The 52588-nt window shown below is 40.4% G+C and overlaps 3 protein-coding genes across 3 annotated transcripts; 1 reads left to right on the top strand and 2 right to left on the bottom strand.

Moving 5' to 3' along the window:
• Positions 1-715: 715 nt before the first annotated feature.
• MASTL (microtubule associated serine/threonine kinase like) lies at positions 716-18335 on the bottom strand. The gene is made up of 12 exons (XM_079299627.1): positions 18023-18335; positions 17252-17389; positions 15611-15750; positions 14800-14888; positions 13369-13475; positions 12926-13061; positions 12167-12339; positions 9784-11019; positions 8855-8993; positions 5503-5616; positions 5315-5416; positions 716-3862 (listed from the first exon to the last, which is right to left on the bottom strand). The coding sequence occupies exons 1-12, from the start codon at positions 18320-18322 to the stop codon at positions 3705-3707; spliced, it is 2832 nt and encodes a 943-aa protein (XP_079155753.1). The 5' UTR covers positions 18323-18335; the 3' UTR covers positions 716-3704.
• Positions 18336-20894: 2559 nt separating this feature from the next.
• YME1L1 (YME1 like 1 ATPase) lies at positions 20895-38877 on the top strand. The gene is made up of 19 exons (XM_079299628.1): positions 20895-21134; positions 22474-22608; positions 23396-23561; positions 24471-24569; positions 26016-26125; positions 27148-27298; positions 27391-27498; positions 28300-28382; positions 29203-29293; positions 30037-30189; positions 31407-31539; positions 32020-32082; positions 32544-32656; positions 33006-33161; positions 33949-34100; positions 34966-35092; positions 35191-35264; positions 35888-35974; positions 37096-38877. Exons 1-19 carry the CDS (start codon positions 21105-21107, stop codon positions 37237-37239), a joined length of 2175 nt encoding a protein of 724 aa, XP_079155754.1. The 5' UTR covers positions 20895-21104; the 3' UTR covers positions 37240-38877.
• Positions 38878-41915: 3038 nt separating this feature from the next.
• Positions 41916-48307, bottom strand: LOC306799518 (patched domain-containing protein 3-like). The gene is made up of 4 exons (XM_079300665.1): positions 47453-48307; positions 47110-47231; positions 45785-45930; positions 41916-43796 (listed from the first exon to the last, which is right to left on the bottom strand). The coding sequence occupies exons 1-4, from the start codon at positions 48182-48184 to the stop codon at positions 42217-42219; spliced, it is 2580 nt and encodes an 859-aa protein (XP_079156791.1). The 5' UTR covers positions 48185-48307; the 3' UTR covers positions 41916-42216.
• Positions 48308-52588: the final 4281 nt, after the last annotated feature.

Here is a 52588-nt window from a genome sequence, read left to right as displayed (position 1 = left end):
AACTGGTTGTTTTGGTTTTTTATAATTTGCCAAGGTGCAAAGAGACACAGCTTTGATGTGGAGGCAGCAGCATATGCAGGTGCCTGGAGCTCAGACCTGGGCTACAGAGCTTCAGCCTGGGCTCTCTGCAGAAGGGTGGGAGCCAAATCAGTTCTACATAGCACTGGAAAGGGCCTGACCCAGCCCCAAACTGCACTTGTGAAGCAAACATCAAGCTGGTTTCCTGCTGTGAATCAAACTTCACCTGAAAGGCAGATGAGACATCCCAGCCCCTCAGAGCTGCTCAGCTGGAAGCACGGCAGCAGAGCCAGGTCTAAGTGTGTGCATGGTGCAGCTGTTCCATCCTCAGGGCTCAGCTCTGTTCTTGAGCTGTGGCAGCACAGCAAGAATTGAGATGGAGCCTCCACCCTTTCTTGACTCATTCTAGTTATGCAGAGGAGGAGACTCACACCTTGCAGGAGGTTACAGGCCCACTCAGGACTTTGCTCTCCTGCCATTCAGTGCACAAATATAGCTGGTACTAAAGCCTGCAGGCGTGAGCTAGCAAGTTCTGAACTAACTGAAGGGCATACACACGTGTATGGAAGTATTAGGTATTTCCTTACTTAAGTAAGCCTTTGCTGAGGTAGTGGGAGCACTCAGGGTTTCTTTGTGCAAAAATCCATCTGCCACACTCCAGCAGGGGCAAAAGTAACACAATGAAAGAAAAACAATATGCAGAAACAACAGCACAACTGCCCTATTTTATTTCATATATTTACACAAGAGTAAAGTGAATTTGTGAAGTGTGAATTTTGAAGTTAGTGCAAAGTGAACTTTTGGAGAATGAAGTAGAGAGGAAAAGTGCATTTTACTGCCAGAGTAACCATGGGCAAACCCAGTCATGCTGAAACTGGAACCTCTGAGCTGAACAACACATGGCAGCACTTCAGCACCGTGGCCCCTGCACACTGCCCCATGTGCATGTGAGCCCAACAGCACATAAGGGAATAACTGTCCAAGACTGCTGTTTCTGTGTAACAAAGTACAATGCTGATCTCTCCAGTAGTTTTCAGATGGTCTATGCTAATAGCTGATAAACTATCTCCCAAGATTACCAGGAAGCTACAGAGTTTATGTGTAGGTTATACACAAAGTTTAGGCCTTCAGGGAGCACCAGGTAACAGCTGGAGTACTTGCCAAGTGGTATTCCACAGTTTCTGAGGATCAGAAACTTCTGCCACTCTGCACAATTATTGATAGATTATTACTAATGAGAAGAAACATTAAATATATTCCAGCTACTACATTATACATTTAAACTTTTACCTGTAGTATTTCAAATCAAGAAACAAGTGGGGCAAAACCAATGGGATTGAATTGATAAGAAATTTCATGTTGGACAATAAAGCTAGAATTCACCTTTTTAGGAAAGATAAAAGCCCCACCAACCAAAACATCCCACAACTAACAAAACCACATCACAAATCTCAACAGTCAACATCTGACATTCAACTCCATATTTGCTATAACCAGGATAAATGCAAGATAATAAAGAGAACAAGGTATTGCAATATTTTCAGGGCTAATTGTGCAAAATTCAAATTTTGGACAGCAGTGTAGTGATAACTTCATATTAAACATTCAGATTTGTCGATTGGCCTATTTACTGTTCTATAGATTCTATGTTTTTGTATTTTATTAATCAACTGGTAGAAACCCCACAATTTTCTTATAGGATAAGTTTTTAATAGGAGCTTACTTGACCCTTGCAGATGATTATTTCATGGGGTTATACCAGTGCAACAAGTTTCTTCCACCTTGATGGCAATGTGTTCTACTGGCAAATGGGAACAGGTGTAGCCAGTATAAAGCACTGAATATAAAGAGCTGTCGTGGTGTTCAGTTTATATTATTTCCTCAACATGTAATCATAGTTAATTCTTGCAAGACTTGCTTTCTTAAACTAGATTTTACAAGAAATGGAAGAATAAGTTGCATAAAATACCAGTAATTAAGGTATCCTCCTACCCCAGTTTATCATTCTAACTGTACACAGGAAAATCATTAAAGAATTCATCTCTTTCAGAGAGTGTGGTCTATGAATATTACTTCATTAGTGCATCAATTTGTTTGCACCTTTTCTGTCATATAACAATTGCAGTGAGACTGAACTGAATTTAGAAGTTTTCTGACACTGCAGTCCTTAGCAAAGGGAATGAGATTCACCGCATGTTTTGCAACTTGCCAAATTTGAGTTATCACACCAAGAGTTGGGATTGGTCATTCTAAACTATTAAGCATCAGCTCTCTTTAAGTCTTTCTAGGAAACTTCCTTTTTCTTCACCATTCCCATGCCTTTCCCAGCAACCTGAGGAGACAGCAGGAAGCCTGGCAGACACTATTTTCTCAGAATTCCATCAATAGATCTTGTCTTCCAGGAAGGGACAACTCACTACTGCTACAAAAAAGAGTCCGTTAATGAAACTAAAGGGCACTTGGCAAAATCTCAGGCAAAATGCTTGGCTTCTGGCACGTGGCCCTTGGCTGACAACACCATCTAGGACAAATTATCTTTATCTAACATGTATTAACCTGAAAAATTAAAATCTTCTTTAAGTTAGAGACACTACGAAAGAAAAATACTGACAATTATTTAAACAGGATTATCTACAAATAAACCTTTAAAACCTAGCAGCCACAAGTTTTGTATTGCATGTAAAGATAAATTTAAATATACTTACCCCTAATTCAGGTTTATACAGAATATATACTTCTGTCTTATATCCTAGTCAAAATCCCAAGCTCTGGCCATGAGTTTACAGAACAGTCTGTTAGCCTACAATATATTATGGTCTTTAATATTTGGCAGCTTCAGTATGAATACTATTGCTGGAAAACAAAAAATCACCTGTCACCTGACAAGTGAGCACACACAAACATTGGGCGTTTTCTATATAAAACCAGTAACTGATAAAATGCATATCCAGTCCAGCTTCCTACAGCCCAAGTGGCTACAACACAACTGAAGCAGAGCATTTGTTTAACAGACTTGCCCCAAGTATCATCTCCCTGCCCCATTTCTCTAGAACAGGATAATAACCAGAGGAACTCCTGCCAGTCTCATGTGCCACTTCTAGCCAAATTAACCTGGGACACCAATCTATCTTCTCATCCCTTCTTGGGAATAAAACAAACAGAAGACAAGACATTTCAATGCTGCATTAATATTTCAATTTTCCAGCTTGAATAGAAATGACCAGTTTTGCACAGTGGATATATATTCACACTGGTCAGAAAGGACTACTCCCAAACCAGCTTGCCACCACACTGAACCACCAACAGGTAAGTTATTAATTAGATAAAATTACAATTTATATCCTTTCCCTGTTATGCTTAGCTAGGAAATAAAGCCACACTTCCTAACTGGAATAATTAATTGCTAAAAAGCCATGGAGCTTTTTACTGCCCAGAGTTATTAGCTCCAATAAACACAATGCTGTAGCCTCTTAGTAAGGTGCAGTGAAATAAAAAGTAGCATGAAGGCACTTGATACCAGTTTCATACAGTAGTTTCACTTCAGAATAAAGGAGGCTATAATAAAAATAGACTGGCAACTTGAAACACACTAAATTCAGCCAGGAAACTTAGTCAAGACCAAACTAGGGTACACAAGATAACCTCTAAGTGTGCAAAACCATGGAGAATGTTCACTTATCTTGATGCTACAAGCTAAATCCAGACACAGTCAGGTGCTGAGCATTGTTTCTAGCTTCAAAATAAGAGGTGTCAGTCTCATCATCGGGCTGAGGTATAAATGGCATAGTTTGATTCTGGAGATTATCCCAGTCCACCCCATGAAAGAGGGGATGATGCTTCAATTCTGAAACAGAAATTCACATAAGCATTATAAACTTCCTGGTGTCCAAGCCCCATAGTTACTTTGTTCCCTTATCTGTAACTGTCAGTAGATTTTTTCTATATTCCTTTTCAGAAGTCCATAAAAGTGCAAACTTCAATTGGGCTTTGATTGCCCCCACCTGCAGTAGCTGAAACTGTTGGCAGGACAAGTAGCTGCCATCCCCATCCAAGGAACCTGTTCCACACAGTTCCACTGAGCCAAAAGCAGCTTTAAAGCTGCTCTTACCCAGAAAGATTGAATTTAGAGAAGCACAGCACTACAACAACATAGCTGGGATTTCCCAGTACAAGAGGCTTCATGCTGTCGCAATAAAAGGGAGAGCACAAATTTTGGAGAGGGGAGAGAAGATGACAGTGATGGAAACTTAGGCACAAGAAAAACTTAATGGTTGTCCTGAAAACTACCCATCCAACTTCACTTTAGTGAACTATAAATTGGACAAAGAGGCCAGGTACAGTTGTAAGTCTTGACAAAGAATGGATTTTGAAGAAGCTCAAATAGGAAGAAACTATTATGTCATTTCTTTTGAAATTCTACCCTTGACAGACAATTAGATTTCACTCTAAAATCCAGAAATAAAGACAAGAAATTGTGTTTAACTAAAACACCTTAAAATTGTTTTCTAGGAACTATCAAAGCCACAGGATTTTCTGATGAGAGAAATGTTCATAATTTTGTGCCTTTTCTATTTTAATTTGGCTTGACTCCAGCTTCTAGTATTTGGTTTCTTTATGTGTAAGTCTTTCTATAGTAATTTCCTTCTCTACTGATTTCTTGAGTAGTTCTCATCAGATTTCTTTCTCTGTTTTCAAAATACCTCACTCTAAATTTCTTTCCATTATCAACTTTTTTTTTAATAGAACATAGTCACTGTTAACAATAACAAATGTTTAAGCCCTTCTACAAGTGAAAAAAAGTAGACTTTGTACAGTATATATTGTCCAATTTAGTATTCTCCCATGCATTCAGCAAAGGCAGGATAATTCCTAAAAAAAACTGCTGTCTCTAAATGAATTGTTTGTTGTAGGAGGTTTCTCTCCCAAACTATCATCTTTTAATCAAGATTCCCAATGTCATTTAGGTTAAAAATTTCAAATACTGCTTAGATAAGAGGGAACTTTGGTACATCACATGTCAAACACTAAAAATGCATAGCAGAACAGCAGCAAAGTAAAACAGAAGTTCAATTAAAAACTTAAAAACTAAAAAAACAACCCAGCCCCAGAATTACTTTGTTGAGAAAGGAAAAACCTCACAAGAAATACAGAAAATACCATAACTTGTTAAGTGCTGTGATACTATACATGGAACCTAGTGAGGCATTGAAGTTTATGAAGTAAACTAAGTTTCAGGAGGAAGAGATCACCATTTAAAAATCTGCAATTAGTTGCAAAGAACAGTTTTAATACTAACCCTTCAGTCCAGCCCTCTTAGTAGTGTCAATTGTTAGAAGAATATCTATTGCATTCTGGGCATTATCAGATAGCTTTTCTTCAGCCTCAGGCCAGGGAATATCTACAGACAAAGACACAACTGAGTTGGTAACTCAAACTATAAAACATTGGGAATATAAAATTGCCCTGATTACTGAAACAGATTACCTCTTTTCAAAATATTTTGGAAGACTTGTGTTGGTGTTTCATCATTAAAAGGTGGAATTCCAGTTAGAAACTCAAACAGACAAACTCCAAGGGCCCACCAGTCTACAGCAGAACCTGGTAAAAGAAATCCACATCGTTACACTTACACACAAATGATACTTGCAAAGACTTGAAGATTAGCAAAAACTAAAGAATATTTAAATTCTGCAAGTTTCTTGAAAATGATGAAGAAACAATTTGTATTTAATATTCATGCAGGTTAAAAATATATTAAAAGGCTTGTAAAAGTCACTCTGCTCATTAGTTATTATAGGTAACACTGGGATTTACTGATAAAACCAAGAGGGCTCTTAGTAGCAATCTAATTATCAACTCCCATCACAGAGAATCCAGGAAATGAATTCTCCAAGAGTTTGTTTTGTGATTAGAATTAGATGCTTCATGATTACAGACTGGATGAGGGCTCCAAGTTCCACCTGTGCCCTTCTCTCGGTTCTTTAAGAAGTCTCAAACTATTGAACTTAATTTTTGTTTCTATAAATTATGGTGAACATCATGAAGACAGCTTGCACAAATGAGCCAGCACACAGTGAAGCTGGCATTACCTTCCATAACACTGAATTAACTGGGGTATTATGTAGCTATTAGCTATCTCTGCTTTGTTATTAAATAGTTCTGGTTATCCACATTCCAGGGGTTTGGCTTTCTGTCAATCTCTCCTGTTAATCTACATTGAAACCAGCAGGCAAAGCAATACCAGACACCACTGCATGCATTTTATGCTTTCTGCATCTTCAAGCCATGCCCACTCTACTGTATAAAGAATAGATGCCACAACTGCTGTTAAAAAAAAAAAAAAAAAAAAGATAATAAATCTAATTATTCTTGGCTTTTTGGCATATAGAAGAACCTAAGACACCTCCAAGCAAACAAACAGTTTAAGCAATTTCACAAAGACTACTGTTAAGTTTAGAAATGAGAAAAACCAAAGTGTTTAACCAGTAACCTAACACACTTTTAGCACCTCCTAACAGCAGTAAGAGGAGCCCCACCAAGCTAAGCACATCAAAGCAGTGCATTCACATCCATTGTTGTTAGAATACCTGGATGTTCAGTAAAATACTCCCAGCTCCAGTCAAAGTCTAATAAGATCACAACTCTCAACAATGTAATAACCAGGTTTTAGCAGCAATTTTTCCCACACAAAGTCTAACTAAAATTAGATTAACTCCTACCATATCCCTGTTAAACAGGAGCCAAGGAAAGCATGAAGCTGTGCTGGGGAGGTTTAGGTGGGATATTAAGAAAAGCTTTTTCACCTAGAGGGTGGCTGGGCACTGGAACAGGCTCCCCAGGGCAGTGGTCACAGCACCAAGCCTGGCAAGGGTTCAAGAAGCGTTTTGTCAGTGCTCTCAGGCACAGGGTGTGACTCTTGGGGCTGCTCTGTGCAGGGACAGGAGTTGGACATGATCCTTGTGGGTCCCTTCCAACTCAGGATATTCTATGCTTCTGTGATTTGAAGCAAGAAGCAGCAACACCAAGTTTTGAGCACCTAAATCTTCTTGACCCATAGGCAAAGTAAATCAGACTGACTGCAATAAAATGAAAGGCATCAATGAGAAAAGCCAGAAAGTCTCTGGCTTTACCTCCTGTTACACAATTTAAGAATGCTGACTTTCCTTCTGAACTACATGTTTCTATGTGTGATTTCTGATAGCTTAGTCACATTGATATGATGTTTCCTGACCCTGTGAGCATCTCACATTTTTATGTGGAGGCATACTGGACATGTCTTTCAATACAGAATGGTCTCAGAAACCGTGATCTGGTTATACTTTGACTGTTCAGTTATGCTGAACATTTCAGTTCTGCACAGGATATAGAAAACTCACCAGAGATCAGAGTCCCTGCACATGAAAAGACAACGAAGTTAAAATATTACAATTATTGCCAAAAAAACCCCATAACAAATATGAACACTGAACATCAAATATGATTCTCTGAAGGCATAGGAATGAAGATTTTTTTTTTATAAGATAGTAGCCCACAATAAAGAAAGATGGCAATGTTAAATCTAAATTAGAAACAAAACTAAAAGAGTTTGTAGCATTATTCATTTAGGATTGAAACTGTTTACAAGCAGCTCAACATGCAAAATATTTAGTAAGGGAAATCTGGAGTTCCAAAATCCCTGGCTCACTGAAGATAAATGGAGGCTTGTAATTTCCTGACATGAACTCCAGACTTTGCAAGTTTTTAATGAAGTCCTGAAATGCAGTAACCACGGAGAAATCACCCTGTGACCAAGTTTCACATTGTCTAAGTAGCATGGATTACACTTCCAATATATTATCCAGTTTTAACATGTGCCAGATAACTAGAAATCCTAAATGGACGTGCAAAACAACAATACATATGTTTAGTATTTTCAGTTTTTCCCATTAAATTGTTAAATCTCTTCAGAGAGTTTTAGTTAATTTATATTAGCAGAATTTTATTGCTCCACAGGATAGCAATCACTACCTCTCAATTAAGGTCTCTCATCTAATTTTCCCAAGACTTGCAGCTCTACAAAACAGTATTATACTTCTGAGATGGAAATAAAACGCAATTATACCTCAACAACTTTGTTAGAGATAGATATATTGTATTTAATTTTTGTCAATGCTTCTTTCAAGTTAGCAGAAAACTGTATCAGATTTTTGTTAATCTCATTGGATCTCAGAATATGAGACAAAGAAACTTATGCCCTTCAAAATTATGCTATTTTAGTATAGTATTTTGAAAATAAACAAAAAACAAACCCAAAAAACCAGCCTCTAAAAATTTGATGGCTATTACTGTACCCTTATACAGAAGGTCCTGTCAGGTTTCTGAAGTGTTTCATGAGGTCACTCAACCCAATAACTGATAACTTCATAAAACTGTCTGGCTTCACATAACACTTTAATATCAATAAACATAGAAGACATTCTAAAAATAATCAAAGGTTTAAGCCTTTCACTCTAAAATTTTTACTAAATTCCCCCTCTCATGCCAAAGAATCCTTAAGGGCATTCAGGATGATCAAGTTACTACTCCTAAGCCACATAGCAGTCTCAGGCTGCCAAAGCAGCTTCCAATGCTAACTGGCAGCAAGTGAGACTGTGAGGGACAACCAAAGCCTCTGGTTATGAGAAAGCAGTAAATGAATGGAAGGAGCAGCTGAAGCAAACACAGCTATCCATGATGGCACTGGCTGCTTTCTAAGAATTCCAAATCTTATTGCTTGAAGGGTTTACAGTACAACAGACATTTAGAAATGTAAAGATGTCACCTTTCAAGTATTAACAGATGGCTGGTTTTGTCTTACCATGAGGCTGTGTCAAAAGCAGCTCAGGTGCCAGGTAGTCTGGGGTCCCCAGGATGCGTTCACCTTCTGCAGGGGCAGCTCCCCTTCGAACACTCTTTGGAGTTCTGTAGGGTGTGCCTGCATCCCCTCGAAGAGGGGTCTGAAAAGATGGGACAAGGATTTCAGATGTCAAACAAAACCAGCTCACTAACTCCCATCTCCAGGTTTAGTCATGGATGTAATAGTTGATACTTAATTCAAGTCAAGAACGAGTCAGAACATTCCCTGAAAAGCATGTGTGAAATGTGCCTGCATTGCTTTATCTCAACAGTCTTGAAGCATAAAGATGCCTACTCTTTTTTTCCCCCCAAGTTCTTCCTCCAGTGTCACATCCAGCAGCTATCATGTTTACATCAATCTTTGTAATAGGCCTGTAATTGGAACTTGACAGAATACAACATACCATCACTTTTACCAGGATAAAAGAAAAGAAAGTAGCAAGCACAATGGCAGTTACCTGCAGCTGAACAGCATTCACAGACTGTCTTGGGAAGAGTGCAGAACAACAAGAAAGCCAAAAAACCAAAGACTTCCCATTACATTAGGAAACCTGTAACTGCTCACAGAAAATACAACACTGCACTAGGAACAGGAGAGAAAATAGCACAGGCTTTTTCCAATCAGTTCACTGTAACAGCAAAGATTTCTCAGGGATAGACAGTCAATGCACGCTGAGCCAAAGGCAAACCAGTGGACATAAAGCTACGCTAAATTATTACAGAAATTATAATTTTGGCTACACAAGTGCAGCAGGTGAAACACCTTCAGCAAAGGTAATTTTGACAGACTACCTCAAACTACTTGAGTTTTTCCTTAATTTACCACTGAAATAATTTCAGGTCCCTAGTGTCCAATGCATGAACAAAGTTTACATTTGCCTCCTTACTTACCTGATAGATGTGATATGGTCTTCCTTTCTGTAATGGAGTGATAGCTGTTGGGTAAGAGCCACTGCAAGCAGGTGAAAGATCCATTATATCTAAGGAAGCCATGCTGCAAGGCTCAGATATATTGGATACGTTGATTGGACTATTGTAACTCCGAAAAACAACAGCATTTTTTTTAAAGAGACTCAGTGCTTCCATCATCTTTTCTGAAGAAGAAGATACTGTGTCAAGGTAAGTTTCTTCCCTGTGTTTCTGGTCATTATCCTTTTCCTGATGTACTGGCTTGCAGTCCTGGACTGTGTGTACTTCCTCTCCATCCTGTGAGGCATCTCGAGACTCTGGTGATGTTATTAGCACACCTTCAGCTTTTGCTTCCTCAAAGGAGAGGTCTTTAACACTCCTGTCCAAATCTAAAAGCTGTTTTTCTAGATGGCTTTCTGTAACAGACGCTTCAGGAAGTAAGTCCGAATCTGCATTGAAGACATCTAAAGGTTTTTCATCATCAGTGCATAAAAAACTTGAGTTCATGTACTCCTTTTCATCTTCCTTTCCACAGTCTGCATCCAGATCACACATAAGATTTTTAGCTACAGTTGGAGTAAGCGATCTTTCTACTGTTTCCTGGTTACTAATAAAACTCTTAATTTCTTCCTTGCTTTTGCAAGTGTCACATAGGCATCCATCACTACAAAGCATTAAGGATTGAATTTCTGTTGTCAAACCTGTCCCTTTGTTTGCTGGAAATTCTGAGATCTGACAGCCACGTTTATATTCTGCATTGCTTTTTTTAACATAGTTAAGTTCCTGACAAGGACTAGTGTCAACTGATTCAAAGCCTCTTTTTACACCTGGCTTTTCAAACATTTCTTCCTCTTTGACAGGCTCATTCTGCCTTGAAAGTGACTGCTGTAGTCTGGAAGTCCCTGCAGTTTCATAACTAGGGTCTCTTTTATTTACAAAAACTTTTTCTTTCCAAACCTTATTTTCAGAAATACACTTTCTTACTACACCTTTCACATCCAGAGTGCTCACAGGAGTATCTGTTATAGCCAAACGTTCACTTCCCAGCTTCTGCCTACTGCCAGAATCATCGCTGGCAATGGGAGAAATGGCAGACTCAAGTTCTTTTCTCTTTAAAACTTCAATGCCTTTGCTATTTGGCAACAAAACATTTGAAAGGACATCTGACTCACTGCTACTGGTTTTGCACATTGTAGAACGAGGTTCATCTTCACTTTGCTGCAAAAAAACACATTAAGTTTTGACTATCAAGAAAAATATGATTACAGCATTGTAGAAATGTTTGATTTTAAATACCTCCATAACAAAATGCAGATTTGCAAGCTTTACTCATTCTAACTACTACTAGTAAAAAAACTATACTTCAAATAAAAAATAAAATCAAAACTAAATTAAGGATAACTTGATAATTCGACTTAAGAACATAAAATAAGCTTGCTAAAATACAATAGAAAATGCCATATTTTTAAATTCCAGAGGATGAAAAAAATAGAGCAATTGAAGCTGTATTTGTGATTTTATTTTAAGAAGTTAAGCTACAGAAGTTTTCAGTTTCCAAGAAAGTCCAAAGGAAAGAACCCACTCATAGTACCCTGAGGTATATTACATTTCAGAGATGACAAAAGGAAAATCTGATATTACTAATGCTTTGATAACACAATATTAAAACCAAGGCCTAAGAAACAGATAGATAGAGAATAATAAACTATTTTAAGTGTAAGTTGTTCTGTATGCTCTAAATAGGAATCATGGCAAGGAACTATACAGCACAGCAGCATTTTCTTTTAGGTTTGTGTTTGTGCAGAATTTAATTAACACATTAAAATAGGAGAAAATATTTTAGGATAAGATATTATCAGCTATAATTATTGGTGTTCGGTTAGTTGATATAAAACCCTTCAGTAATAAAAGCCATAAACTTTACAGTTTAGCAGCTAGAAGAAGTTTGAAGTGGATTTTATTGTTTTCCCAAGTTCTGTCTTTTAAAGAAATTCTTTTGCCTGCAATGCTGAGCAAATGAAGCTATAGGGACAAGGTTGGCTTCCAAAAAGCCACTGCTCCCAGCAGTGCCCACCTTGTGCAGGACAGGGCTAAACCAATGATGGTCAGTGAAGCCTTCTCTTTCACTCCTTTGCTGCAGGCTCAATAGCATTTGCTTCTCCTGTTATATTGCACAGGACTAATATTTTTTTGATCCAAAATCCTACTTAACACAAATTACAACCCCTGCACCTTCTGCTGTAGTAAAGTTTCTCAACACTTCAAAATAACTGAGGCAAGTAAGTAAGTAGAAAATATTTGCAACACTGCATACACAAATACAAACTAATTTTAATTTAGAGCGGGAAGATGAAACAGTCCTGACCTCTACATCTTTCCCCCACCTGGGGCTGCTCCAGTTTTCTGATTCCACACTGGACATGTGTGTGTGAGACTGACTACTGACACTGGAGGAACCAAACCTGTTTCTTGACTGAAGCAGAGTAGGAGTTAAACTCCTCGCTGGCATCACAGGTGTTAATTGAGAATTATCCAGATCTTAAGAGAAAAAAAAAAATTCACATGTTGATACAAATAGGCAACATGTACTGACTTCATACTATGTTAAGCTTTCACATCAAAGGAAGCTAAAGAAAGTTATGTCTGACAACAATTTCTCTTGTCATCTTCCCTGCATAGTCAATTCACACATTTTTTTGAATTAGGAACTTGCCAAGAATGTAAAAGCAGTACATTAGCAGCATAGTTGCCTTCTTATTCATTTCAGGTTAGAAATGAGAAAGCAGCAAGATAAGACAATTTAAATGAAAACATACAATGGTATATTTAATAATTTTCAGTGAGAGTATGTCAAGAACTGACACTATTACTATAAAATGTTAAAGGGTGATTTTGAATTCAGAGGTCATGATTTGAAAAAACCCAATCAAACAAAACCACTTTAGAAGACGACACTAGCAGTGTAGGTGAAAAATGTCATATGTAAAGCACTGAAGGAATGGTGGAGAGCAAGACACCAATAGAATCACACCTTTTATGAAGTGGGTCCACACTACTCATATAAAATTAAGAGACCACAAACTTATAGCCAGAATATTCCTCAAACAAGGTCTGGTGTACTCACGTGTTCTGAATAATTTAGTTGAACGTGGGGTATTTTCCTTTTGGGCCACAGGAACAGGAGAAACCACTCCATGCAGACTGTCAGATGATTGACTTGATTTGGGCCCTGGCACTTTCATTCCTACAGGAGGAGTATACTAACAAGCAGAAAGAAGCATAGTTAAAAGTTAATGGAGTCCAAAAAATTCTCAATCCAGGACTGCGAGTGTAATACAGCCACTCTTTATGATGTTTGCATTGGAGCCTGGCCATGCCCATTAAAAAGTCAGCAATTCAAAATACAGTCCAAGATAATAATATCAGAATTTCAAAGTACACTAAACATATCATAAATCATTCTACCAGCCGGCAGAAGAGATGCAAGAATAGCCCTTATCATGCCAACTAAATGAACTAAATAAACTATAAGGATGAATTACTTCAAAGACAGTGAAAATTACTTACAAAGCCCAGAGAACTGATAAGAGACAACAACTGTCCTGGAGTACGTGAGTAGTCCTGTTTTGGCTTTGCCATTGATGGGGTAGTAAGGATATCTATCATATTTATTTCTACAGAAGAAAAAAAACCCAAAATCAAGGTCAGGTTTTCATTTTGATATTTAAATAAAGGCAAAGTTGCAGACACTTACTTAAGTTTCATGAAGAAGAAAAAATTTAGTGACATACTCAACAAATATACAAATGAAGCCTCCAAAACCAGTTGAAGACTTACCTGTGCATTCTTACTTAACACAATGTGTTTTTCCTTATACATCTGTACATTTATACATACAGAAGTTTTACAAGTCAAATTTCTTTTCCAGTATACTATGCTAAATGCACTACATTTTCTAATTTGCTATCAGCTTTGGTTTTTAGGCAGCAGTTCTAGCTTATGGCTTGTGGAATAGGATACTAAATTTGATTCTGAACCTGCCATCACTCCAAAAGACATCTCAAAAAAGCTACACAAGAATTTTTCATAGGTGAAAATTCAACCTTAGATACCTTTTTCTTTGCTCACCAGCAGTAAGTAGCTTTAAAGCTTCATGTTGTTCATAATGTTCAACTATACATGATAACCTGCCCCATTAGAATATGAGTTAAAGAAGTATCTGATAAAAAATACAGAATACCTAGGATTTTCCTTTATATTCTTAAAACTATCAAATACCATAGACAACTCTGCATTTCTACATTTCTTTAACTATATAAAAAGGATGTATCCTCCAGCAGCTGTCTCAAAAAAACTGAACTGGTGCTGTGCAGCATGATTTTGGATGAACTGGCTAAGGAGGTTCAAACCAGTTCAAAAATTGGCTATTCACCTTAAGATCTGCAGCCTGAGCCAGACAATCATGACTATTCAGCTATGTTTTCTGATGAAAAGAGAAAATTCACATGCCAAAGCACTGATCCAATCTTCTTTTATGGACTTAGCACTTCCCCTTATTCCTCAAATTAATGACTGGAATGTCCCAGTTAATTTTGTGGAAGTTAATTTATACAGGATTGAGAGACATGAACTGAAGGGCAGAAGTAGTCAGAGAAATAGGAACAAGCCAGAATTATTCATTCACCCATTGAAATTTCCTAGCTGACTGCAGAAAACTTTGAAAACATATCCCTCTGAAGAAAGGGCTCTAGATTATATTCCATACAACCTTGTCCCAAAGAATAAATATTTTACCTTCTGAAGTGCAATGCAAAGAGAAGAGCCCTTACTAGCACACAGCTAATCAGAACTTATCTATTAGAAATCAGGTATTACTGCAACATTTGCACTTATCTAATTGAAAGGTGCCCTTTACAGGGATGCAAAGTATTCAAGAATATGGAAATGTGATGCAAAAATACATTTTAATACAACCAAAAGGATAGAAACAACTCTTACCTCTATTCAGAGTAACTCTGGAAAGCCCAAAGTCTGTCAACTTTATATGTCCCTGATTAGAAATGAGCATATTGTCTGGCTTCAAATCCCTGAAATATGAATACAGCTGAAATCAGCAAAAAGAGCACTGAACAACACAAAGAAAGCTAACTGTCCAGAAACACTTGATACAAAACACTGCTGTTTAACAGTAACATCTCTCTGCTAGCAGAAGATTCCAGTTTGAGCAACACACCAAATGAATGAAATATATTTAGCAATAAATATGGCACAAACATCTCAGGCTTTGTAAAAATGAGCATGCATGTCAAGAGTTGCATATTTTGTGCTTCAGCAGGTTCAACAAGTGTCCTTCACAAGTAGCACCATCACAACACTCAGTAATGAGCAGCTCCTACAGATGACAAGCAAACCTGCCAGAAGGAGTTTTCATGTGGCTCTCTGCAGCACTGCTGAATGCAAAAAGGACTCTCACTATAGGGGAGCATCAGGGTAGTCAGTGTCCCTTTGTCCTACAGGCTCATGTGTGCAGCACCCAGAGGGTTCCTGAACCTTCACAGCTGCTAATGCAGCACTGGACTGGGGAAGAGCTGGCAGGGGAAAGCAGTGGGGCTTTGTGTGCTCAGCACACACGGACAAATTCTATTTTAGCCGTTGTTTCATGACATTGCTGCAGGGCACACATGCAAAAAGAGCTTCCAGCTAATGAAGTGGTAGGTGCCACAATGAAATGGTGATGGTCATGTGTTAGACTAAAAAAATAAAAAACCCAAACTACTAAATACTTATTTGTAAAAGAAAGAAATTTCACCTGTGGATTATTCCATGCCTATGAAGATAGTCAAGAGCCAATGCTGCTTCAGAAATATACTTAACAGCCATTTCTTCATCAAAATATCCATAAATATGGAGAAGAGATTTGACATCTCCACCAATAAGGTACTCCATGACCTGTCATTCAAGCATTTAAATTTTAAACTTAAAACACATTTCAAAATTGCAAGTAAAATACAAAATAACTTTCACATTTCAAGGAGCAGAAGCAGATAGAAGGACCTTTATGCAGACCTCATTTCCCACATAATACTTCTCACTCAGATAAAATAATTTAAGTTTCATGTAACACTGGACATTATACATGTTCTTACTCTAGACCATTTCCTTAGATTACTTCTAGGAGCTAATTAAAAAGCTGACTACAGCTTTTGAGAGTTAACTACAGAAAAGTTTCTATATTATAAATATTATACATTTCTATATTAAATATTATATATTTTAACCTATACTTTTATTTCTACATTTATCTTAATATTGTATATTTCCATAGTATAGAAAATGAAGTGCAAAGCATTCCTGTGAAACTTAAGGCCTGAAGCCAAAGACAACCTGTTCTATACAAATCAAAAGTATCTCAATACTTTATCTTGCAATCATTTGCAAATATAAAAATCAGACCTGAGCTTTGTAAAGTAAATAAAAATTGTCAAAAATGCAAATAGTTGGAGTTACTGTGAATTTAAGACGCATGAAAAAGAGTGGGGAAAAAAATATACACACCCAATGAATCATTCTGCAGACACATTATGATGGCCCATGTCATATTCAAAATAAAACAGAAGTAGCAGGGCTTCTGAAACTCACTCTGATGTCAAGTATGAATTTAGGAGGTTTTGGCCAGGAAATCTGCCAGTACTTACATTCCAATACACATACATGTGTTCTTCCACAAATATATAAAAATACACACATACATACACATATATGCACACACAGAGAGACATGATTCTAGCATTTCCCTTAAAAATCCTTCACCCTGAAGTCCCCTACTCCATTCAGCAGTTCAGAGATTCCAGAACAAGAAGCTTTTGTTTAGACTCAAAATGCATTGTCTCAGAATTTCATCAAGCTGTTCCCTGTGTGTGCTTACAGAAATCCACACAAATTGTGCCAGACCCTCTGCAGACAGTCTGAATCCTTATGTGGAGGCAGTATAGAAACCCATACACAACTCCTGCTGTGCTCCACAGCACTCTGTGAGGACCAGCATTTTGTTTTGCCACTCAGTTATCATCTTGTCATGTAGGCCAACAATGTTAACAGAATTTGAGCACTGGCAATAAGTAAAATAGATTTCCTTTAAGTGAGCCATGGAGTATCCTCCAGCCACTTGGCTTCTGCTTGAATGAAATGATTTCTTGTTTTCCCCAAGATTTCTACATGTTTCTAAGACAGAGTAGCTATTAGAAAAGTTTCTCCTGTAACAAAGGGGAACACTGGTGGAAATAGCCCAAAGACACCAGAGGAAGAGAAATATTTTACTTGTTCAACCATTCTGCAAAAGATGCAAAAGTAACTAAGGAATATCATTACAAAAATGTTTTGAAATAGTACTACAGTTCACACTCAATTTTCAAGACTATCATAAAATGCCACAGCCAATTTTTTTACTTACTAAATAGATGTTGTTTGCTGACTGAAGTGAGTAGTATAAGTGCACAATGAAAGGACTTTTACTGAGAGCCAATGCATCCCTCTCTGCCTGCACCTGGTGAACCATATTTTTGTTGATCATGTCTGCTTTTTTCATCACCTGAAAAACAAAACAGAATTATTTAACTTCAAAATGCCCATAATAAAACCACGTAGAGACATGTAGAGACAAACAGCTCCCCAGAGCAATGCCTATTTTGAGTGACTGTTTTTATGCTTCCTATTCTTTGTGTACCATGTAGCTTGTTAGAATCCTTTTAATCACAAAGTTTGCACAAACAATTGGTAAAGCTCTTACTAACGACAAGCATAGATTGTAGTCCTTTGTAAAACAACATGGAAAACGCAACAGGTTTTTGTTGGGTTTTTTAAAAATACTTACTCAGCATGAACGTTTTTCATAATTTATTCTCCTCTTGTCTCAGAGGCGGTGCTTCAGCCCCGGGAGACGCAGCAGCTGAGGGGGCTCAGCTACGGCAACTGTTTACAACCGAGAAGCGCTCTGGCGCTCGGCAAGGTTTTTGTCGTTATTTCCCCTTATTTAAAGTACTTATAAAAGCAGCTGTCGTTATCACAGATCCCCCAGGGCTTCAGCGGGGTGAGAGCGGGGCACGGCGGCGCGGGCAGGACACGGGCGCTCCCCGAGCCTAGGGCTCGTACCGGGGCCACGCCCGCCCGTCCCCTCAGGGCGCCCCTTCCCCGCACGGCGCTGGCGACCCCGGCGACGCCTCACCTTCACGGCATAGAGCCGGCCCGCCTTGCGGCCCAGGTACACCTTCCCGAAGGCGCCGCGGCTGATGGGCTTCACGATGGTGAACTCCTCGATGGAGGGGGGCCGGGGGACCTCGACGCGCGTCGGGCCGCCGGCTGAGGCGGCGCCGGGGCCGGCTGCATCGCCCCGCTCCCCTGCGGGCCGCTCGGGTGCCATGGCGCGCCCGGCCCCGGGCCCGCCGCGGTTCAAAGCGGCTCCGCCCTCCCGCGCCGCACCAACGGCAGCGCGAGATCTCGCGAGACCCGGCGCGGCCGCGGCCATGGCGGAGCGGGCGGGGGGTGGGTCCCGGGGTTCCCGGTGGTCCCGTCGGTCCCGTCCTGTGCCGCCCTCAGAACGTGCCCGCCACCAACCACCGCACCTCCGGGCTGGCTGCTCGCTGCTCGAGGCGGCATCTAGGCTTTACTGCTTGGCTCTAGGTTGTAACTCGCTATGAGCAAGTACTGCCCCCCCTTTCCCATGGGAGCTTTGAATGTGTAGAAATTCAACAGAGCTTGGTGTGAGGCATCAAGAAACAATAAGATAATATTTGTTTAGAAAGAAATAACGACTTTGGGCCCACATTATCATTTTCTCATATGCTTCGCTCACATCTAAGTGCAAGGTACATTTGGATAACACCCTGGGGCACAGGCTCTGATAGTTGTGGTGTCCTTTGCAGGGACAGCAGTTGGACTCTGGTTCTGATAGGTCCCTTCCAACTCAAGGATATTCTATTTTTCTATAACTTTCTCACACTTGCATACTCGATGGCTCAAAGGGCTGAGTCCAAACGGCACAGCCAGGAGCGTTTGCGTGCCAGAGAACACGCCCTGTCCAGTTCTCACTGCTGCCGCTCATCCCACACTGTCTGTTGGCATTCTCTGGCAAAGCTCCCTGGGTGGGTCTATTCTGATCAGGAGATAGATTAGTGTATCGGTTGCTTCCCACCAATTCTTGATTGCTTCATCTGCCATTTATCTCAGGCAGGGCTGTTCCACAATTTGTTTCCTTATTTTGCGTATCTCCATGGCTACATTCTGCCTCCTCCTTGTGACAGCAGGGGCAGGGATGGCATTTACAGTGTACTCTGACCCAGCTTCAGAAGCCATCCTTCTGTTCCCAGAGCACAGGCCTTCTGCTCTTTACACGGCACAGCCCTCAGTTCTACTGCTCTCAGCTGTGTTTTTTTGTCACTTTTTTAACCCTTGCCTCACTACTTTTATGGTGGTTTCATATATGCATTGCTGTTTGTGTTTCATTCACGCTGATCATAATAGTTCTGTTGCAGCCTGTGCATCAAAGAGCTATTGCTGTAGAGGTCAGTGCACAACAGTGGGTCTCCTTTCACACTGCAGAGTAGTCATTAGGCCCTTGTTTTGCTCCAAGATACATCACTTATGATTTGACCCTGCTCAGAGAGGCCTTGCTTGTGACCTGTGAAGAGCTGCTCTCCCACAGATTCCAGTAATATTGGCAATTTAATAAGCAAATGCAGAAAACATATTTTAAATTAGCTTTTTGTAATGGTATTAGATACAATTGATCCTTGCCTGTGTTTGCCATTTAACTCTGCAACGTTCGTTTAGGTGTGTCTCACTGGCTGCAATGCCAGTGGAAAAATCCAGCTGAGAGAAAGGGAGGGTGCTCCTTGTGCTGGCACCCTGAGCACACCTCAGGTTATGCCAGCAATGATAGTGCATCAGGAATGTGCATTCCATTACAGCCTGAGCTCACTGGAGAGAGGGCAACACCTCTCCCTTCCCTGGAGGCACCGTGAGCCATTGTACAGATACGTGGAAAACTGCTTCATGGAGTGGATCTAGGTAAATGTTCATGACCTTTTAGGGTTTTTTGCTGTTGTCAGGTGAGATTTCTGCCAAATCAGCAAACTGAGCTACGTGACTTTGATCGGCTAGGGGAAAATAGAAGAGATGTACACAAAGGCAGCGGGAGGCAGCAGTGCTCATCCACAGCAGTGTAAGCTGGTGTGGGGTAGCACTTTCAGTGAAGAGCAGTGGTCAGGTGAAAGAAGGAAAAGGTTTATAAACCCCTCAAAGATCGGATTTATGGAAGTCCAGTAAACGACATCTGTAGCCTTTTTCTTATCCACTGGTATAGTTGTTCCATCATAGAAAACCACTAGGTTGATCGGAGATTTTCCCTTAGTGAAGTTGTGCTGGCTGTCTCAAATCTCCTCCCTATCCACCATTGCTTTAGAAACATCATACACTTGGCTAATAATCTGTTTTAAGGAAAAGCAAAGACAATCCCAAGACAAATGGGGTGTCTGGACGAGCCCCTGGGAGTGAAGCCAGGACTGAGCAGTAACTGGGGAAAGGTAATTCTGGTAGTGGGAGACTGACCACAACTCACTGACCATCTACTCAACACGGACCCCAGACTCAAGTGGAAGGAAGAACTGCACCTACAGACTGATTAGCATGAAAAGCGAGATCTATAGCTAGCAAATACGGGGTAGAAGTCTAATTAACGAAAGACTTATGTAATTTGTAACCACTGAATGTTGATGTCGTTGTTAAAATGTATAGTGTCAAGTTTTATGATTGATCAACCAGCCTTTCGTGGGTCACCACCTCTGTCCCTACTTCGTGCAAACTAGAAAAAAAAATTAGCAATACCCCGCCCGGGTGTGTGAATTGGCGCCGCGCGCCGGTTAACGAGCCCGCGTTCCGGACAACACCCGGGGGCGATGACACCGAGCAGGGGCAGGTGCCTCTGGCAGCTGCACCACCGCCGCCCGAGAGCGGCTCCCCCGCGGGGCCGCGCCCGCCCCTCCGCCCGGGCCCCCGCGGCGCCCGCTCCGCTCTTCCGCCTGCGCCTCCAGCCGGCGGCTGCGCGCGGCAGCGGCGGCGGCCCGGAAGCTCTTTGGGCTCCCGCCGCTTCCGGGGCGGCTCGGCCCGGTCGGCGCGGCCGCGGGGCGGACATTTCCCGGAGCGGAGCCGCGGGGCCTCCTCAGCCGCCGGCGGCCACAGCGGGCGGGCTCCTGCGGCTGGGCTGGGAGGCGGAAGAGGCGCCTGCGGCCGCCGCCGGCCCCGCCGGGAGGATGTTTTCCTTCTCCACCGTGCAGCCGCAGGTGAGGGGCTGGCGGGGCGCTCCGGTCTCCGGGCCCGCTGTCCGGTGGGGCTCGCTCCGTGTGCGGGCGGAGGCGGTCGCAGGGCCCGGGGATCGCGGCGGGAGGAGCCGAGTTCCTGCCTGCCGCGTTCCCGGGGCTTGGGGCCGCAGCGGGGAGAGCAGCGGGTGAGCGGGTGGGGGCTACGGCCGTGCGGGTCCGCATCGAGTAAAAATACAGATAAACGGAGGAGAGAGGAAGGACAGTAAAAGCTTGTGAAGAGTAAAAGCATTATGAAATAACCTTAGATGGCGCTTTTTCTTATCTGTTTTTGTAGCAGAAGCAAGGGGTGGTGACGTGTGTTAATACTGTTAAACTGTGCTGTTAATTTTAACGGGTTGTTGTGAAATCCAAAAGGAAACTGCTAAGAAGAGTTAGTGAGGGAAAAGCGTCCGTAATTTGCTACACAGAACAGTTTGAAAGCAATCGGGAAGGCATCGTTAATTAGGCAGTGAATCTGATGGGACTGGTGAGTTTTACGGACTTTGATCTGAACCAGTGGTTTTGGTTTTATTTTTGGGTTTTGTATTAGTGTGTGTTGAATGTTTCTAGGAATGTGTCATTTTACTGGAGCAAGAAATGCAGATGGAAAGTTTGGTTAGTGGTTGGGATGTTGGCTTTGACCTCTTGAGGCTTTTTGGTTTTACCACAAACTCTGGACAATTAATTATAAGGCAGTTTTCATGTCTGACAGCATTATCTCTTTTGATCTTCTATCTAGTCCACATGAAGATGGTAGTCCTTGCAGTAGGACATTCATAGGCATGTCCAATTATGATTCAATCATGTATTGCAGTCGGGGATCATGCCAGCAGCCAGGCTTGTGTCCCAGCTCCTTCCTAGTGACGTGTACTGAGTCTCAGGAGGTTCAGAACTGCTGGGATTATTTGTCCCATATGTTCACAAGAGTCTCGTGTGTTAAGAGGAGGAGCTCTGCTAGCTGGTGCACCTGGGCTTCTTTGATCCTTAAGCTGAAAGTGAAGTTTTTTCCCAAGGAAGAAACCATAAAGGCAACATTTGGGAATAGCTTATAATCATGAAAAAAGTATAGATAACCCAAGTTATACAAGTGTTGCTTTAGAGATGAAAATATGAGCTTTAACTTGTCATACATATTAAGCTTTCTTTTTTTCTCTCTTTAAACAGAGGTATCAGTCAATGCTGTGGTGTTGAAGATCATGTGGTTTATAATTAAGTCCTCAGCTAAAAGGCAGTGTACAAGATATGCAGTTAGAGTTTGGAACAGAAGTATGTTTAAATAGTTTAAACAAGCCCTTATAAGTCATTATCTATTTTTTTCCAGGCTACTGTTCCTCTGAGTCACCTTATCAATGCCTTTCATTCACCAAAGAGCTCCACAACTTCTGGCAGCAAAGCATCCATACAGCCTGTCCAGAGGGACACCTCCCCAGAGCATGATCCTCTGAAGAAGAGTGAGGTACAAAAAAACATTTAGAAAAAGTGATGGTTTAACTAGTATTAGATCTGAATAATAATATTTTTAAGTAAATGTAATATTTGACTAGTCTATAAAATAATGTGACTAAATAAACCAGGGAGTGTTAACATGTAGAATGTATCTTTTTGGCAGAACTGCAGTCAGTAGTGTTTTGCCAGTAAAGATTCTACAAAAATACAGTATTTTGTTAAAAAAAGAGCTGGTACTTGTCTCAGTAGTTCTTTGCAAATGAAGAAAGGATTTGTTTTAATTTCCAGTTTAATGGTTCTTTCTGCAAAGTAGCAGTAAGTTTTCTGTTAATAAACTCTATATTATCTTTATATTCTGACTTAGCAAAGTTTGTGTCATTATTGCTTGTGAGAAAATGGGAACTGTAACTTCAGATGTGTTAAAGGTTTTTGAGAGATTAAATGGCATCTTTTTATGTTCTGTTTTCATTATCATTGGGTATTTCTTGCTTTTGACATTGAAAATTTAAACACAATGCCAAGTAGTATTAGATATTGCCACTTCTCTTTCAACTCATTTGTTGCAAGTTTTGTAACTAAGCACTTTTATTGGAGGAAAACCATGGAATCTCTCTGTAACTGCAGAGCCATGGCAATCAGCATAGTGCTCACCACTGTGTTGTGATTCCATTGTTGGGTTTTTGTGGAGTTTGGTTGGTTTGTCTTTTTTCAGTCTGTATTTTCTTCTGGTGCTACTGGCAAATCTTTTCCCTAGGGTAATCTTAGGTGAATTTTGAACACTTATTTCTATTTTGCAGTCTGCATTTAAAAATTTGAGAGATCTGGGATTGTGTGATTTGAAAGCTAACCAGTTTAGAGAGTTGGTGAACAGGCTACTTCCTGGCTACTATACAGAAAACAAAGTCTCCTCACAGTGGCACACGTCGTACATCTCTGCTCAGTCCTTCTTTGAAAATAAGCATGGTATGTTTGAGTCAAGTGTTTATGAGAGTTAAATTATAAAGGTGAATACAGTTATTCTTTAATCTCTTGTGCTGTAGATAATTTGTAGTTTAACACATTTAATGAAAAGAGTATGAATGTATTTTTTCTTGTATGTAGCTTGTCTCTGTAAACTTGGAAAATTTAGAAAATTCAGTGAATTGTTTCTTCAGATTTCAAGGTGGTTGCTGTTAAACTTTTCTGAAGCCAGCAGTAGTACAAGTGCATTTCTCTTAATGATGAGCCTGAGCTGTGAATTTTTCCACCACTTTTTTTATCAAGATAATAGATTTTGCTAATCTACTTATGTCACAGACATCTCCAGTTTACATTTTTATCATTTTACTTATTTGATTCCTTGAAGCAATGTTACACAGTTATTAATTAGAAAGGAATTCAAGGTGGCAAACTGTTAACACTTAATGTAGATTGTTTCATTGCTGAAATAAACAAGAGTAGTTTTTTGCAGATGAAGATGTTTTGTTGGAGTTAGTCAAAAATGGAGGAGGACCATTGTAGATGCTTGAGAATATATTAGAAAAATAAGTATATAACTAGCATTTGAGATACTGCCTATATAGTACTGCAGTAGAGAGAAGGAGTGTTAAGAATAATACTGCAGGACTGCTATTAGAGAAAAAATATTAAATTGCATTGTGTTGTGAGATACAAAAAACATAGCTCAGTGACAATTGCGTGAAAGCAAACAAACAGTTGGAAATGCTTCAAAGCTTTGATAGATGTTCTGGTAATTTGTTTAATTAAAGGTGCCTGGAGTACTGTAGTGAAATAGAATTAGTCTTTAAAAAACTAAAAAAAACCAAACTGTAAGAAGTAATGTTGAGTTGTCATTTGAGATAGGGTGTATTTACACTTTGTATCTTTTTGCAGGTTTTGTGGATGTTTTCAGTGCTTTGCGCTCATCTTGTTTGTACGGACAACATCCTAATCCCCTCCAAAATTTCTGTTCAGATGTTCGGTGTTGGCCAGGTATAAAGCATTAAACTACACTGGTTTTAGTCTCTATAGAATCTGTCTATTCTGGAAAAATATTTTTGCATTTGTTGTAGAGGCATCACTCAAGAAATAGCAGTAAGCTTCCAAGAGAAACTTATGTTGATATTAGCACTTTAAATCATGTGCACTTGAGTAGTATGTTTCCAGAATTTAGTAAATACCATATTGTTCCAAGTTGTCAGTATTTGTGGATCATAACCTTGAAAGACCACAGATGAACTGACTATCTGTGAATCAATAAATGTGTTTAATTCAGTGCTCATCCAGTTGAAATTTCTGAGGGATTTAGTGACTGGCAGCATTAATGGAAACACAATCAGTAGTTCAGGAAGTTCAGGTATTGTCCTAAACTCTGTTCTTTGATGCTATCTCTAGGTATATCTGTTTGTATCAAGTGGCAAAGAGAAAAGCTGACAACATGGAGATAGCCCAGTGGTGGGCCACAAGAAATGGTGCAGATTTTTAGGCATTTTATATGGGGGTTAAGCTGAAGGATCTAAGGTTTTGGTTAGCAGAATAGAGGGCAAAGAGTGATCCAATATCAGTCACCTTTCTCACGTACACCTCAAAGAAGAGGCAACAGTTCCAAGTAAAAGCAAATAAAATACAACCTGTTTGAAATTTTTCACAAGGAGAATGGCTAAGCTCTGAAACAGATTGTCTGGAGAAATGTGGTTATCTTAATCTGTGGAGATTTTCAAAACTGAGCTGGAGAAGGTCCAGAGCTACCTAATCAAATGTTAGACCTTTTTTGAGCAAGGCTCAAGGGTCAGCTGTGGAAGTTATTTTTATCCAGTGCTATTCTAGAATAACAAAAAGATTAATGAAACCAATCTAATTGACTAGCTTTGGTATTTATTTTAAAACATAGTCGTGAAAGAAGAAAAATATTCTTGGTTTGTGGTAAAATGTCCATCACAAGGTTTCTGATGTGGTAGGAGATGACTTAGAGTGCCATAAACTCACTGTAATTAAATGGTGTCATTTCTTTTGTCACTTCTGAAGTTAACAGCACACTGAAGCCATTCCAGATCTCCTCTGGGCACCTTATCAGCAGAGCTCACAAAGCATTATTCCCATCCTTCTGGATTTGCTTCTGAATATTTTGTGTTTGTCAGTGTGCCTGGATTTAATTGTCTGAATGTCTCCTCTTCCCTGAGTTGGCTAATTAGCTATAATTTACAACATGAACCCAGATTATTTTAATATGAAATTTCATGTGAAACAGTTGGAAGTTTGCTTGCAAGGTCAGACTACAAATAGGGTTTGTGATCACATAACTATCCATTTACAGTAGAGTGGATATGTTGGGAATCATATTCATATTTTTTCATATAATAGTTTCTGAAATTTCTTAAGACTTTTTGTGATGATAGTAATGATTAGGTTTTAACTTCTGTTTATTCTTATTACGTAAAGTTTACATACAGACACGGAATTTTAAGACACTGAGATCAAGAGCAAGACGTCTGCAGTCAACATCTGAACAATTAACAGAACCCAGAAGTTCACTTTCTTCAATTTTGAAGGTACATATGAGTAACATGAAGTTGTTTTGGGCTTACTCAGACCATGTTTCTCTTGAATAAACCTTAAAAATTGTACTAAGGGTGTTTTCTTTCACTAGCATGAAAAAATTTTTAATTCCAAAACTTGAGCTAATTGCAATGTATTATTTTTTCTTATTTTTTTAATGTATATATTTGTTTCATATATCAGCAATAATGACATTATTTGAATTTTTAGAAGAGCAGTTTCAGCATATAGCTATGGTTTTACTCTAGAAATAAAATTCTTTATATTCGGTTGCTAAAACAGAATATAAACTAGAAATAGCTTCAAGACAGAGGATTTATTTCTTTAAGCAGAAATACAGCTAGTTTAACATACAAGAATGTGTGTTTTCAAGTCAGTAGATAATTATCCAAAGCACTGAAGAAACCAAGTTAACCCAGGTACTCTTTGCCTCAAATTGGTTGCTCAAAAGTCTGGCTAATTAAGGCTTTTCATTTTACTGTGTGTGTAAATTATCTTTGAACTCTTCCCTTCTTCTAGACGTGTGTGGTTTATTTAATCTGTGCTTTAGGTGTACTGTGGATGAAAATAAATCAGGGCTAGCTCCATGCACTGCTGCTCTGAAATTTGACAGGACATATGAGATGTATTTGCTTAAGATCCATCAGAACAATACTTGCAAAGTTATTTTGCAGTTGGAAATAAAGCAAGAAGCTTAAGATAATAATTCCCACTGAATCTAGTGAACAAAGCTGGCTGTGTACAGATCTGTCTTAGGCTGCATTTTCAGTTTGGAACTGGGATCCAGGAGGGCTCCAAAACAGATTTGTTCAGCAAAAATGGGAATGCCTGTGCTCAAACCACGGGGATTCCACACTTGAGCTACTGGTCTGTACCCTTCAACTAATCCAATAGCATGTAAATTATATGCTGTTGTAATTTTTTTTTTTTTCCTATCACCCATGTTAGCCAGGTGGTAAGTTAACTATTTATGAAAATTTGGTGTATACTAACAGTGCTTTGGAAAATATTGCAGGGTTTTATCCTGAGAAAGCGACGAATTGATGTTGAAAACTTAGACACACTAATGAAAACAAAAAACATCCCAGAGGCACACCAGGATGCTTTTAAAACTGGTTTTGCAGAAGGCTTTTTGAAAGCACAGGTATTCCTGCAAAAAACACTTGGTAAGTTGTTTTAATTTACATATCTTGTCTTTGCAATCTGAAAGTAGTTTATTTAAGGCCCGTGTTAAATATGTTTTTATTTTCTTTTACAGATTCCTTAAGAAGATCACGTTTGCTTTCTTTCTTTCTCTTTGTTCTTTGTTTTTATCTTGCTATATATTCGTCATTTTTACCTGGAAAAGGTTCATTTTCTGATGCTGGTTAGTGAACTTTTTTTTCCACACTGTTTCACTTGTATTGTTTTTTTCCAGCAGGTTTAGCATAAATTAAGTATGTTTTGACACTGATTGGTTTTTATTAGTACACTGAAAAGTTATCCTAAGAGATATTTACTGCTTCTGGCTACAGCCTTTCAGATGGCAGTGTGACAAAACATTTATGAAGACAAAAATGTTCTGTGTTAGTATAATTACTTTATTTCTTTTGGTAAAGCAGTTACATGGAACCAGAGAAGTCAGGTCACCAGTTATGTATTTGACTTTCAATTTAGATGTTGTGTTGTCTAGATTAGCTGTAGGCAAGATGGTTTGACTTTTCAGTCTGTGATCACAGACTAGTTTATAGCAACTGGGAACTTGTGTTGCTAAATTGCCATCTTAAGAAATCTGTTGGAAATAGTTGAACAATCAAAAGACTGAGCTGCTGTAACTGGAGACCATCAACTTGATGCTAAGTTATCAACTGGGTCTCAAGAAAATTAGGATGTGTATAGAAACATTGAGGGAGAAATTCTGGCTTTGTGTACGTGCTTGTAGGTGAAGAGCTTTCTGTACTATCCGTGACTAAAAAGCATAACACTAAATTAATTGCAAATACTTAAATTTTTTTTTTAAACATAAATCTTATTCCTGCTGGATACTTATAAATGAACACATGCCCTGTTGAAAGGGCAGGTGTAAGGTCAGTGTCTTTCTGGCATGCAGTCAGGTGCAGCACTCAGTCTTGCAATGAAATGACTTTGTGTATAAATTTGTTGTTCGTCATCTGCTGTTTGCTCTTAGTACGCTTTCGAACATCAAGTATCTTTGATGCAGCAGTTGATCCAATCCAGCTGAAAAACGTCACCTTCGAACATGTTAAAGGGGTAAGATCAATTAAAATGCATGCAAGTTCTTGTTTTAATCTTTAACTAATCATTGTGAATGTCTTATTCTGTTCAAGAAATTTCTTTGTATGAACCTCAAACTTTATATGCGTTGGCCACTCCAAGATGAAGGAAGGTTTTAGTCACTGTTTTTCTAGTTTGTTTTAGTGGCATTTAATAGCTTATAAAATGTGCACTATCCACTTGTTGAATATAATTTTTAAAGACTATAATAGCAAATGGCAGGCCATAAATATCAACTTTAACCTACCTTTTGCAGAAGTTAACTGGTACAAGATGATAATGCCAGTTGATTTGTTTCCCCCTTAGTACCATATTTTGCAAGTAGTATTATTAGGTCAGGAGATACAGAGATTCCCAGGAAGAAGTGGGTGTGTCACTGCTGATGGGATACCTCTATTTTTTTCTGTTCAATTATTCTTTGACTGTTAGTGGCAAAATAAGGACCTCCCCCTTTCCTTCCCCTTGGACAAATAGATAGAATTAATCTCTTTTTAATTAATAAGAATAATATTCTTATGTAGAAGGTTTAATTTTGTATTTGTTTCTTTGGTTGGATCTCGTCCTGAACTGTTTGGCTGTTCCTTCACTGTTATTAAGTTTACTGTTTGCTTAGACCTGCAAACAGTTCTAGGATAGGTTGAATTAAATATCCACACAAATTCTGTGGTACACTTTAATCTTTTTGTGTTTTTGATCAATACACAATTAGGGACTTATTCCCTAATGCAAAACTTTAAAAAACATGCAGTAATTTATAAATGCTTAGCTGTATTTGTGGCGTGGTTTTCATTTACAGGTTGAAGAAGCTAAGCAGGAATTGCAAGAAGTTGTGGAATTTCTGAAAAACCCTCACAAATTTACTGTGTTGGGAGGTAAACTTCCAAAAGGTAAGAATTGTTCCTCAGCAGCAGTGAAAAACCTGTGTAGCCATGGCTGTGAGGCAGGTTCTGTACTGAGGGACTACTTACAGCCTAGTTTCTTATTATTTCTTCATGTATTAAGCAAGTGAAATTCTTGGGGTTAGACAAAATTTAGCCTTCTTCAGTTATTGAACTAATAAACAATAGTACTTTGTCCTGTAAAGCAGGGGGGGTTTATTAACTGAACTTTTAAAAGGATTTTATTTTTTCCTTGTGATACTGCTTTAGGTAGTTCAGAAGCAAATGCCTTCATGTAAAAGGATGATTAAGATCATAGTGGAAATCCACGTGAATCTGCAGTGTGTAGATAGGAGAAATGTGTTAGCTGCTAGTGCTCTACACTGTTTAAAGACAGTTACTTGGAAGGGTTAAATTAAAAAAAAAAATTCCATAGAAACATCCAGGAAAATGTCAGAAGCAAACACTGGTAGGGGTTTAGCTGTTGAACTCAGCAGTAAATCTGCAGAATACTTCAGGCTTCTGTTTTGGTCTTACAAGTCTTTGTTGTTGTTTAAATATGGATCAAATTGTATCCAGATTTGTTGCAAGGAAACTCCTTCAGACTGGGTGCAATGAGCAGTACCTGAAATGGGATCTTAACAGCTTTTTAGAACCAAGTGTTCATTATTCTAATGCATGGAAGAAACTACTCATATAAGAAGACTGTGTGGATGTGGTGGTTTTGTTGGGGTTTTCTGTTTGTCTTTTAGGCATTCTGTTAGTTGGACCACCTGGTACTGGCAAGACTCTCCTTGCCCGGGCCGTGGCTGGTGAAGCTGATGTTCCGTTTTATTACGCGTCCGGCTCGGAGTTCGACGAGATGTTTGTTGGAGTGGGAGCCAGTCGCATCCGGAGCCTGTTCAGTAAGTTACATGTTCCTGGGTTTGAAATCTTTTCATCTGCAAGGTTAAGTATTCAGTGTTGTTTACATGCCTTGATTAGTTAGAGATCTGGTTACTGGAAGGTAGTAGTATATGAGGCTAATAAATAAAGCTTGAATTGTGTAGGTAAATGTCACAATTCTGTGAGCCTCAGTTAACTGCAGAATCTTACTAATTGTCACATGAAATTATAGCTAAACTTACAACTGATTTTACAATGGTCCCAGGGAGAAGTAGTAATTTTATTAGAAATGTAATGTTCTATAAACTCAGTTTAATATTTGATTTTTTTACTGTGAATTAAAGCTTTATGGCATCATGACATGAATATAAGCTGAGATTTTCTTTCTCAGACCCATCAAAAAGCTCAGAATAAAGGGCATGATAACAGAACTTTCAAAACTAATGTTAAGTTTTATAACTTTCACAGGACAGAATTCCTATTTTCAGTGTGAAAATATTGGGGAGGAGAAAATCCAGCTTCCCTCTTAAATGAAAGATTGATAGGGTTAAATATATACAATGTACAAAGTAGTTTGCATTGGTAGAAAAAATGGAACTTCACATGGATGGGATGCAAAATATACATATATAATATACATATAGTACCTTAAAAATTAATCTCTTTCTGTTGACTACAGAAGTGTAGATGCCTGACTTGTATATAAATGTTACAGATATGTCTGGAGGGATGAGATGAATTGTGTCTTGCATGCTTGGTATGCATGTACCAATTGATGATCTTCGCATTTATTACTGCATTTTTATTTTGTGTTTTAATACCTGGAAACTTGAGTGTGAACCCTTCATTGTAACATAACAAGCAAATTGTATTAAAGTAAATTAGTGTTGAGACCCATCACATTTCATATTGTTTTTATTTAATAGGCAAATATTCTCTATCAAGGCTATAAAATAAACTCTTATAGGATGTTTGTACAAAATAGGACAATTTGGTAGTTTATTTTACTAGTGATTTCTTGTAGCATAGTAAGAATAAGCTATGAGGAGATAGATTTTTGAAATGGCAAGATAAAGAGAATCAAGATTCTATTTCCTTTTTTTTAGGTTAAAAGCAAGACAGGTGATGTCTAATAGAATACTTTTTAATCCACCAGAAACAGTAGAATCCTAAACTGCCTGATACACTGTCTGTTTCTTTGTGTGGTTCAAGGCTCCTGCTCTTTTCCTTTTGTCAGGGGAAGCAAAAGCAAATGCACCTTGTGTTATTTTCATTGATGAACTGGACTCTGTTGGTGGGAAGAGAATTGAATCTCCAATGCACCCCTATTCAAGACAGACCATTAATCAACTCCTTGCTGAAATGGATGGGTAAATATGGATTCTGAGGGCACAGAAGGTGCTTGATGGACTGGTGTTTTGAATACGTGGGTGAAGTTTTTCTTCTTGATAGGTTTGAAATTTTGTGTAATGTTTTGTAATGCTTTTAAGGATATATATATTTAATATGCTTTTATGGTTATTTTTCTAGTACTGCCAACAGTAGCATTAATAGACTTATTGTGAAGAATATAGAAGCTTTTGAGTTGTATTTGCACAATAGCTGCTGTTTATTTTAAAGAGTTGCTCAGTTTTTTTTAGCCTGGTTATATATCTAAATGAAGAAGCTCAATACAGAATTAGACCAGGTTTTTCACCAGTTGCTGGATTAAACGTGTTCATTCTTGGATCACGTTGTACTGTGGAAGGATGTTTTTCATTGGCCAATGAGGCCAGTAGCAGTAGTTACTGGTAAAATGGTACATTCTGTGTCCAGAAAAAAAAGTAATTCACATCTTGTTTTCCACACAGCTTTAAACCAAATGAAGGTGTTGTTATTATTGGTGCAACAAACTTCCCTGAAGCATTAGACAAGTGAGTATAATGCATTGCTTATTTTACAGACCATGTAGTGAAAAAACCCTGCAACAAAACCAAAGTTGCTTGTGATAATCTTTAAGTGTTACAGTGCCATAGCTGGAGTTTCCCAGCTTAGAAAGAATGTGTATTGACCAGCTTTTAGCACTTACTAGGCTGCAGAGTTAAATATGGAGAAATAATTAATGTTTCAAAGCATTTGAAATTTCTGGAAGTTTTTCAGATAAATTGGTAAGCTATATTCCTTGTTCACAGTGCAAAATTTTCAAATGCACAAACCCCTTTAAAGTGAGTTGCCGATAAATATCTTTCATTTTTTTTACAAGCAGATAAGAGAAACATGTTATTTACATACATCATGAGACATAATCTATGTATGGATTTTTGTTCTTGGATATATGTTAGTAAGTTTACTGCAGGATTTTTGAGTCAATGTACTAAACTGTCATTTCCTTTAGTGCTCTAATACGCCCTGGTCGCTTTGATATGCAAGTTACTGTTCCCAAGCCTGATGTAAGAGGTCGCACAGAAATTCTGAAGTGGTACCTTAATAAAATCAAGTATGACCCATGTAAGTAAAGATTTTACTGTAGTATCATTTTATGTAGCAGTTTCTATACTGGATCAGCCCCTTCATATTAGTCTTTTCTTCCATCAGCAATTGTGGCTTTACTGTGTCAGTAAAGAGCACAAAAATTCTTTCATATGTGGTGTTTCTCTCTAGTTCCTAAGAGTTCATAGCATCTTGAGAATTAGGTTTGATTTCTATTAAAGCTGATCATATATTTGTTTGTTGTTTTTTGTTTGTTTTGTTTATTGCATAATTTTTAATAGAATATAATTCTTGCTTAAAATTTCAGGAGCAATATGGACTCAAATAACAAAATGGTTTTGTTTTGGTTTTTTTTCTTCCTCTACAGCTGTTGATCCGGAAATAATTGCACGAGGCACAGTAGGGTTTTCTGGAGCAGAGCTTGAAAATCTTGTAAATCAAGCTGCCTTAAAGGCAGCTGTTGATGGAAAAGATATGGTAACCATGAAAGAACTAGAATTCTCCAAGGACAAAATTCTGATGGGTAGGATTTTATACAAAAGACTTTCATGTATCTTAAATATACAGAGCTTTTCTTGTGTGATGAAGACGTTTACATGGAAATGGAGGAGCTTTTATGGTGTTGTTTTTTGGATTGTTGCATTTGGTTTTTTGTTTGTTGGTTTGATTTTTCATTTCTCTTTCATTTGTTGTTTTTTTTATTGTGGAGTTGGGTTGTTTTTGTTTTGGTTTTTTTGTTGTTTGTATGGGTTTGTTTTTTTTTTTACATATAAGGTTTCCTATTAGCTATTTCTGATTAGAACCTTTTCAGACCAGAGAGTAGTATATAAAATCCAGTGTGGAATACATTCTTTAAAATTTCATACCATTTTTAAAGTTAAAAACGTTGACATACTTCAGCCTGGAGAGAGACACAGACTTGATTTCTTATCGTTCTCCTACCTATGACCAGAAACCTGGAAGTTCTGTTTAACTTCTCATGTGGTAGCACAAATCTTAAACATCTTCAACATAAGCACTATAAATCTGGTCTGTTCATGCTTGAGAGAAGAAATGGGATTTTCTCAGATACTTAGACTGCATTTTAAATCTATTACTTTAAAAGCAACTTTTCTGCAGGATATGTTTTCACTTATGGGTTCACTTTTAGCCATTAAAATCTGACTCGTAAACATTTTGCACTTAAGCATTAGTTCCCTTAGATGACGTGCTGCTCCTCAGCTGCTTTGTGCTCTGTTTGAGTGTATGTAATGTGTGGATTGTGGTGGCCAGCTGTACAAAAAAGTTAATTTGATGTTCCTTTGTTTAAGGACCTGAGCGTAGAAGTGTAGAAATTGATGAGAAGAACAAAACCATCACAGCTTACCATGAGTCTGGACATGCAATCATTGCCTATTACACCAAGGATGCAATGCCAATCAACAAGGCCACAATCATGACACGAGGAACAACGCTGGGACATGTGAGTGTTTCTGCATCCAGCTATTTTAGTATTTTTAAAATGTTAATTAGTTTATTAATGTTTATTTATTTTTATGTTGATTTGGTGGTGTAGAGGAATTTGTAACAATGTTGTTTGCTGTGATTATGTTAATGAATATTGTAGTCTATTGAAATACTCAGTTATGAGCAATCTCTTGGAAAACCCAAAGTTATCTTTGCTGTGTGATAAAAAGCTTTCTTTTGTCATTTTGTAATAATTTACTGTGCACTGGTAGAACAGCTCACACGTACAAGGAAAGAGAAATAACAGTAAGAACATATAAAGGACTGGTAGGTAGAAGCTCAACTGTACTTTTAACACAAATATGCTATGCTCTTTGTCCAGATTATCTTTTTTAAACTTCATTGGTTACCTGACTTTTTTTTTTTGCATAGATATCCATAAGTTTTTCTATCTTGCCTTTATCTATCAAGCATTTGAACAGAAAAATATTTTTATTATGTCTCTTTCTGTTGAATTTTTCCAAGTTAATGTGTTCAGTTAATGAAAGCCATTGGTCTGAATTCTCTGGGCAAGTTGATTTGTACTCAGTTCAAATGTAAGAAACAAGGAGAAACTGATAGAATGGGTTGTTCTGTTTCTTCTGGCAGTAGGTGTAAGTTGCTCACGTTGATGGGGTGCTCAGGGTATGAGGAGGCTGTTTCAGTGCTTCAACTGAGCACCTCCAAGCAATCCTGATGAATGCATATACTAGAGGCAGGGCAGAGCATGTAAAGTGTTACATAAAATATTTATTTGCTTCAGATGTAAGAAAGAATATTTTTGAGATTACTTCAGTACTTCTTCCGTTTTTGTTACCTGACCACAGTTCTGTGTGTTACAGGTATCTTTGCTTCCAGAAAATGACAGATGGAGTGAAACTAGATCCCAGTTGCTCGCACAGATGGATGTCTGTATGGGAGGAAGAGTAGCAGAAGAGCTCATATTTGGAAGTGATCACATCACAACAGGTCAGCTGATTGGTAGTTAAAGAGTTTTTGATCAAGGCTGTGGACTGGCATGTTTAACGTGGTTTCAGTAATGTAACTTAGATCTTTTTGCTTTCTAGGTGCTTCCAGTGATTTTGACAATGCTACTAAAATTGCAAGACTGATGGTGACTCGATTTGGAATGAGTGAGAAGGTAGTGTCATCAATCCTTTAATATTTTATGGAGCAAAATCAAGTTCTGTTCTATAGCTAAAGCTAGTTGTCTGTCGGTGATCTCTGAGATTAGGGTAGGTAGTTTTCACAAAGAGTAAGTTTTATGACCTGGTCTGCTATAGACATCTCAACTAGAAAATATACATATTTGACAGTTTAAAAAATTACCTCACAGGATTTTCACTTCAAAATTGCCTTTAAAATTACTAGTATCTTCAGGAAATAGTTATAATAAAGCCAGACACTTTGGAATTGAGGATAATTTTGCATCTGGGAAGGAAAAGGGGGTAACAACAGTGAGTTTTCTAGACTTTCTTTAGAAGCTTCTTCAGTCATGTTGATTGTCCATCAAATATTAGTAGTGCAGACATTTTGGTTTTTTAGTACCTAATTAGGATCTGTACTGTGACCTCTTGAAACAGAATTCTGCAGTAACTACATAGCTGATGAATAGGCTTCTTGTTTTGCTTCTGCTTAAAGCACTTCAGCACGTATTTCTCGTGATTTTGTTTGCATGCAGAAGCAATAGGTGCTGAAACTCTTAGAGTTTTATGTGTCTGACTGCAGCAGTGGCAAGATAAAGATATTTTTGTTGTTGTTTAGCTTGGTGTTATGACCTACAGTGATACAGGGAAAGTCAGCCCTGAAACCCAGTCTGCAATTGAACAGGAAGTGAGGACACTCCTACGGGTAAGAGCCTCTCCCCCTCCACACTCATACTTCTGAGATTAATTGAACACTTGCTTGCTTGATTAATTCATTTAAGTAATGTATACTGGTGAAAATACAGAAGTGGATGGAAGTGTTCCAGTATTTAATGTACCTGCAACTTTGAATCTCTGCATATCAAAACTTGTTGGTGATTGTCATGAACAAATAGTGTAAATTAAGTTGGTGGCTTTGGTCTCATTAATACAGTCTTTAACACTTCTCTTATATTTAGTCAGGATTTGTATTTTTCCTGTTCAGTTCACAGAAAGAGTATGGCTGCAAATTGTTTTAGAATAGATGTGGATGATTTATGTTCCTTTTACATTTCATAACTCCCAAGATAAGTAATTTTGTATAACACAGGGATGGCTGTATCAGATCAGAGTGTTTCCTTCAGTATCCTCTTCCTCATGGTGATCAGTGTCAGATGCTTAGGGAAATTTGTAACATTTGATAATCACTGAATTTACTGATTACTGTTCTGGTAATCTGACTTAGTTTGGTACAGGCAATTACAGGTCCAGGAGAATTACTTATATTGTAACATTTAAATGAGTAACATTTTTGCTGTAGTTGTTTTTAAGCTGACTTGGCCCTGTGAGAACTACCAGGGTAGAACCAAAAGTTGAAGCTGGTAATGCTGGCAGTGTGCATCTACTTGAAGCAACTGGTGACTTTCAGTAGTTGGTAGCTTTCAGCTTTCTAAAGCTACACATTACTTTCAGTTGTGTAAATATTAAAAAAATGCTAGTCTTTGAGGAACAATCTGTGAATGCTGTAGCTTTGCTCATAGTGTAAAAAAAATTGTTAGAAAAATCAGGATGGTTTCAAATCTAGTAAGTCTTTTCTAAGTCATATGTAACAATACTAAGGTTTGTTCTCAGGATTTTGTTGGATTTTGTTTTTATCCCTACTTGTGCAAAATGCACAGGTGGCATAAAGTGTGAGTCAGGAGCTGTGCTAGTTTAGAAATGTAAGGCACAACTTTAAATGTTTGTCTCAGGCTGTATTTACCTGGAAACAATTCTTGAAGTAGAATCTTGCTGTTGTTTTTGTTGTAAAGTCTTAAAAAATCTCCTTCTACCTGTTCTTCAAATTAGGACTCCTATGAGCGAGCAAAGAACATCCTGAAGACTCATGCAAAAGAACACAAGAATTTAGCAGAAGCTTTATTGAAATATGAGACTTTGGATGCCAAAGAAATCCAAATTGTTCTAGAGGGGAAAAAACTAGAAGTAAGATGATAACTTCTGGAATATGTAACTGATGATTTGAAGAATGTACATCTAGCAATGCAGTAGTCCTACGCAGCATAGCCTTTTTTTTTCTCTTCCTGACGTGTGTATGGCCTTAGTGTCACTTTAATATTAGTCTGTCTCTTGTGAGCTTCTGTTACTCATCTATCTGTTGTGTCTCATCCGAATAAGACACAAAATAAAGCAAGTTCCTCATCCTCTGCTCCTTATACTCTTCGCACAAGAAGTTATTCAGAAGGGTAAATCTCAGGGTTTAATTCAGCATTTTAATTCAATCAAATGTGTTGAAGCTGAGAAACACGCAAATCCACTGGTGTGTGTTGGCACAGCTTCCTGGGCCATGCCTCTACCTGTGTGTTTGAAGTGAGAGCCCACAATGTGTGCTCTGGGATGTGTTATGGAGTGACAGACTGAGATGTAAAGCAGTGGTATGACATGTAGCTATTGCTCATACCCTGTTTGAGGTTAGAGACAACTATTAAAGATTTCTTATTTAGAAAAAACATCTCAAAGAATGAACAAGCTACATTGTGGGAGCACCATGTTAGACAAAAAATGTTAGTGGTCACGTTTCCACTACTCTTGGGGGGAAATACACACATGTATGGCTGGGAGAAAAATTTTAATGCAAACACAACAGGCTAAATGTGTCTAAGCCTCTTTGGACCATGCTTTGGGTAGAACCATAGCAGGGATAAGAGAAATACCTATGACCTCTGATGTGCTGCTGACAGGTTTCTTAAAATTTTTATTACTGTGGAAGACAGATGACAGTTCTGGTGACAGTGATTTTACACTGCTGGCGATTGTACAGAACCGGTTTCTATTAATACTGTGCACGGGCGTTTGATAATCCAACAGATGATCTCTTTGAAGGACAACATTGCTCCTTGAAGAGTAATTCAGAAAATGTTTGAAGCATGTGTTGTTTCAAATAACATTCCCAGTTCTGTTCTATGGTAGAAGTAGGGAAATAAAGCCTTTTCTTTCAACCCGTACAGAAATCTCGGGAAATTCCAAGAAAATACAAAAAAAGGTTTTGAAAATGAGCAGTTTCCAATCAAGTGGAAGTGATGGGTAGCAATTATATGCCAGTATTCCTCTGATCTCATGGAATTGTTTTTTAGGAATAACACATTTTGATCATAATCCTTCTGCACAATCAGTTGTAGCATTGTGGGATTACAAGCTTCTGTGGCAGAGAGGGCATGTATTAGCATTTTATGTTCAGAATTACCATACTTGGACATTAAAATAGTTGGGCTGGTGCCAATAAATGTGAATGGAAACAGGGAGCGACACCTAAAACTAGAAGTAACATGGTATTTTAGAATTTTTGAGTGTAATGCTTGATTATAACCTAGTTTTTTTAGTAAGAGCACATGCTTTTCTTTTTCCCTTTCAAAACAAGATCAACTTTCTTTTTGCCTGTTTTTGTCAGCTTACTCTAACAGCATCCCACTCAGTGTGGGAGAACTTCCAAATGTTATAAAACAGTATAAGGAAATGTCTAAGCTGACTAGTTACAGTTGTACATGTATTTCAGAAATATGCCAACAGAAACAGAAATATACTGCATATTTGGCATCTGTTTTTGGAGTAATAAAGGTTAATTTTAATTATGCACATTGGTTTTTCTTCTTATTCACTGTAAATTTCTATAAACTGTAATAATACTGAGTTACATAGTGTGTAAATTGAGGTGTATAAAACATCTAAAATTGTAAATAAATTTAAGAATTATGGCAAAATAGCACTCTCTCTAAACGAGACTTCTAGGGAATGTTCTCCCTAGACATTTACACCTTTTTTCAATTGCTGCTTTATTAGTGGGACTTGAAAGAGATGCTTTCCAGCTAAATAATGTGAATTTGCATTTAGAAAAAGAAGCAAAAAAACTTTTTCTTGTTTCAAGTTACTAAAATCTGTATTGAATGATCTTGTTTGGGTGGGGTTGGGGGGGTAAGTCCTTGAAGTCCAACTTATTTTTCTTATATAAAAGCTTCTTGCTATATGCATAGGATGGTGTCAAAAAGGAAAATAGTGATGTATCATTGAGTCATAAAAGATGATTACCCATAAAGAGTAAAGGCTATCTTTGCTTTCTGGCCAACTTAGCACAAGTGTTACTGAAGAGTTCTCTGTCATTCCTGGTTGGTTTTGTGCCTGTTCCAGCTGCGGGGTTTCCAAGTAACTTGTCTGTTGAGGCATTGGATTTGATCTCTGGTGCTCTTTGAAGCACCTAAGAGCTGGAATTTCTCCTTTCATATTTATTGGGCAGAGACAGGTGAGCACTGGGTTGAGTTTGTGTGGCAGGACTTTTGTAGTGAGGAGGCTGTATGGGTGGCATCTGGGAGAAGAGGGCAGAAGCTTCCCTATGTGCAATAGAGCACTGCCAGACAGCTGCAGGAGGACGTGCTGCTTTACTGCAGCCCTGGCAGTAAAGCCTCTGAGACAACACACTTAAAGAAGGGGAAGAAGCTCTGCCCAAGAGCAAGTGCAGCCAGAGAGAGAGGAGTGAGTATGTGAGAAACAGTCTGCAGGCACCAAGGTCAGTGAAGATGTGGCAGGGTTAGAGTGAGAGTTCTGCCCTGAGCAAGGAGCAGCAGAGCCAACCTGTGATGACCTGACTGCAACCCCAGTTCCTGTCCCACTCCCACCCTCCTCTTACGACTTGATGGGGAGGAGTAAAGAAAAGTGGAAATGAAGTTGAAAACAGGAAAGAGGGGTAGGGGAAGATGTGGCACTAAACTAATTTTCCTGGCTCTAAACTGTTTTGCCCATGATGCTAAGTGGTGAGTAATCTCTCCCTGCCTTCATCTTAACCCACAGGCCTTTTGTCATGTTTTCTCTTCCCTGGCCAGCTAAGGAAGGGAGTGACAGAGTTGCTTGGGTGGGCTCTTAGTGTCCAGACAAGGTCAACACATCACAGCTACAAAAGCAGCTTCCAGAAATCAGACAGAGGGGAGATAATCTCAGTTTCCTTTAAGTAGGAACACCCTCCTGCTGTTGAAAATGGGGCAGAGCTAAGTGCTTAGATGGACTGTTTAGTTTTTAAATACCAGGGAACTCCTCCGCCTCAGCTAGCTAAATTAACTGAAAGTAAAGGAGAGCCCTGTCCCGCTGTCCCTGCTGCAGGCAACAGTCCATGAGAAGGAAAGCTGGAGCTCTTATCTATGTGTTTTTCAATGCAACTGCTTCAGACATTCCACTGCTTCTCCTTCTCCCCCTCTTCACTCTCAAATCTTGTTTTAAAGTTGCAAAACTTATTTCTGGGCTAAACAGAAGAATGGGTTTACAATTAAGCATCATAAAGTCCCCCCAGGACAGCTGTTATCTCTACTTCCCTCAGAAGCAGATTTCCCTTTTTCCAAACCCATGATTCACACGTTTTTATTAAGAGGCCTTCCTCTGGTGTTGGCCAATGTGAGAGCATCATCTGCTCCTTCCACAGCATCATCAGTGCATAAATGACTGCAATATTTGCCATTAGAGCATTAGTATGGACTGTGAAACATTTAATGGGGGAAGTGGGGAATCTATTGCATGGGGTTGTGCACTTTATTGCATTTGGTTTTTTTTTTTGTGGTTAGAAACATACAAACTGGAAACTTAATGCTGCTAGCTGTAATTCTGAGATTCAGCATGGAGTTTTGACTTAGAGCTCTGGAGCACATTTCTTCTAAGATTAATATGAACTTTCAGTCTTTCACTAATCTTTCAAAAACTGGTCTGGAGGAAACATAAGGATCCTGCTCTGTCTACTGGGTCTCATGAAAAAGGCCAGAAGTCACAGGAAGCAGAGGCAGACCCTGTCACATTTGCTCAGTCAGAAGAAACCCTCCACGGTAGCAGATTTGGACTGCATGGCTTAATAACTTCTACAACAATGTTTCCAGAATTCCATCAGTTACTATCATTCACTTTTTTTCCAGTGGGTCACTCATGATATTGGCTACAAATTATTAATTGACTTTTACCTACTGTCTTGTCTCTGCAAGTTAGAGGGCCACTTTTGTGTATTCTTAGCTCTTATTCACAGAAAGTTCCTCTGCTCTATGAACACATCACAGGACAAACAGACTGGAATTTGTGGGTTTACTGTTTTAGAACTGATCTGCTTAAAACCTGGGTTTCTTTTTCACTCTTTTCCAAATCAGACTGTGATTCTCCCTAGAGAATCCTTGCCCTTTAGTGTCATGGCACAGCATCTCCCAGGGTGGTTACTGAGGAGGTCCATGCAAGTTCAATAAACTGCAGGACAACCCTTTGCAAACTACAGCCAACAGGATTTACATACAAACTTCTTAAGGGTACCAGATGTTCAACCTTAGCTAGAAAACAGGACACCAAGAAAAGGCTTTGAATAGAAAATGGGGGTCAGCTTGACTGAGTTTTCCCCAATGGTTTCTCATGCTGGTTTAGGAACCTAAGCACATTTTGTCTCCCGAAGGCTTATGAGTTATCACAGTCTGAGACAGTTCTAACCTCTTGCAATTTTGCTGTAAAACATCCAGATTGGAGCCTCTTGGACAAAATTTGTCTTCCAGCTCAGTGCTGGGATGAATTACAGGGGGGAAATAGAGTCCAGTGGGAGTTAATCTTCCCTACTATGAACATGTCCTGACAAACATGTAACAAAGTCCATTAACCTGGTGCAGTGGTCAGTATTTATAATAACTTTAATACTTTAAACACAAAAAAAACCCATTTAACATTAAGATGTTGACACAAAAATTAGAAATACAAACGCAATCTCGAAGTTTTAATTTCTTCTGTTATTTTTCTTGCCTGGCTTTTCTGAAGCCTTTACTTCCCTGTTGTGTTTATTTTTTTTTTTCTTTCATTTTCTTCATATCTTGTACTCCCTCACAGTTATTACAATTGAGTCTACATATAATAAATTTTAAATATATATATATAAATTAAAAATTAAAAAACATTAAACTTAGTCACAAACAAACTTTATAATTTCTCAAGCTCAAGTTTTTTAGCTCTGTTACTGGGTGATGTGCCAAAGTTTCCAAAAAATGTTAAAAACACTGGAATGAAAACAAGGCCATGAAGAGCTCCAAACAAAATAACAAGGAACATAATCTTGAAGAATGTCCTAAAGATGTAGGTGTTTGCTGCAGCCAGGACAACTACTCCTAGTATCGTAGAAACTGCACCTTGTAGGACTGGGTAACCCAGCAGGGACAGAGCTTCAGTTGCCCTTTCATTGGCTGATGACTCTCTACTTGTAACAAAGGCATAGGAAATATGAGCAGAAAAATCTACTGAAAACCCAATGCAAATGACCAGGTTGATCATGGATATAGAATCGAGATTGACGCTCCAGAACGTCATGAAACCAGCCACGCCAACTATAACAGAGGCTATGGCAAAAGTCACCCACAAGCAGCACAACGGGTTGGGAATGAGCAGAAGGGAGACAACGAGCATCGCCCCGGCAGCAATGACAACGTTCTGAACCGTGTTCTGCACTATTACCAGGTACTGGTCATAGTAGATGAAGGCTGGGTGATAGACCTGCAGTGGAATGCTGCACTGCTTGGCTGCCTCTCTTAACTGATTGAGGAGATTCTTCTCATCCACAGCTGATGTCACGTTCACCGTCTGGATGAAGAAACGTGAAGCTGCTATTCCATCCTGAGTCTTGTTTATGTCCCATTCAAAACTGGGAAGAATCCTGAACAGTATAGTTAATCCGATTAAGAAGTCATTCTTATTGTTTATATTTATCGAACCTCTTTTGGCAAGTTCTGTGTATACTCTCAGCCATGACTCTGAGAGGTTCCTATCTACATAGGAAATGTTCTCTAATTTCTGTACACAGCTCTCAATGCCAAGACGCACAGAGTCATTCCAGTAATCCACACTCTCAGTAATGACAACCATGACCCTGGGTCCGTATGTGGAGAAGTATTGCTCGTCATCATCGTAGTACGGAACGACGTAGGAGTCATCATTTGCCAGATTTCGGAGATCGATGCCTTCCCTGATCTGAGTACACCCATAAATGCTGCCAGCCAAATACGCTCCATACAGCAACACCATGAGCAGCTTGATCCATTTATTTGTGACAAAAGGGCCATAATACTTTTTAAAGAATATGCTCATTGGATGCTCGCCTTCTGGCTCAGATGGCTGCCCAGAACCTCTGCCCATACAGCAAGCATTGTACAAGCAGGAGCTCTCAGCTGGATCTTTACCTACATCCACACGCATGCAAGTCAGCCAGTGTCGGTTCCCTTGCTCCCTTTTGTGATTTAATACCAGAACTGCCCCAAAGAAGGTCAGGGTATATACATAGCAGAAGACAAAGGCTGTGCCCGTGTAGAGGCAAAAAGACCTCACGGATGGAAAAGCAGTCCAGGTGCCAATGAAGAAGGCCAAAACATCTGTCACAGTGGTAATGGTCACAGAAAGTGCTGCCTCTGCATAAGTCTCAGCCAGCAGAGATTTAACATTGGATTTATCTATTTTTCTTGAACTTTGTTCCCAAGCAGCAATCATGATGAACATGTCATCAACGCCAACCCCTGCAAGAGGAGAGACTGTTAACGTTGCCCTGCAAGTGGCAGCTTCAACCAACACCCAACAAAACTACAACATTAACCACATTTAATTCTGCATAAAATTTTGAAAAAGGAAGTTGGGCTAGTAACATTGCCTGAGCACTGATGCAGTTTACAAGAGAATTTGGAAACAGATCTTTTGGGTGTCTCCAGATGTATCATCTTTCAGCACCTCCTGCTGACCTGATGGTGTGTTGATCCCTCACCTACTCCACTGAAGGACTGATCACACCTACTGAATATGTGACAAGTGTCTTGTAGCTGGTGTCCATGTATGCTCTGATGCAGATGACACAGATTTCAAAGCATCACATATTCTGATGCTCAGCTATTCTCATGACTGGAAGCATCCTCCATTATCTCTGGAATCTCTCCGCCAGCACTGTGGCAACTTAGACCAACAATTTCTTGTTCTGCCTTCAGATGGCAGGAAGAGCAGTTGCTATCACGTGGGAGAAGAGTGATTCCAGTTTTCCAGTGCCTCACTTTCTAATGCTCTTTCCCTTCCACTTCACTCCAGTTTATCTTCCAGCACTTATTCACAATTTATTATTCATTTCTGTTCACATTTGTACTGATGCGCTCACAAATATTACCTGCCAGGGCCCTGGGAAAACCTGCCAGGAAAACTGGACCATGGGTTTGAGTTTTTGCTATGATGCCAGAGTAAGTGAGTGACCTGAAACTCAAAAATGAAGAGCCTATGGGCTTCTCTCACCTCTTGTAACTCTCAAGATTACCACATCACACCTTTCAGTATTTTTCCATGTTGTCAAGGGCTCCACTAGTCACTGAAAATGAATCACGCAAAAGGGAAAGCAAGGCAGGCTGTGTGAATATTGGAGTGAGATTTAGCCAAGCACGGAAGAAGAGATGAAATCATTACTTGCTACCTGAAAAGGCAATTGTCAGTCAACATGCAAAGATGAATTAAGCAGCATGTCAAACTGCAATACTGGATGGCAGTGAGCCTGGCTGCTTTGGAAAGCAAGCAGCCTTCAAAGCAAATCCTCTGATACACTGAGAATTTGTTTGCTTTAACGCAAAGAAAACAGAAGTCTGTTATTTCTGAAGTGTTATTTCTGAAGATCTGAAGGGATTGGCTAAAGCCCTTTCCCAGGGATAGAAAAGGGTCTTTTGGATAGTCAGGGCTGCAGCCATTGAGGAGCAAACAAAAGTAAATAAAAAATGTATTGGAATTATGCAGGAAATAAAGAAATGATGCCTGCCCAAAGGAGCATTTGCATCGGATAGTTTAGGATGATGCACAGCCTCTGTCAACCTGGGAGCTCCAGCATGAAACCAAGCCCAAGAAAACATCAGATGCATTTATCATATAGGAGACCAGTAAGGATTTTAAAAGCAGTAATTTGTTTGCAGCAGCATTATCTAATTGGAAACATTATCTAATTGCAGCAACATTATCTAACAGTATCTGGAGAGTTCAGCATTGGCTGTTAGCAGTCTGTGTAACAAGGATGCAGTGATATCAACTTGCTTGGGTTTTTGGGGGGAAGTGCTTGCACAAATGGTGCATCACTTCAGTTGTGTAGGTGCATGAGACTGATTAGTACACAGATGTTTTATTGCAGAGGATAAATCATCCTGCCTCCATTTCCAGGGATACTAGAACAATGCCAGAAGTGCTAGCCTTACCACTCTCTCAATAACAGTCTTCCTGCTGTAGCAGTGGGTCTAGATCAGACCTTATCTTCTGGGAAAAGCTGCCCTTGCACCAGAACCCATCTCCAGTTCCACTCTGGGCACACTGAGCTGAGCTGAGGGGCTTGTCTGCCTGTAGGTGCTCTGAGGGGGCTGCACCTATCCTTCACACACTTCAGGAGAAAATGTTGTATTATCTGACATTCACACCATATAAGACTGACATGATTAGGTTGCTTTAACTTTACTTGGGTCTTTTTATCTGAATACAACTCACTTTTTCTACTTACCCAGAATCAGGAATGGTGCATTTGCTACAGTGACCACAAATGGCACTCCACAGAAGAGCATCAATCCAAAGCTGCTTAATACAGCTAAGCCAGAAGAAAGCACTCCACAGCTTGCAAGCCAGATATTATTTCTTATACAGCTCAGTCTGAAAATAATTCAAAGAATATCTTAATTATATGTCAAATATTTCACAGGCCATACCCTGCCTGAAATGAATACCTGACAAATGATGCTATGAGAGATCCCAGGTGTCAGCATTTGTGAGGTTAGGACCTCCGGCCCTCTAGGCACCTATTTTGTCAGGTTATCTTCTTAAATAAGCAGCTAATAGTTGCTGAAAGGTTATTTATTGCAGAAGCACATCAATCCCAAAATTCACAGTCACAGATATCAAAGTCCGTGCTAAGTTTTGATATAAAGTCCCAAACAGAAATAGAAGCTGCTCTTGTCAGGGTCCTGGAAGCTGATGTTGCTGTGGCAGCTCCTATCTTCTTTGGTGTTGACTGATGATAGCGAGAGAGCAAAGCAAAGCAAAAGCAAATGGCAGTAGCAAAAAGCACCAGCACTCCCCAATGCATGCTCTTATATAGAATCTTCTCAACAAGCTAAGACAAACTCGGTCCACCACTCCTTAACTGATTAGAATTCTAGTTTCTTAACACGCTAGGTTATGTATAAACTACGCATAGATCTCTCTTGCTCTGTCTGATAAATGTAAGCAATATTCTTACTATAGCTCTATTATGTCTCAAACTACATTCCTGGAGCCTGCACTGAAAACACTAGTATAGTTTGCAACCTTCACTAGAACTTGCACTTGTGCTCTGGCATTTGAAACCTTTCACTTACGAAAAGCACTAGATCTCACACTAGAACTTACTGACTCACTTACTTTCCTAAAACTTAAACTAGCACCTCTACCTTATGTGTGAGTGGCTTAATACACTTCATCCAAAGTCTTTAATTCAATCTCTGCACCCTGATTTCTCTCTGAAGAATTCAGAGAGACCCCTGACTCACTGACTCCAACAAGCACTGGACAAGAGTAATTTCTCTAGGAGGTGAGCATTCGAGTTGGTCATGTCTACACTGAACACTTGTTCAGGTATTTATCTGGTACTTACCACGAACCCTATCTAAGCAGCTAGGAAATATGCATAGATAGACAAGAGAAAACAAAGAAATACATTTTGCCTATTCTTAAATATCACTATTAAATGCAGCTTCAAGAACACCTTCACTCGGCAAGAGCAGAAACCAAGTGAGGAAGGTAAAGAAGAGCAGAGATCACGGCTCATTGAGCCACAGCTTAGAGACATTTTACCTTAGGCAAGAGACGATTGCAAAGGTGATTGTCAGGAAATACGTTATGGAGAAGAGCGGGATCACACTCTTGGTATTTCCTTCAAACTCCTGTTGTCTGGACAGCGAGGTAAAGTAAGTCACCTGCCGTTAAAACAACAAGAAACGATAAAGCACTTTTCCCCTTCTTGTTCTTTGCACACACACACGGGCAAGGCCAAACATCCCTTTGGCAGCCGCGCATTGCCCTGGTCCTCGCAACCCGCCCGCTCTCTCCCACATCCCCGTCTCCTTTCCCTTCCATTCCGCGACGGCGCTGCCCGGACATTTCGGGCTCGGCGGCTCCGCACCCGCCCCTGCGTTACCTGAATGGAGCCGAGGCGCAACTCCGCCAGCTTGGAGGAGATGTTCCGCAGGAAGCTCCGCAGCCACTGGCGGCTGTCCTGCGCCTCGGGGCCGTCCTCCCGCAGGTAATAGAGCAGCTTCAGGGCCCGCGCCGTGCGCACCCGCCCGCCGTCCGTCTGCACGCCGCCCAGCGCGGTGCCCAGGAAGACGCTGCCATTGACGGGGAAGCGGAGGCTCCCCGGGGCGGGCGGTCCCGCATCGCCCCGCCGCGGCAGCAGCGGGTTGGGGCTGGCGCAGCCGTCGGCGGTGCGGGCGCAGAGCCGCTCGTACTCGGCGTCGTGCACGGCCGCGTTCAGCCGCAGCACCTCTGCCCACGCCGCCGGCTCCAGGACCGAGGTGCCGTCGGTCGCCACGGCGATGAGAGCGGCGTAGGCGCCCTCGGTGGGCAGCCGCGGGGCGGAGAAGCGCTCCGAGTCGTTGGGGGGAAAGTGCTGCCGCACGAAGTCGCGCTCGGCCTTGGCGGGCCCCCACGTCGGCGTGAACTGCCTCTCGATGTCGTTCGCCTTCAGCTGCGGCAGGAAGATGAAGCCGGCACCCAGCACGCCCGACAGCAGCAGCGGCACCAGCACGAAGGGCCAGGGGCAGGCGGCCACGCCGTTCGCCAGCCCTTGGAAGAGCCGGCGCAGCGGCCGCTCCAGGCAGTCGGTGTTGCGGCAGGAGCAGCGCTCCGCGGGGTCCCGCGGCTCCGCCATGGGCGAGGCGGGCACGGGCTGCAGCGGCGGCTCCTCGCCGCGGGCGCGTCCCACGGGGACCCACGGAGCGGTCTGTGCCGGCCCGGAGGAGAGGAGAGAGAGAGAAGAGAAAGAGTGACAGGATTTCCGGCAACTCTCTGCCCGTCAGCACCTCGGACCGCGATTTTCAGCGGGCGGAACCGCCCCCGCCGTGACTCAGGGGGTCTTACGCCGCCTCCCTGGGACTGGGGGCAGATCAGGCTACCGCGCCGTGCCCCGCCCGTGCTCGTGTCCCCCGTGCCTTCCGTTTCCCCCCTCGCTCTGGCTCCGCGGGGTGCCGCGCGTTTGCAGCGCCCGCGGTGCTGAGCTGCTGCCCCGAGCCCGGCTTTGACTCTGTCTGACCCTGCTGTTTCCCGGCACGGCCCCGCGCCTACATTTCATCCTCTGGACGTCATCGGCTTTTTTATTTTTTTTCCTCGAAGCTGCTGTAGATGCTGTTGCAGCTACTTCACCTATTCTTCAATCGGAGAGCAAAACACAGACAGTGGTGATATGAATCTTGCAGTGTTTGCTCTCTCAATATACAGTGGAAGAAATAAAAGACTTTCAAACAAGGGTTAGTGATTCCAGTTGTCAAGTCACGAGAATATCACTGGCGTGATATGCCAGAGCTTTATGCAGTAGCAATGAAAGAATGGATCTTTCCAAGTCCGAAAATTATCCTGCAGCCTGGTGTTCTTGACAGTGGTGATAGTGATTTGAGTCGTTTCAGGCTGAGAAGAGCATTAAGCTCAGATGTGACAATGCTGGACAGGTATCCAGACAATCTGTCCCAGGCAGGCAATTCTCCTCGCCTTTGAGAGAAGCAACTCTCATCTCCTGCCAGTACTTGCACAAAAGTTGTAGGTATTTCTTCTCTCCCATCTGGAGAAGACAGGCTTGGCACCTGTGAGTACAAAATAGCCAGCCAGGCTCTGAGCAAGGTTATATATCTCTTGCTGCATTCAGCACCTATCTAACACTCCAATTTCCATGCCAAGTGTGTAATAAAACTTTGTGATTTTTTGCGGACTATCTAACTTTTGTTTTTTTCAACCATAAGTATTTATGCATCTTGGTTGCTCCCTTCCCTTTAAGGGTGTGACATCCCTTTTTTGGCATCGCAGACAGGATGCCATGGTTAAAAGGGTCTGTTTGGGATATCACCTGCGGATTCCAGACAGGTAGTGATGATAAGGTGTGCCCAACTCCCCCGGGCACAGAATGTGCAAATGGAAATTCGAATAGCCCCGAGGCAGGGCTTAAACGGATAAATGTGTTGTTAAGCAAACAAAAGGTATGGAAGGGGAAAAGTAAAGCAGTTTTATCTGCCAAAAGGAGAGGTATGCCAACAAACAGGCAGGGGGAGAAATGTTTGGATCTCTGCAGAGTTCGGAGAAAGGATTGCAGGATCAGTTAAATGAGAGAGGAAATAGGCTTGGTAGCAAGTGTTGGCGGCTGCCGAGTGAGATAGTGAAAGGCTGCTCGCTGCTGAGCGCGCCAGGAGCAGGAAGAGGCTGCCGGCGGATGCTTGGAGCGCTCCGAGAGGCTGCAGGCACAGGGGCTGCTCGCAGCTCAGCAGGATCGGGAAAATGCTTGCGGAACGCGGTCGGGAAAAAGAAAAGAGGAGGAGGTATTGAGAAGCGGATGTCATCTTCTTACTCTGTAATTAAAATTCATATTGAAAACTGTGAGAAACGACGCCTCACTTTTTAAAATTTGGAAAGGTTTCTTGAAACACAACAAGGGACTGAATAAGAAAAGAGGGGCAGCGCTGGGTGCTTAGCTGCAGCCAGAGGCACAGCGCCCACAGCCGTAACAAACAGCGCCCACAGCCGTAACAATCCTTATAGATGCTATCGACCTCCCCACACTCGTGCAGATGTCACTCTTCCGACCCAGCTCCTCCTTCGTCCCGCCTCTCGGAGTCAGGGCAGTCCTTCGTGCTTTCATTTTCCCGGTGGTCGGAGACCAGTTTTCAACATTACAAAACTTAGATAAAAACACACCAGATCTTAACAGAACTCCTTTCAGCCTTATAACATACATTTAGCATTTGCAAGAGCCAACATCACACTGTCCGTTTTTTACAAAAAGATTCTGGGTTTTGATATTCTGTGCCTTTAACTGCACCAGAAGCCTTGGGGGCTCTTTGGGCTCTTTTCTGTCCTTTGCCTTTTGACACTCTTTGGGGGCTATCTGAACTTGCTTTTGGAGTCCTGCCTTTTGGCTCTCCTGCCCTCATAGATGGTTGTCAGATGCAATGTTTGCCTAGTTTGTCTTAATTTCCTTCCTGACCACCTATTTTTAAAAGAGCTCCTTGCAGTTTCCCACACTGGAACGTGACACCCTCACTTCGTTTCTGCTAATCATTATGGCAACTCTAGTACGTTCAGCACCACACATGCTTCTGAGTTGTGGATGCAATTTACTGTGGCAAAAATTATAAAGGAGATGAAAGCAATTTGCCCACTGAAATTCAAAAGGTAACCTGAGATAATGCAAGTAGCTTGAAAAGGGAATTCCACTCTTGGTGCTAACTAGTTAATTTCATTTATAACCCAACCAGCAGTAAAGGCACAGTTTTTGTTTTAATAATGCACAGTGCTATGGTATAAACTATATACCAAATCATTGTGTCAGAATTAAATCACAACAGAGCTGCACCCTGCCCTCTGTTCTGGAAAACAGAGTATGGGCCTGAGGGAACAGATGTGCCTGTATGAGAACCTGCTGTGACTTTGTAGACAACCGTATGATAGATTCAAGTAATTACCATTATATTTGTGTGTGTGACTTTGTTGACATGATAAGATGTGATTTTAGTATTCAGATCCTGTTATATCTTATCTAGTGTTATGATTCAATTAGGCACTTATCTATTGTTATGATTTCATTATATAAGATCTACAGCCTAACTGGAATCAATCTCACCTTGTTGAGAAAAGCTCCTACTGAAGCAAACACAAGAAAAAGGACAAAAGACTTTACTATTCATCATCAAGTGGAAGGAATCCACTGGGTGATGGTGCCAGTGAAGAAAGATGGGGAGCTCCATTGGAGGGACATTTTATTTGGATGGTCAAGCAAAACAGATACTTGACATGCCTAAGAAGAAAGCTGAGAGGGATAGCTGGTGCCCCATATTTAAGCAGGTTGTATTTGCCTCTTTTCAAGAGCTGTGGGGACCCAGCCATACAATAAATTAATTTCTAATACCCCCAATGGCCTCATCTCTAGATGGTATCAAAATATGCCTGACACTGTCCACTTGAAGTTCACATAAGCCAGTCAAGAGCAGCTATAAGAAAAAACCCTGAAAAGCAATAGAACAAGAAGATCCTGTTCAGGTGGCTGAGTTGCATCCCTTTTGTGTTTTGTACAACACAAAAGGTCAGATTGTTTCTCAGGAGATCAGGAGACCCAGGGTCAACCTTACTCTGAAATTGCAATGACAGAACCTTCTCTCTTCCACAGCAGGGTCTGTCTGTCTCTGGGGCATTTTTACCCTGCCAGAAGCAAGGAGCAAGAAGAATTCAGCCCAGGTGTCTTTCAGGCACAGCCAAGACAGGCTGACAGATGCAGACCTGACCTTGGTTATGGTCTGATTGTCACAATGGCTCCAGGGCTGAGCCAGCTCCTAGCTCAAGAGACAACGGGGTAGGGAGAGCAAATGCAGTTTCTTGCATATGTGGCTTTCTGCACAGTGTTTGAAATTTGGAATAAACATGTGCCTGGCTGGTGAGACTCCCTGCTTCACAGCCTTTTTTTTTGTTTGAAAACTCTTCTTCAGTTTGGCCCTTCGGCCTCCATTTCCTTGTACTTGGAACAGGGCTCGTCTCCTGCTCCGGCCATGCCTGCCTGTTGTCTCTGCTCACAAGCTCTGTGGTAATATTTACTTATTTTGAAAGGTAAAGCTGTCCCCAGTAATGCGGACAAACATTTTCTGCTTGGTCTCTGTATTTTTGTGTCTTCCAAACATTTACTGAGGCTGGAAGTGATGCCAACAGCTTTGTAGAATCATGGAATAGCTTGGTTTGGAAGGATCCTTTAGCACTGCTCTCACATGTGCCCTGCTCAGGGCTGCTGTGGGTCCTGGGCCAGGTCACTCAGATGAGTTTGGAGTTACCTCCAAGGGTGCATATTCCAGAGCCTCTGGGCAACCTGCTTCGGTATTTGACTACTTCATCATGGTGTTTCCCCTCATAAATGTCAAGGTTTCGGTAGAGGCCCTGCAGGGTTGGCCTCTGTGAGGAGAGACCAGACCTGCCCTGAGCTGGTCGCGGTCAATGCCAGCAGGATCCAAGAGACCCAGCCTAAGGCATGGCTGGGCCCATCCTCAGGGGAGTCTGTGGCACCTCTGGGTCTTAAAGTGGCTGAAAGTGA

This window comes from Erithacus rubecula, assembly GCF_903797595.1.
Source record: "Erithacus rubecula genome assembly, chromosome: 3".
NCBI lineage: Eukaryota > Metazoa > Chordata > Aves > Passeriformes > Muscicapidae > Erithacus > Erithacus rubecula.
This window is presented reverse-complemented; position numbering and strand designations above follow the sequence as displayed.

Coding starts and splice junctions, on each gene's coding strand:
- MASTL (XM_079299627.1), bottom strand. CDS start 18,322: ATGGCCGCGGCCGCGCCGGGTCTCGCGAGATCTCGCGCTGCCGTTGGT. Junction 15,751..17,251: donor CAGCAAACAACATCTATTTA/GTAAGTAAAAAA, acceptor CTTGAATGACAG/GTCATGGAGTACCTTATTGG. Junction 11,020..12,166: donor GGTGGGGGAAAGATGTAGAG/GTCAGGACTGTT, acceptor GTTTTTTTGCAG/CAAAGTGAAGATGAACCTCG.
- YME1L1 (XM_079299628.1), top strand. CDS start 21,105: ATGTTTTCCTTCTCCACCGTGCAGCCGCAG. Junction 24,570..26,015: donor AGATGTTCGGTGTTGGCCAG/GTATAAAGCATT, acceptor TATTACGTAAAG/TTTACATACAGACACGGAAT. Junction 26,126..27,147: donor CACTTTCTTCAATTTTGAAG/GTACATATGAGT, acceptor AAAATATTGCAG/GGTTTTATCCTGAGAAAGCG.
- LOC306799518 (XM_079300665.1), bottom strand. CDS start 48,184: ATGGCGGAGCCGCGGGACCCCGCGGAGCGCTGCTCCTGCCGCAACACC. Junction 47,232..47,452: donor TGCGCCTCGGCTCCATTCAG/GTAACGCAGGGG, acceptor TTTTAACGGCAG/GTGACTTACTTTACCTCGCT. Junction 43,797..45,784: donor TGCACCATTCCTGATTCTGG/GTAAGTAGAAAA, acceptor CTCCTCTTGCAG/GGGTTGGCGTTGATGACATG.